At 49.7% G+C, this 69,905-nt stretch overlaps 3 protein-coding genes, 1 non-coding gene and 1 pseudogene across 13 annotated transcripts in view; 4 read left to right on the top strand and 1 right to left on the bottom strand.

Annotated features, from left to right (window-relative positions):
- Positions 1-11,567, top strand: part of LOC147353951 (cell adhesion molecule CEACAM21-like) — a 14,685-nt gene extending 3,118 nt beyond the window's left edge. Inside the window, exons 3-4 of one of the 4 annotated variants that reach the window (XM_086352869.1) lie at positions 1,589-1,867; positions 11,036-11,567. In XM_086352869.1, the coding sequence (XP_086208995.1) occupies positions 1,589-1,867; positions 11,036-11,253 (497 nt within the window). In that variant the 3' untranslated portion in view covers positions 11,254-11,567. Of the gene's footprint in view, positions 1-1,588; positions 1,868-9,062; positions 9,709-10,297; positions 10,458-10,922 lie in introns of those variants that run through there. The other 3 variants (XM_086352870.1, XM_086352871.1, XM_086352872.1) reach the window with 3 other exon arrangements.
- On the bottom strand, positions 2,677-2,801 carry LOC147353952 (U6atac minor spliceosomal RNA). The gene has a single exon (XR_015146745.1). It is a non-coding gene; the product is annotated as a U6atac minor spliceosomal RNA (small nuclear RNA).
- Positions 11,568-19,232: 7,665 nt separating the features above from the next.
- LOC147353950 (cell adhesion molecule CEACAM6-like) lies at positions 19,233-21,070 on the top strand (annotated as a pseudogene).
- A 14,741-nt stretch (positions 21,071-35,811) lies between these two features.
- LOC147353949 (cell adhesion molecule CEACAM7-like) lies at positions 35,812-47,184 on the top strand. Of its 5 annotated transcripts, none has more exons than XM_086352832.1 (9): positions 35,812-35,990; positions 36,890-37,249; positions 38,440-38,718; positions 39,550-39,828; positions 44,167-44,278; positions 45,478-45,506; positions 45,826-45,857; positions 46,475-46,516; positions 46,761-47,184. In XM_086352832.1, exons 1-9 carry the CDS (start codon positions 35,927-35,929, stop codon positions 46,824-46,826), a joined length of 1,263 nt encoding a protein of 420 aa, XP_086208958.1. In that variant the 5' UTR covers positions 35,812-35,926; the 3' UTR covers positions 46,827-47,184. The 5 variants fall into 5 exon arrangements, 4 of the variants coding, with proteins under 4 accessions (XP_086208958.1, XP_086208956.1, XP_086208960.1 ...); XM_086352830.1 differs by having other exon boundaries at positions 45,772-45,857; XM_086352834.1 differs by lacking the exon at positions 39,550-39,828.
- A 10,266-nt stretch (positions 47,185-57,450) lies between these two features.
- Positions 57,451-68,803, top strand: LOC147353948 (cell adhesion molecule CEACAM6-like). 3 transcript variants are annotated; one of them, XM_086352859.1, is made up of 8 exons: positions 57,451-57,624; positions 58,503-58,862; positions 60,053-60,331; positions 65,786-65,897; positions 67,098-67,126; positions 67,445-67,476; positions 68,094-68,135; positions 68,380-68,803. In XM_086352859.1, the coding sequence occupies exons 1-8, from the start codon at positions 57,561-57,563 to the stop codon at positions 68,443-68,445; spliced, it is 984 nt and encodes a 327-aa protein (XP_086208985.1). In that variant the 5' UTR covers positions 57,451-57,560; the 3' UTR covers positions 68,446-68,803. The 3 variants fall into 3 exon arrangements, with proteins under 3 accessions (XP_086208985.1, XP_086208984.1, XP_086208987.1); XM_086352858.1 differs by having other exon boundaries at positions 67,391-67,476; XM_086352861.1 differs by lacking the exons at positions 65,786-65,897; positions 68,094-68,135; positions 68,380-68,803 and having other exon boundaries at positions 67,445-67,464.
- The last annotated feature ends 1,102 nt before the right edge of the window (positions 68,804-69,905 follow it).

The raw sequence follows: 69,905 nt of genomic DNA, 5'->3' as shown, positions 1-69,905 counted from the left end.
GCTGGAATCTGGATGCAGAGTCCTAGGAGGCTCTGGCCATGCCTGCGCCTGTCTCTCCAGGGAGGGGAGCCGTGTTTTATCCTCTGATCACCTGCCCCTAAAGCGCACTGGGAGCCGAGTCTCATGGTGACTGTGGGCTGCTCCGCCGTGGGAGGGTTTCCAGGGGTGGGGGGCAGGGATCCTGCTTCTGGGCAGTGGTGGGGCTCTCGCACCTCTGGCTGTTTGAAGTCGCTTGTAAATGGACATTTCTCGCTGTCTCTGCCCCTTCCATGTCTCTCACCTTCTTTATCCTTCATTCCGCCAAGGACTGGCCCTGATTTGCACAGCTTCCCTGCCCTTAGGCGCAAACGTGTGCGCTCAGTCACGTCTAACTCTTTGCAACCCTATGGACTGTAGCCCACCAGGCTCTTCTGTCCATGGGATTCTCTAGGCACAAATACTGGAGCAGGTTGCCATTTCCTTCTCCAGGGAATCTTCCTGACCTAGGAATCGAACTCACATCTCTTGTCTCCTGAATTGGCAGGCAGGTTCTTTATCAGCTGAGCCATCGGGGAAGCCCCCACCCCCTGCCCTTAAGCCTTCCACAGATATTTCCCTAATTGACTGACTTCCCTGTTCCCAGCCTGGCTTGTGGCCAGGCGCACCCTCCCAGTTGATAGTAAAGGACTGAGAAATCTGGGAGCAGCAGCTTAATGAGCTTCAGCTGTCATCACCGTATGATGGGAGTAACACATTAATGTCTCAGACGCAGAGTGATGGAAAATGAGGGGCGGTTATGGTTGGGAATCTTTCCAGCAACATTGTACCAAGCTCAGAGGGTCACTGTCACTATATACATCCAGACCAGGAGATTGGACATGGCCATCTTCATTCCCTAATAAATTATTTTGTTGTTGTTGCTTAGTTCTTCAGTCAGGTCTGACTCTTTGTGACTGCATCGACCATAACCCGCCAGGCTCCTCTGTCCATGGGATTTCCCAGGCAAGAACACTGGAGTGGGTTGCCATGGCCTTCTCCAGGGGGTCTTCCCGACCCAGGCATCTAACCCACGTCTCCTGCATTGGCAAGCAGATCTTTTACCTATAAGCCTCCGGGAAGGCCAGTAATAAATTTTTAAAAGAGAAGTAATTGCCTTTCCTGCTTTGTGTAAAGTTCCCTCGGCCCCACAGATACACAGGGGTGGCAAAACTGTCTTCCGTAACATGCACAGAAGGGTATATAACGAATGAGACCTGAAACTTTTTAGAACCAGAGGAAGTTCTAGGAAAGGGTCCATCAAAGTTCACAGGAAAAGTTTCGCTTCAGGCTGAGGATGCTGTACACGGGGATTGAGTAGGCACTACAGAGATGTCTAGTGGACAGGTCAGGGCCAGCCAGGTATTGGGTGAGGGAGGAAAGGGAGCCTTCTCCTCACACATCCGCTCTTGAAGAGAGACCCACAGCCTTGTTCACAGGCTCAGGGTCCTCCTCGGGGTCACCTTTACAGAGCTCCCTGGGCCCCGGCAGTGGCTAAGACACCTGAGGAAGGAGCTTGGCCCCCGGCCGCTGACCTGGCCTCAGTCAGTCACCTCCTCCGTTCTCTCCACAGGCCTGCTGCAGCAGCCCTCCATCCAAGTCAGCGACCCCATGGTCAGAGAAAAAGAGAACAAGGTGGTCATGACCTGTATCACAAACGAAATGGACATCACCGTCAAGTGGATCTTCAACAAGCAGCAACTCAAATCCACAAAGAACGTCTTCCTGTCCGAGGACAGCAAGAACCTCACCATAGACCCCATCAAGAAGGAAAATGCCGGGGATTACCAGTGTGAGATCTCCAACATAGGCACTTCCAACAGAAGTGAGACCTTTGAGCTGAAAGTGAAAGGTAAGTGACCGCTTGTCCCATGCTCCGTCTTCCCAAGAGCGTGGCTCCACCTACGGGGTGCACGATGGATCGAGGTCACAGCAGGCAGAGTATCAGTGAGGAGACTATTACAATAAAAAGATGGCAAAATCTTCATAGCTCCATCTCTGAAAAAAAAGGTGGAGGGCTTCCCTGGTGGCTCAGAGGATGAAGAATCTGCCTGCAGTGTAGGAGATCCGAGTTTGATCCCTAAGTTGGGAAGATTCCCCTGGAGAAGGGAATGACTACCCACTCCAATATTCTTGCCTAGAGAATTCCATGGACAGAGGAGCCTGGCAAGCTACAGTCCATGGGGCTGCAAAGAGTTGGACACAACTGGGTGACTCACACACACACACACACACACACACACACAGAAAAAAAAATACAGTAAGTTTCTAATTCCTGGGGCTGGCATTTACTCTGTGACCTTGTACAAGATTTTTTTTTTTTTCTGGTACACTATCTTTATATGGTAAATTAAAAAAAATGTAAGATTTATCATGGAAATAATTTTGAAGTTTATAGCTCAGTGGTATTAAGTCCATTCATATAGTTTTGCAATCGTTACCCACATATATCCAGTACACCTTGGTTAGTATTGTCATCTAAGCGATATTAAGTCTTCCAGTCCATGAACACTTTTCATTTATTCATGTCTTCTTTAATTTCTTATACTATGTTTTTCTTTGAAAAAAAATTTTTTTTAGTTTTTCTTGTACAAGTCTGTCAGCTCCAAAATTCCTAAATTTTATTCTTATTGATGCTGTTATAACTGGAATTTATTTTTATAAAAATGATGGTTAGATACTATGATTCAGGTAGCAATTCCTCAACTGTATGCATATTGTCAGGTCCAAAGGCTTCCGCCGTTTTTGTCAAGGGGAGTGTTAGCCTTATCTCCTTCGTACAACATATAAAGGGAAGTTTTTAATTTTTCTTTTCATGTTGTTCGCTGTTCATATATAGAAATACAATTGCATTTATGTGTTGGTTTCATATCCTGCAGCTCTATCAAATTTGTTTATCACACCTAACAGTTTTTCGTGAAATTTTTAGGGTTTTCTGTTAATAAGGCCACATCCTCTGCAAACAGTTAATTTTGCTTCTTAATTGACAATTTCAGTGTCTTTTATTTTTTTCTTTCTTTGGCACCAAATTGGTCTATTACCTTTTTTAAAGTAATTTTTTGTAATTCACAAAGTTTTATTAGAATTAAACGAGATACCTGATATAGGTTCTTAATGCAATGGGCACTTTTTTATTAATTAATTTTTAAAATAATTTTTTTATTTATTTTTGGCCAGGCTGGGTCTTTGTAGCTGTGTGGCCTTTTTTTGCACAGGCTTAATTACTCCGTTGCATATGGGATCTTCTCAGACTGGGGTGGAACCCATGTCTCCTGCATTGGCAGATGGACTCTTCACCACTGAGCCACCAGGGAAGCCCTGTCTATTACTTTTAATATTGTTTTGAATAGAAGTGGCAAAAGCAGGCATCCTTATCTTGTTCTTGATCTTAGAGGGAAAATTTTCAGTCTTTCACACTTAGAATGGTGTTAGATGCGGGTTTTAATATATGGCCTCTATAACACTGGAGCTTCCCAGGTAGCTCTAGTAGTAAAGAACCTGTCTGCCAAGGCAGGAAATGTAAAAGATGCAGGTTCAATCCCTGGGTCAGGAAGATTCTCCTGGAGGAGGGCATGGCAATCCACTCCAGTATTCTTGCCTGGAGAAGTCCCTGGACAGAGGAGCCTGGCAGGCTACAGTCCATGGGGTCACAGTCTTTGTGATTCCACTTTGGTAGCATCTGTGTTTCTAGGAATTTGTCCATTTTACTGAAGTTATACAATTTGTTGGCATACAATTATTCATAATACTCCTATAACTCATTATTTCTTGAGAATTAGTAGCAATGTCCCCACTTTCCTTGCTGATTTTAGTAATCTGAATCTTCCCTGTTTTTCTTGATCAGTCTTGTTAAAGTTTTGTCAGAATTGTTCATCTTTTCCCCCCAATTATTTATTTACTTTGCTGGGTTGGGTCTTCACTGCTGTGCTGGCTCTTCTCTAGCTGTGGCGAGTGGGGTTTACCCTCTAGTTGCGGTGCACGGGCGTTTCATTGCAGTGGCTTCTCTTGTTCTGGAGAATGGGCTCTAGGGCCTATGGACTTCAGTAGTTGCAGCCCGTGGGCTCAGTAATTGCAACTCCCTGGCTCTCGAGCACAGGCTCAGTAGTTGTGGAGCACAGGCTCAGCTGCTCTGCGGTGTGTGGGATCTTCCTAGATCAAGGGTCAAACCCATGTCTCCTGAACTGGCAGACAAATTCTTTACCACTGAGCCACCAGGGAAGCCTTTCTTATTCTTTTTTGAAGAACCAATTTCTCGTTTTATTGTCTTTTCTCTTATTACTTTTCCATTCTCTATTTTATTTATCTCCACTCTAGCTGTTATTATGTCTTTCCTTCTGCTAGCTTCTGGTATGGTTTGTTCTGCTTTTGTGAGTTCCTTCAGTTGTAACGTTTGGTTGTTGATTTGAGATCTTTCTTCTTTTTTAAGGTAACCATTTACAATTATAAATTCTTGCATGAGATTCTTAACTTCACTGAGCCTCAGAGTCCTCAACTGAAATCATACTAAAAGGTCTCTGCTTCATGTCATTGTTTCAAAGATTTAACATACTATTCAATTAAACCCTTAGTAAAATGCCACATGCTGAAGAAATGTTCGATAACTATTAGATGCTATTATTACTATTACTACCATTGGGCTCTATAAAATCAGGTATTCCTACAGTCAAGGACTACACTAGATCCACCTCTTATTAGTTATATGACTTTGGGTACCTTCTTTTTTATCATCACTGGAAGTCTCGGGTTTTTCATCTATTAAGTGGAAATAATGTTGACCTGCACTCAATATGCTAGCAACCCGGGAAAACTCAGCAGTGGCCACAGGACTGGAAAAGGTCAGTTTTCATTCCTATCCCAAAGAAAGGCAATGCCAAAGAATGTTCACACTACCGTATAATTGCATTCATCTCACACGCTAGTGAAGTAATGCTCAAAATTCTCCAAGCCAGGCTTCAATAGTACGTGAGCTGTGAAATTCTAGATGTTCAAGCAGGATTTAGAAAAAACAGAGGAACCAGAGATCAAATTGCCAAAATCCATTGAATCATAGAAAAAGCAAGAGAATTCCAGAAAAACATCTATTTCTGCTTTATTGATTACACCAAAGCCTTTGACTGTGTGGATCACAACAAACTGTGGAAAATTCTCAAGAGGTGGGAATACCAGACCACCTTACCTACCTCCTGAGAAATCTGTATGCAGGTCAGGAAGCAACAGTTAGAACCGGAATAACAGACTGGTTCCAAATTGGGAAAGGAGTATGTCAAGGCTGTATATTGTCACCCTGTTTATTTAATTTATATGCAGAGTACATCATGAGAAACGCTGGACTAGAAGAAACACAAGCTGGAATCAAGATTGCCGGGAGAAATATCACCACCACCCTTATGGCAGAAAGTGAAGAGGAACTAAAAAGCCTCTTGATGAAAGTGAAAGAGGAGAGTGAAAAAGTTGGCTTAAAGCTCAACATTCAGAAAACGAAGATCATGGAATCCGGTCCCATCACTTGATGGGAAATAGATGGGGAAACAGTGACAGACTTTATTTTCTTGGGCTCCAAAATCACTGCAGATGGTGACTGCAGCCATGAAGTTAAAAGACGCTTACTCCTTGGAAGGAAAGTTATGACCAACCTAGATAGCATATTGAAAAGCAGAGACATTACTTTGCCAACAAAGGTTTGTCTAGTCAAGGCTATGGTTTTTCCTGTGGTCATGTATGGATGTGAGAGTTGGACTGTGAAGAAGGCTGAGCACCGAAGAATTGATGCTTTTGAACTGTGGTGTTGGAGAAGACTCTTGAGAGTCCCTTGGACTGCAAGGAGATCCAACAGTCCATTCTAAAGGAGATCAGCCCTGGGATTTCTTTGGAAGGAATGATGCTAAAGCTGAAACTCCAGTACTTTGGCCACCTCATGCGAAGAGTTGACTCATTGGCAAAGACTCTGATGTTTGGAGGGATTGGGGGCAAGAGGAGAAGGGGACAACAGAGGATGAGATGGCTGAATGGCATCACTGACTTGATGGACATGAGTCTGAGTGAACTCCGGGAGTTGGTGATGGACAGGAAGGCCTGGCATGCTGTGGTTCATGGGGTCGCAAAGAGTCGGACATGACTGAGCGACTGAACTGAACTGAATACAGAGTACATCATGCAAAATGCTGGGCTGGATGAAGCATAAGCTGGAATCAAGATTGCCAGGAGAAATTTCAATAACCTCAGATACGCAGATGATACCACCCTTATGGCAGAAAGTGAAGAGGAACTAAAGAGCCTCTTGATAAAAGTGAAAGAGGAGAATGAAAAAGCTGGCTTAAAACACAACATTCAAAAAACAGAGATTGTGGCATCCAGTCCCATCACTTGATGGCAAATAGATGGGGAAACAGTGGAAGCAGTGACAGACTTTATTTTTGGGGGCTCCAAAATCACTGCAGATGGTGACTGCAGCCATGAAATTAAAAGACGCTTACTCCTTGGAAGGAAAGTTATGACCAACCTAGATAGCATGTTAAAAAACAGAGACAAACAAAGGTCCATCTAGTCAAAGCTATGGTTTTTCCAGCAGTTATGTATGGATATGAGAGTTGGACTATAAAGAAAGCTGAGTGCCAAAGAATTGATGGTTTTGAACTGTGGTGTTGGAGAAGACTCTTGAGAGTCCCTTGGACTGCAAGGAGATCCAACCAGTCAATCCTAAAGGAAATCAGTCCTGAATATTCATTAGAAGGACTGACACTGAAGCTGAACTCCAATACTTTGGCCACCTGATGTGAAGAACTGACTCATTGGAAAAGACCCTGATGCTGGGAAAGATTGAAGGCAGGAGAAGGGGATGACAGAGGATGAGATGGTTGGATGGCATCACTGACTCAATGGACATGAGTTTGAGCAAGCTCTGGGAGTTGGTGATGAACAGGGAAGCCTGGTGTGCTGCAGACCATGGGGTCACAAAGAGTCAGACAAGACTGAGCGACTGAACTGAACTGAATGTTCAGGGTTATTATATGAATCAAATGTGGTGTATGTAAAGTATATAGCAGAGAGTTTGTCATATAATAAGTATCTCATAACAATAGCTAACATCAGTATTCATCTTCAGATTTGAGTTGACTAGTAAGGAAAACAGAAATAAAAAACAAAGTGATGCAAAAAATATTACATATTGGAAGGGAGGGAAAGAATAAAACAAAAAACTCATAGGAACATGTTACTGACCAAATATGGGAGAGGAAGAAAAAAAGGATTTGACTGGAAGGTTTCTTGTCTGGTATGATACTTTTCATCCTTGAGATGCAGCCAAGATGGCATTAGACATACAAGACATTTACTGGGAGAATGCCTGTTTAGGAAAGTGGGGCAGGAGTGGGAGGAGCCTGGGAAAGTCCTTAGACCGCAAGGCATATCTGACCCAAGTGAAAAAGAAAGAGAAGGAAGGAAGTTTTAGGCTGCAGTGCAGTTTTAGAGAGTGTCTGCAAAGCTGATGGGGAGTCCTTGAGCTAAAGTCACCCATGGAGGAAGATCATTTCTCATCAGTTCAATTCAGTCGCTGGAACTGGAATTAAATCACCTCTGCTAGCTTTGCTTGTAGTCATGCTTCCTAAAGCCCACTTGACTTTGTGTTCCAGGATGTCTGGCTCTAGGTGAGTGATCACACCATCGTGGTTATCTGGGTCATGAAGATCTTTTTTGTATGGTTCTTCTGTGTAGTCTTGCCACCTCTTCTTAATATCTTCTGCTTCTGTTAGGTTCATAACATTTCTGTCCTTTATTGTGCCCATCTTTGCATGAAATGTTCCCTTGATATCTCTAACTTTCTTGAAGAAATCTCTTGTCTTTCCCATTTTATTGTTTTCCTCTATTTCTTGGCAATGATCACTGAGGAAGGCTCTCTTATCTCTCCTTGTTATTCTTTGGAACTCTGCATTCAGATGGGTATATCTTTCCTTTTCTCCTCTGCCTTTGGCTTCTCTACTTTTTGCAGCTATTTGTAAGGCCTCAGCAACCATTTTTCCTTTTCGCATTTCTTTTTCTTCAGGATGGTCTTGATCACTGCCTCCTGTACAGCGTCGTGAACGTCCATCCATAGTTCATCAGGCACTCTGTCTATCAGATCTAATCCCTTGAATCTGTTTGTCTCTTCCACTGTATAATCATAGGGGATTTGATTTAGGTCATACCTGAATGGTCTAGTGGTTTTCCCTACTTTCTTCAATTTAAGTCTGAGTTTTGCAATAAGGAGTCCATGGTCTGAGCCACAGTCAACTCCTGGTCTTGTTTTTGCTGACTGTATAGAGCTTCTCCAGGCCAGAATACTGCAGTGGGTAGCCTATCCCTTCTCCAACAGGTATTCCCAACCCAGGAATCAAACCAGGGTCTCCTGCATTGCAGGGAGATTCTTTACCAGCTGAGCTACCAGGGAGGGCCCTATCATTTCTCATAGAATTATTGAATTCACATCCTTACTGGGAGCCAGTGTGAAGGGTGTTCTCTGTGCAAAGGGTCAGTGAATTCAGAGGGCTTTCTGTCAATAAATGCCCACCACAAGACACCTGAGAGGCACATATTCATAGCTGTCACACCTGGTACCCAGAGAAAGATGCAGTCATGAAAAGGTGGGAAGTGATGTGTGGGCTATAAGGTAGAGTTCGGGCCGAGGCAGAAAAAGGAAAGATGACCTCAACAGAAGTAGGTTACCTTTATTCAGGCAAGGAGGGGCAACAGTTGGCCTAATGACCAGGCTGAGCACGGAGAGGAATCAGGGAGGCTCCATATTTATAGGGAGGTTTGTGGAAGCGATAAGGGAAACGTTAATCAGGTGGGATGTTTTGGGTATTTTTTAGTTGAGATGGCATTTGTAGTTGGGCAGGGGGTGATAAGTCTTCTGGGCAGATGTAGGGGGTGGAAGGTTTCTGGACAGGGGATGATAAGTCCCAGATAGATGCAACTGGCCTGGAGCATCAGAGGGGCACCTAAAGTTCTGTTTTGTTTTCTCCAAAGTTAGATGATTCAGCAAGGGCCTTTGAGACTGTTGTTTTCTTTTCTAGGCCCAAAAGACTCCTTCATGGGCTAGTCACTCAGTCGTGTCCGACTCTTTGCTATCCCATGGACTGTAGCACCTCAGGCTCCTCTGTCCATAGAATTCTCCAGGCAGGAGAAAAATAAATGACCCAATCAAAAAATGGGCCAAAGATCTAAATAGACATTTCTCCAAAGAAGACATACAGATGGCTAACAAACACTTGAAAAGATGCTCAACATCACTCTTTATCAGAGAAATGCAAATCAAAACCACTATGAGGTACCATTTCACACCAGTCAGAATGGCTGCGATCCAAAAGTCTACAAATAATAAATGCTGGAGAGGGTGTGGAGAAAAGGGAACCCTCTTACACTGTTGGTGGGAATGCAAACTAGTACAGCCACTATGGAGAACAGTGTGGAGATTCCTTAAAAAACTGGAAATAGAACTGCCTTATGATCCAGCAATCCCACTGCTGGGCATACACACTGAGGAAACCAGAAGGGAAAGAGACACATGTACCCCAATGTTCATCGCAGCACTGTTTATAATAGCCAGGACATGGAAGCAACCTAGATGTCCATCAGCAGATGAATGGATAAGAAAGCTGTGGTACATATACACAATGGAGTATTACTCAGCCATTAAAAAGAATACATTTGAATCAGTTCTAATGAGGTGGATGAAACTGGAGCCTATTATACAGAGTGAAGTAAGCCAGAAGGAAAAACATAAATACAGTATACTAATGCATATATATGGAATTTAGAAAGATGGTAACGATAACCCTGTATACGAGACAGCAAAAGAGACTCTGATGTATAGAACAGTCTTATGGACTCTGTGGGAGAGGGTGGGAAGATTTGGGAGAATGGCATTGAAACATGTGAAATGTCATGTATGAAACGAGATGCCAGTCCAGGTTCAGTGCACGATGCTGGATGCTTGGGGCTGGTGCGCTGGGAAGGCCCAGGGGGATGGTATGGGGAGGGGGGAGGGAGGAGGGTTCAGGATGGGGAGCATGTGTATATCTGAAATTAAAAAAAAGAAAAAAAAAAAGAATTTTTGTATAGGTCCCATTAATTAATGTGTTTGAAAATAAGTTTCAATGTTCAAATAAAGAAAAAGAAAAGAAAAAAAAAAGAAAAGAAAATACATCCACCAAATGTTTATCAAATAAAAAAAAAAAAAAGAAATTTCACACTGATTTAGGATAACTCTGGATATCAGAAAGTTAAAGCATTATCCTGGTATGTTTAGGAAGAGAACTCTGTCAGAGGACCATAAATGATGTCTTCTCCTAAAAGGTGGACTTTGACCATCCCAGTGGATGAAGCCAAGCATCTCTCCTAAGAAGCTTCCTTCAGATCGGCAAATGCAAGTCAAAAAAAAAAAGAATTCTCCAGGCAAAAATACTAGAGTAGGTTGCCATTTCCTCCTCCAGGGGATCTTCCCAACCCAGGGATCAAACCCACATCTCCTACACTGCAGACAGATTCTTTACCATCTGAGCCACCAGGGAAGCCCCAGGAAAAGGTGGGAAGTTATAACATACAAAATCATGAAGAGGTGGGAAATAGTAACATACAAAAATAACCATCAGTCCTTCTTATATTTCCAAAGCCTTGGGAAATATATGTGTGCAGAAAAGGCCAGATTGGAACTGAGGCAACTCTGGTCACCAACCTAGAAATATATGGAGAGAGAAAGAAAATCACAGGGATCTAGTCACCTAATCACCACACAACAGCTCTCCCATAGAAAATCGATCTTGAAGGCAGAAGTAGAGACTACTTAATGTTGACAACTCTTTCGTAGAGCACCTCCCACTGTAAAATAATGTCACTTTCATTCATTCTATTCTTTTCTTTTCTTTCCACAACAGACTCTCAGTTTAAACTCACAACCAGTACCATTGCCGCCATCATAATTGGAATCTTGGTTGGTTTGGCTGTGACAGTAGCCCTGATGTATTTTCTGTTTTCAAATAAACTGTAGGGTATGCCGCCTTTCCTCTTGTTCTGCTTTCTCCGAGGCTGACTGCCCTGCTTGGGAGAGGGAAGGAAACTTCATCTCCGTCTCTGGCCTGGATCTGCTCCTCAATCTTCCTAAAGCCCTGCTTCTCAGCACTGATTTTTATGGGTCTCCTCTTCCCTGGTCTTCATGCTTCCTGTACCCCGCTCTCCCTTGGATGTGGCTGTTCCCACCCCATCTGATTTAGAAGGGTGCCGACTGAAAAAGGTGATCAACTTGAGAGCTGCGAGTTAGGTTTCACTGGGGGCAAAATGAGGACTGCAGCCCGGGAGGCAGCACCTCAGATAGCTCTGATAGCCTGCTCCGAAGAGGCAGTCGGGGAAGGTCAAAATCAAAGATTTCGTTGAAGGAGGAGTTCAAGGCAATTAAGTACCCACGTTATAAGAGCTTTTCTGCTGAGGAGGTGATGTCGTCATGATGGGATTTAGTGCTTTTCTAGAGATGAGATGCAAGGATGGGAATCATGAAATCAGTTCCTGAGAATATCCAGCTACCCCACCAGATTCCCTGGAGCACAGAGTGCCTCATGCCCCCCTGAATTCCCTCGGGGGGTGTTGAAAGTCAACAGCTGCAGAAGCACAGGGTTCAGTCTCCGCAGAAAGTGAAAGTGTTAGTCGTTCAGTCGTGTCCAACTCTTTGTGGCCAAACAGACTGTAGCCTGCCAGGCTACTCTGTCTATGGGATTCTCCAGGCAAGGCAACAAAAGAAGCCACTGCAATGAGAAGCCCGCGCACTGCAATGAAAAGGATCCCCGGCCACCCACAACCAGAGAAAGACTGTTTGCAGCAACGAAGATCTAGCGCAGCCCAAAATAAATTTTTTAAAGCCTGTTTCTAAAAAAATCTATGAACTTTCAGGAGTTGAACAATCCATGTTAGCAACACCCAAATCAATCAATATGTCATTCGTACCCTAAAGAAGACCTCCAGTTACTTCCCTTCAAAGAGTAACCAGCATCCTCACTTCCAATGCATGAGATAGGTCTGCCTGTTCATGCTTTTCCACATAGGAAAAACACAGTATGTCCTTAACATGTGTCTGATTCTTTCATTCAAAATTATGAGAGTCATCCATCTCATTGTACACTGTTGTGCTTAATTTATTCTCATTGCTGTATCACTGTATCTGTTGTAACCACACGTTCCGGGAAACAAACTCACTCAGAAGGACAATGCAGATAGTGGAGTGCAGTTTATTACACCAGCGGGCCCAAGGCAGAGTCTCCTCTTAGCCAAAGACCCTGACCAGTTTTTGTGAAAACCTTATATACCCTAAGCATACATGCCCAAACCCACCTCCCCAAAACTCCCTGAAACTAGCTGAACAAAGGAAAAAGAAAGATACAATCAATCAAAGTTAACCCATGATTCATATGCCTTATCAATAGGCTTGTGGTCATACCCCAATAAGCGTTTTAGAATGTATGATTCTATTCAGTTACACAGATAATTAGGGGTTTTTTAAGGTGATAGAGAGCCCTGGGGCTCTTCCTTCTGGGGGTCTGGTTTTCCAGTTGGTATGTCGTTTCCATAGATACTGGGCATATAGCTCAAAGTCCACAGTCCAGCCCAAGATGGAGCTCTGCTTTCAAGATACAGCCTATTCTGTTTCCTCCTTCATATCCATTGTAGAATTTCACAATCTATCTCTTCTAATGATCACCCACCAGAATGTTAGCAAGCAGCAAAAAATGGGTAATAAAAGCCTTTCTCTGAAGCTAAAAGTTTCAAAGGGATGAAAGCCTGGGATGCTGAGTCACCCCGGACATGGTGAGGGCCTGGCCCATGACGCTGACTTACACAACCATTGCTGATGCCTTTCAGACTGACAAAGTTGCAGTCTTCTCTGAACTTTAATGCCCAGGACATTAGCATAAGCAACTTCAGGTCCCCCATCTCCAACAGCCACAGAAACAGATTATGGAGAAGTGAAGAAGAAGAGGGAGGAGGAGGAGAGAAGAAGAGAAACAAAAAGGAGAAGTAATGCAAAAACGAAGAGGCAGTGCTCGCGACACTGCTGCCATCTCAAGGTTCTCATTCCGTCACCAGGAGATTCTTTCACCATCAGGGAAGATGGAAGACAATCTTTCCCCAACTCTCCTGTAATCCTCTAACAAGGCTCCTCCAGGCTGCCTGGTCACAGCCCTTTCCTTCGGTGTCAATAGATGAAAAGGCACATCCACGAGTAAGTCTGTGGAAAACCCTACCTTCCTGGTCATTGAACTTCGGCAAAGAGGACCTTGGGAGACAGTTGTCAGAATCTCTGCCCCTCCCCATTTGCTGACCTAGGCCTCCCCATTTGCTTATTCAGAGCACACTGGCTGAGTAGTATTCCATTGTATGTATGTCCCTCAGCTTCTTTATCCATTCGTCTTGTGATGGACACCTAGGTTGCTTCCACGTCTCAGCTGTTGTAAACAGTGCTTCCCACCCCAGTCCTGGCCTATTGGAGTCTAACTTGAATTTGCCACACATTTGCAAGTTATGTTCCTTCTCACTGAAATGCATGTGTCAGAAAAGAAGAGAGAAGAAAAGGAAAAGCTTTTCCTAGCTCTTCAAAGTCCAGTAGGAACTCACCATCCACAGGAAATACATATATAATTGAGTTAGGACTGCAAATTCGACAGCTTTGTCCCCACCAAGGTTGTCTACCTGCAAGACCAGGGCTTAAACACCTTGATGCTTACCTAGAAGACCACCTGAAGGAAAGTTACATGGCTCAAAGTAGCCTGGAGTTAAAACTCCCCTGCGGGTCCTCCCTACCATTCTATGCAAAACAAAGAACTCTCTCACTGAAGGAAAAAGAAAATGGACATTAAGGTTGATTACGCCCAGCTTCCAGCAGGTCCAGCCTCTGGCCGATCTCCAGAATTCCTTGCCCCAGCCGTTTAAGAGATAACTACTCCGAACAACCTTGGAGAAGAACAGGCCCCCTTAAGACAGATTTCTACATATATGCCTATATATACTTACTCTTTTCTTGGGTTGGTGCAGCAGCTCACTAATCTGACTGCTGCCCCTTCTCGCCTCGTTAAAAGTGATCTGTTCCTGTAAAGTGCCAGTCTCATTCTTTTTCTGAACCTTGCCTTCTCTTAACTCCCTTACCCTACACCACCAGTTCCTTTGGAAAGCTCGTCTTCAGAGAGCCTACTGCGTGAGTGTATGCGTGCTCAGTTGTGTCCCATTCTTTTGGACTCCATGGACTGTAGCCGGCCAGACTCCTCTGTCCATGGGATTTCCCCCAGGCAAGATTACTGGAGTGGGTTGCCATTTCCTCCTCCAGGGAATTTTCCCGACCCATAGATTGAACCCGTGTCTCCTCATTGGCAGGAGAATTCTTTACCACTGAGCTACCAGAGAGCCTACTGCTGCTGCTAAGTCGCTTCAGTCGTGTCCAACTCTGTGCGACCCCATAGACGGCAGCCCACCAGACTCCCCGGTCCCTGGGATTCTCCAGGCAAGAACACTGGAGTGGGTTGCCATTTCCTTCTCCAATGCATGAAAGTGAAAAGTGAAAGTGAAGTCACTCAGTAGTGTCAGACTCTTCAAGACCCCATGGACTGCAGCCTACCAGCCTCCTCGGTCCATGGGATTTTCCAGGCAAGAGTACTGGAGTGGGGTGCCATTGCCTTCTCCAAGAGAGAGAACCTACTAGAAGCAACTAAACAACTACTTGTCTAGGTCCATAAGTAACTCTTAATTTTTAAAATGCAGGTATGTTTAAAGAACTTCATGGAGTTCATTTCAAGAAATGCCCACAGAGGAAGGGATTATCACTTTGGGGTGGGGGGGGGCAGTCAGCTCTTGTTGTTGTTGTTGTTCAGTCACCCAGTCATGTCCGACTCTTGTGACCCCACAGACTGCAGCACGCCAGGCCTCTCTGTCCCTCTCCGTCTCCCGAAGTTTGACCAAGTTCATGTCCATTGCATCGGTGATGTCATCCTGCAATCTCATCCTCTGACATCCTCTTCTCCTTCTGCCCTCAATCTTTCTCAGCATCAGGGACTTTTCCAATGAGTCAGCTGTTTGCTGGGAGGGATTGGGGGCAGCAGGAGAAGGGGACGACAGAGGATGAGATGGCTGGATGGCATCACCGACTCAATGGACATGAGTTTGAGTGAACTCTGGGAGTTGGTGATGGACAGGGAGGCTGGTGTGCTGCGATTCATGGGGTCGCAAAGAGTCGGATATGACTGAGCAACTGAACTGAACTGAACTGAACTGAACTTGCATCAGATGACCATAATAGTAGAATTTCAGCTTCAGCATCTGTCATTCCAACAAGTATTCAGGATTGATTTCCCTTAAGATTGACTGGTTTGATCTCCTTGCTGTCCAAGGAACTCTCAGGAGTCTTCTCCAGCACCACAGTTTGAAGGCATGGATTCTTTGGTACTACTCCGTCTTCTTTATGGTCCAGCTCTCACAACCATATGTGACCACTGGGAAGACCATAGTCTTGACTACATGGATCTTTGTTGGCAAAGTCATGTCTCTGCTTTTCAACACACTGTCTAGGTTTGTCATCATCACATTCCTGCCAAGAAGCATATGTCTTCTGATTTCGTGGCTGCAGTTACCATCTGCAGTGATTTTAGAGCCCAAGAAGAGGAACTCTGTCACTACTTCCACCTTTTCCCCTTCTATCTGCCATGAAGTAATGGGGCCAGATGCCATGGTCTTAATTTTTTTAATATTTAGTTTTAAGCCAGCTCTTTCACTCTCCTTCACTCTCATCAAGAGGCTTTTTAGTTCCTCTTTGCTTTCTGCCATTAGAGTGGTATCTGTATATCTGAGGTTGCTGATGTCAACAACAACCAGATACAATCTGGTTTCATCTAGTCAGCTCTTATCAGATACAATCTGCTGGGACTGGGGAAAAGACTCAGAAATTTACCCTCTAGAGATTATTTAAATAATGGTCAAAGAATGTACAATTTAGGTTATTTTTTTTCCCTTTTCCTTCTGAGACATTCTGCCATTTTAATTTTTGTAACTGCTTGTTTATGTGAAAGGGGTTCTGTTTAACTTGCTGCATAAGCCAGTCTGACTGCTTTAGAGGAAAGAAGCCACCAAAATCCTGCACATCCCCCTGGCCAGGAGCTCCCCAAACCTTCTGTGTGAGGGGCTCCACACAGAAAATAAGAAGCAGCAGTTTTCTACATTCATGCCCAGAAATGGATCCCACTCCCTTTCTAGGCACCTCAGGCCAGTCATCCTGCTCAGTTGCTCAATCATGTCTGACTCTGTGCGACCCCATTGACTGTAGCCCTCCAGGCTCCTTTGTCCATGGGATTGTCCTGGCAAGAATACCGGAGTGTTTTGCCATTCACTTCGCCAGGGAATCTTCCCCACCCAGGGATCGAACCTGTCTCCTGCCTTGGCAGGCCGGTTCTTTACTACTAGCACCACCTGGAAAGTCCCAGGCCAGTCATCAACCCCCTCCTCTTCCGTCCCTCTGCCCCGCTCACCTTCTCAGGATGCCTTGGTCTCTGCTGAGGTGTGTCTGATCCTTGAGAAACAGGAGCGCCCTGAAGGGAACACGCCCCCTTGCTTTGTTGGCATTGCTTACAGCCTAGAAAACTGCACTGGTGCGCATGCTCCTTAGGACACAGGGGGCGGATTATGACTCAGTCCTGGGCTTCTTGAAGAGCCTCTGGAATTCTCCCATGGGGTCCATGGGAGGCAGAGAGACATGTCTGCTGCTGCTGCTAAGTCAATTCAGTTGTGTCCGACTCTGTGCAACCCCATAGACGTCAGCCCACCAGGCTCCGCCGTCCCTGGGATTCTCCAGGCAAGAACACTGGAGTGGGTTGCCATTTCCTTCTCCAATGCATGAAAGTGAAAAGTGAAAGTGAAGTTGCTCAGTCGTGTCCGACTCGTCATGACCCCATGGACTGCAGCCTACCAGGCTCCTCCATCCGTGGGATTTTCCAGGCAAAAGTACTGGAGTGGATTGCCATTGCCTTCTCCGAGGCGCGTCTACTTCCCACCAGTCTTCTGCACAGACGGGGCCTCCTTGGGCTGCTGAGAGAAAGGCTTTATTCCATCTTCATGATGGACCTCCTGCTGTGTGGAACTGGCCCCCCAGAGAGGGGTGGCTGGGAGCGCTCTGTACTCAAGGTAACTCTTTCAGGGTTTTCTCACCCTGATACAGACTGTGTACACCTCCCCTCATGCAAGCACTTCTGTGTAATTTAATTTTGCCTGGCTAAGGCCACTTCTGAATGATTTGTAAAAATTGCTCTATATTTATAATAAATATTGTATATCAGGTATCAACATGCTGCCTCGCAGTTGGTACTGCTTTCTGCATTGCCTTCTTTACAGGCAGAAGAAATAGAATTGCTCAACAGGGAGTCAGAGTGAGCCTGTTTCTAAGTCCAGAGGTATTTGATCCTGGGATCCGAGAGCTCGATAAATTCATGTGCACACCTGCTGAGAAAGTGCGTCCACCTAGAGCCACAGGTCACTGCTGCAGCCTGCCTGGAAGGACTTGCCTGTCCTCCTCTGAGGGGAGAAGGAGAGAAGATGATTTCATGAGTAAAAGGTCTGCTGGGCTCTTCTCTAGGGACACACTGCACTGCCCACGCAGATGGCTCCAGTGCGTCCCATGCCTGATCGAGCGTTCACTCCCGCAGTCTCCATGGGCTCAGGTGTATAGGAATCTCTCCAGCACGTCCCACCTCCTTGTTCCCTGTCCCTTTTTTCTGCCCCTCAGAGAGTCAGAGCTGCTCTAACCTGGATGAAGTGAAGACGCTCAGTTGTGTCCAACTCTTTGCAATCCCATGGACTGTAGTCTACCAGGCTTATCTGTCTATGGGGTTTTCCAGGCAAGAGTACTGGAGTGGGTTGCCATTTCCTTCTCCAGGGGATCTTCCTGACCCAGGGATCGGGCCCAGGTCTCCTGCATAGCAGGCAGACGCTTTACCCTCTGAGCCACAATTCCACCAAGAATTAGCCTGTCATCTCATTTCCTCCACTTCAAGCAATTGGAATATGTGCTGTGTTTCCCCTCCTTATCCCCTGACTTCTCCTGGCCCTCTGCTGTGGTGCCTCCTTCCCAAGACCGCTGGAAGCAGCACTAAAATCAGTACCCAGGGGGATTCCCTGGTGGCTCGATGGTGAAGAATCTGCCTTCACCCTGAGGTGGCAGGGGGTACTGGTTCAATCCCTAGTCCAGGAAGATCCCACATGCCATGGAGCAACTAAGCCCACGGGCCACAATTACTGAACCCATGCTCTGCAGCAAGAGAAGCCAACCCAATGACAAGCCAAGCACCACATCTAGAGAGTAGCCCCCACTCACTGCAACTAGAGAAAGCCTGAGCACAGCTACGAAGACCCTGTGTAACCAAAAATAAATAATTAGAAAGAAATACTATGCTGGCTTCTAAGTCTGTAAGTGAAGAAAGAGTCAAGCAGACTTCATTGTTGTCTTATTCCAAGAAATTGCCACTGACACCAACCTTCAGTACCCACCACCCTGATCAGGCAGCAGCTGTCAACTCACAGGAAGGACCCTCCAGCAGCAAAAAGAAGACAACTCACTGAAGGTTCAGATGGTGGTTAGCATTTTTGACAATAATGTACTTTTAAGTAAGGTCTAGTACACTGGTTTTTTGGACATAATGCTATTGCATACTTAATAGGCTACAATAGAATAAACATTATTTTGTATTGAGGTAATGTTGATTTCCAAAGTTGCAGGTATACAGCAAAGTGATTCAGTTATATACATATTTTTTCTTTTTAAAATTCTTTTCTATTATACATTATTACAGGATATTGAATATAGTTTCCTATGCTATAAAGTAGGTCCTTGTTGTTAATTTTATATATAATAGTGTATATCTGTTAATTCCAAATTCCTAATTTACCCCCTCTTCCCCTTTGGTAACCGTAAGCTGTTTCCTATGTCTGTGAGTGTAAGTGTGAATGAATACATTCTCCAAAAATGCCCTGAGATACCCCAAGTTCATGCACTTGCTTTTCCAATGGTCTAGAACCAAGCCACAATATCTCTGAAGTATGTGTGTGTGTAGAGAGAAAAAAGAGGTAGAGGGACCAGAGAGACAGGAAGGAATGAGAAGAGAGGGAGAGGGAGGGGCCTGGGCAGAGACCCCGCCCCCGGGTCTCATGACCCCGGGAAGTGCTCCTGCCCCCGGTGGAGGCCCAGCCAGAGGGGGAAGGACAGCAGAGCTCACACGATGGACATCAGTGCTTGTGAGCACCTCCTCACAGAGAGAGGGACACAGCAGACAGCAGGCACCATGGGGACCCCCTCAGGCCCTCCCCGCAGACGGTGCATCCCCTGGAACAGGCTCCTGCTGGCAGGTGAGAGGGTCAAGTTTCAGGGAGGGGGCAGAGATGAGAGAACAAGAGACTGGGTGGTCTCTGGGGAAGACGGGGCTCTGAGAGGGGACAGAGGGCTTCTGTTTGGACCTGAGGGCAGAAGAGAGCGGAGCAGGGGCGGGTGGGGGGAGGGGAGAAGCAACAAGGGAAACATCTCCATAAACTAGAGCTGGTGAGGGGCACGAATACCTCAACTGCTGTAGGTTTATCAGTTATTCTTCACTGAGCAGTAATTGTTGAAAACTGATGATGATAACAATAATTTATATCTTCATTTCACTACAGAAAATAACAGAACCAGGACAGTAAACACTGTCCTTACCCTGCACCCTTAGAAGCTGACAAATAATCACCAGGCTGTGGAATTCCTGGGAACTCTCCTTCCTTCATCCCCAGGTACTAACATCTGGAGCCTGGTCCTGGCCCTGGGTTTCAAGCAGGATCAGACAAGCCCCTACCCTCACGGAGCCCACTCCCTGTGGGGAGGAAGACACACAAGTAGAGAGAGATCAAGAATGTGCTGGCAGGTGCTACAGGCGTCACGCAGGAAAGGGAGCAGGGAAGGGTCAGCAAGTGAGCACGGAGGGTCTTTACAGCAGCTGGTCGGGGGGGAGGGGCATCTCCCAAGAGGCCCTGAGCGTAAGCAGGTGTGTGAGGGCAGCGAGGGAGTGAACCAGGGGACAGCTGGGGAAACAGAGGAAAAAACGAGCCCAGAGGGGCTGAAGTGATGGGGGTCATGCTGCTGACCTTGAAACACATACACACACACACACCCACACACACACCCACACTCCCAAGGCGGAGGGACGAAGAGATCTGTTCAGGGCACCATTTTTCCATCCCAACGCACAAGTCAGAATATTAACTGGTTTCTCTCTCTTCCCTCCTAGTCCCACTCTTACACTTCTGGCCCCCTCCCACCACTGGACAACTCCCTGTTAAATTGTTGCCCCACCTTGCCACAGAAGGGACGGATGTTCTCCTACTTGCCCACAATCTGCGAGAGAAGCCTCTAGGCTATGCCTGCCTGGTACAGAGGAGAAAGGGTAGACAGCACCCAGCTAATTGCATCATACAGAGTAGACACTAATGCAACTACCAAAGGCTCTGCCCACAGTGGTCGGGAGACACTTTACCCCAACGGAACCCTGCTGATCCAGAACGTCATCCAGAAAGACATAGGATCCTACACCCTGCTCGTTGCAAAGAACGATTTAGAGACAGAAAGACAAATCGGACATCTCTGTGTATACTGTGAGTGCTTCCTCTCTGACCTCGGAGTGTTGGGGAGGCGGGTGAGTTCTGTTCACACACTGTGGCATTAAAACGTGGAGCTGAGACTCAACACCTCCTACATGTTGTGGATCAACAATCAGAGCCTCCCCAGCAGCACCAGGCTGGAATTGTCTGAGGACCACAGGATTCTCACTGTACTCACTGTGACAAGGAATGACACAGGACCCTATGTGTGCGAAGCCAGGAACCCAGTGAGTGTCAGCCGCAGTGAGCCACTCACCCTGGATGTCCTCTGTGAGTAACCTCTGTTCCTATGTGGTCCAGGCTGCCTACCCAAATCCATGCTGCCAGAGGCCAGGCCATACCCATCCCTGTCAGGCCTAGGCACACAGACTCCCACCCCCGGACACCGAGACTGGCCGTGAGTTCCTGTTTCAGGCAAGTTCAGGCAGGCCCCCCTTAAATCAAGATGGAGAGGGAAGGGGCTGCACTCTCTTGAGGGGCTAAGGATCACCAGAATATGATGGGAGAAACAGATGAATATGTCAGACTCAAAATGAGTGAGTATGAAGAGTAATGATGAGAAAATTTTCAGACATGTGTGTGAACAGCTCAGAAGAACCTTGGGGCCCTAATACAGACCAAGAATTTCCCTTCCCTCTGATTGCACCATGTGGCTTTATGCTCTTTGCTTCAGATGGCCCGGCCGCCCCCACCACTTCCTTCTCAGACTCCTGTTACCATCCAGAGGAAAACCTCACCTCTCCTGCCACACAGGATTCTTGGCTTGTCAATGCGAAGCCTCAGAAATACGCCCAGGTTCTCTTTATCCCCAACCATTCCGTGTACTCTCAGATCCAACATTACCTGACAGGCCTGGATAGCACCACAGTCAGAAAATCGGGGTCTCTAATAAGTGGTCCCTGGAGCATTCTCACTGAGCCTCAGGTGGAGATCTCTCTGGTTTTCTTTCTTCCTTTTTTCCTATCTTCTTTCTCTCTTTCAAGAGAAGGTTGGAGGGGTGGGAGGGAGAGAGAAAGAGGCAGAGACAGAGAAGTGAAAGTGAAAGTCGCTCAGTCAACTCTGTGACCCCATGGACTGTATAGTCCATGGAATTCTCCAGGCCAGGATACTGGAGTGGGTAGCCTTTCCCTTCTCCAGGGGATCTTCCCAACCCAGGGATCGAACCCAGGTCTCCTGCATTGCAGGCGGATTCTTTACCAACTGAGATATGAGGGAAGCCCAGAGACAGAGAAGAGAGTGAGAAATAGAGAAGGGGGAGAGAGAAAGAGGGAGAGAGACACAGAGAGAGGCTTCTCTCATCTTCTAAAACATCCGGGAAATAATTATTAACCAAGCTGTGTCCCATAGACAGTTCCCCTAGTTTATAGAAGGACTAGTTTTTACAGCCTTTTGTTAAAACAATAACCACTTCTCTCTAGAGATTTCCTTCACCATGATATTCACTCCATAAGCCAGGATTAAAAGACTTCTTCAGATTAAGAAACCATTCAACTATAATCTCCCATGGTCCTAAGATCATGAAAACTAACCGGATCACCTTCATTCCCAACTAAATTATTTCACAAATGGGAACACGTTCCTTAATAATATAAAGCTGTTCTACCCAAAACATGGAGAGGGCTGGCAAGCCTGCCTCCCCAAAATAAACAGATGTGTGAAGGTCCATATAGTCAAAGTTATGGTTTATCCAGTAGTCAGGTAAGTATGTGAGAATTGACCATAAAGAAGGCTGAATGCCAAAGAATTGATGCTTTTGCACTGTGGTGCTGGAGAAGACTTTTGAGGGTCCCTTGGACAGCCAAGAGATCAAACGAATCAATCCTAAAGGAAATCAACCCTGAACATTCATTGGAAGGACTGATGCTGAAGCTGAAGTTCCCGTACTTCGGCCACCTGGTGCAAAGAGCCGACTCATGGAAAAGACCCTGATGCTGGGAAAGATTGAGGGCAGGAGGAGAAGAGGGCAACAGAGGATGAGATGGTTGGATGGCTTCACCGACTCAATGGACAAGAGTTTGAACAAACTCTGGGAGATAGTGAAGGACAGGGAAGCCTGGTGTGCCACAGCCTGTGGGTCACAAACAGTCAGACATAACTGAGCAACTGAACAACAATGTTCTGAATGAGAGGGGCTAACATTTATTCCTTTGGATAGGGCCACGTGGAAGCATCATAGAAGATTTCCACCTGATGATGAGGTTGCTGGATACATGGGCTGAGAAGAGGTTCCCGGGGCTGATCCCACAAGCTGTCCAATACTAAAATGTTGTCCCAGCAACCAGGCAAGGGTCCCCCTGGTGTGATCTGAGGGTCAGAGGAGATGTGAAGTCATCTCTTTCCCATTGTCACCTGAACAAAGACCCAGGGCCTTCCTTAGAGTCGCCTTTACAGAGATCACTGGGCCCCAAGACTGAGGAGGGAGTATGGCCCAGGCCCTGACTCACTCTCAGTCATTTATTTCCTCTGTCTCTCCACAGCCCCAGTGGCACGGCCCTCCCTCCAAACCAGCAACACCACAGTCACAGAACATGAGGGTCCTGTGGTCCTGACCTGCCTCACAGATGAGACTGGGGTCTCTATATGCTAGCTTTCCAAAGGCCAGAGAAGATGACAGAGGGGATGACCCTCACCCCCGACAACAGCACCCTCACCCTAGACTGGGTCAGCAGAGGGGACACTGGGAATTATCAGTGTGAGGTCTCCAGTGGGGGCAACTCCAGAATAAGTGACCCCCGTAGGCTGAGTGAGTAACCATCATTACGTCCTGTGTTAGTTGTTAAGTCCTGTCTGATTCTTTGCAACACCACAGACTGTAGCCCACTAGGCTTCTGTCCACTGGATTTCCCAGGCAAGATTCCTGGAGTGGGTTGCCATTCCCTTCTCCAGGGGATCTTTCCAGCTCAGGGACTGAACCCATGTCTCCTGCATTATCGTCTAAGCCTCCAGTGAAGCCCATTTTAATCTGAATAAGCTTCTTTTATTAACTCCACCAACAATTAGCCTATCATCTCATTTCCTTCACTTCAAGCAATTGGAACGTGTGCTGTCTCTGCCCTCCTCATCCCCTGATTTCTCCTGGCCCTCTGCTGTGAAGCCTCGTTGCCAAGACCGCTGGAAGCAGCACTAAAATCAGTACCTGGGACTTCCTGGGCAGTCCAGTGGTTAAGACTCCACCTTCCACTGCAGGGGTTGCCGTGTCCTCCTCCAGGGGATCTTCCCCACCCAGGGATTGGATCTGTGTCTCTTACGTCTCCTGCAGTGGCAGGCAAGTTCTTTACCACTAGTTCCACCTGGGAAGCCCCAGTGAGGTATTAAAGTCTAAATCTCCCTTTTTCTTATTGTACCGTGGTGTTTACATGCACTTTTATAAAGTTTTGTGATAGGCTTTCCAATGAAGGTGGAAATCACACAGCAGATGTGTGTTCAGGAAGTAGGGCTTCCCTGGGGGCTCAGCTGGTGAAGAATCCGCCTGCAGTGCGGGAGACCTGGGTTCAGTCCCTCAATTGGGAAGATCCCCCAGAGAAAGGAAAGGCTACCCACTCCACCATTCAGGCCAGGAGAATTCCATGGATTGTATAGTCCATGTGGTCTCAAAGAGTCCAACAGGACTGAGCAACTTTCACTTTTTCACTTTCAAGTGTTCGGTATGTTAGTTCGCACTGTTGTGATTGCAGGCTTGCTGTCACATTCAACTCCAGGTCCCTCCACTTGGCTTTCTTAGTTGCACCATCGTCTCTACAGTGGAATTGACACCATTTCTTCACAGGATGGGTGGTGGTCGTGTGTGGTGAGAGATGGGGGCCTTGAGGACTGTACTTTGTGCAACATAAACTCCTATGCTTGTGTGCTGTCTATTGGTCGGTTAGGTCTCATTGGTTTACAGTGCTCTCAAGGTCTCTAGTTCTCGCTGAAATTCTCTCTGACTGCTGTGTCCATTATTGAAAGTGGGGTGTTGTAGTGTCACTGTTATGACCAAGCTATTTCTCCCCTCGACGCTGTCCATTTTGATTCATAATTCTGGTGCTGTGTTGTTGGGTGCATGATGCTTATAACTGTTCAATTTCCTTGGTGAATGGAAACTTTTCTTGATATTCAAGGTCCTACTTTGTCTCTTGTGGGCTTTTTAGATTTAGAGGTTATTATAGCAGACACTCATATAACCACAATTCTCTTTTTATTACTATTTGCATAGAATATCTTTTTCCAGCCTTACTTCAACCTTCTATGTCTTTGTATCTAATGTGAGTCCCTTGAAGAGAGTATAGAGATGGGTCATAATTTTAATCCATTCTGTCAACCTCTGCCTTTAATTTGAAGGTTGAGGCTATGAGTCAGATACGTCTTGATAGGAAAGAGCTTCTTCCATCTCGCTACTTGGTATATGTCCTACGTGCTTTATTCAGTAATTCCTCTATTTCTTCCTCTTTGGTAGTTAAGTGATTTCCCTTCTTAAGTGTCATTTTGATTCTGTTCTTTCCCTGTCCAGTGTATTTCAGTTCTTTCCTTAGTGGCTAACTTGAAGATGACAATTAATATCTTAAACATGTATCTATTGAGTTGAAATGCCAATTAGATTCTATAATGTGTAATACAATGTGTAGTATACATCTCCATTCCCCCCATTCTATACACTTATTGTCATAGGTTTCAGACATCATTATACAATGTACATCCATTATATAGATTTATAAATATTGTTACATGAAATACCTTTGAAATGAAAAACAAGTGATTACAAAAAAGACAATAATACTGGCTTAAGTAAGATATTGTGTCACTTTGACCACTGTTCTTTATATATTCCAATGACTTTGAGTTACTGTCCAATGTTTGTTCCGTCATCTAAAAGGATTCCTTTTACATTTCATATATGGCTTGTGTCCAAGGAATTTACTCCCTTGACTATTGTTTATCTGGGAAAGTCCTAATTTGAGCTTCATTGAAGGAGATTTTTTCTGTACATTGCTTTCCCAGTTGACAGTCTTCCTTTTAGGACTTAAATCAGTGGTCCCAATACCTTCTGGCCCCTTTTCTCTGATGTGGAATTTGATTTTCACCTTATTGAAGATCCACTGTACATGATAAGTCACTTCTCTCTTGCTGCTTTAATCATCTCTCTTTCCCTCGGTCTTTCAGTGATTTGACTATATTGTGTCAGAACACCTGTATCTTGAAAGATCCTTTTTTGGAGTTCCTTAACCACCCTTGGACTGTGAATAAAGCTGAGTGCCGAAGAATTGATGCTTTTGAACTGTGGTGTTGGAGAAGACTCTTGAGAGTCCCTTGGACTGCAAGGAGATCCAACTAGTCCATCCTAAAGGAGACCAGTCCTGGGTGTTCATTGGAAGGTCTGATGCTGAGGCCGAAACTCCAATACTTTGGGCACCTCATGCAAAGAGTTGACTCATTGGAAAAGACCCTGATGCTGGGAGGGATTGGGGGCAGGAGGAGAAGGGGATGACAGAGGATGAGATGGCTGGATGGCATCACCGACTCAATGCACATGAGTTTGGGTGAACTCCGGGAGTTGGTGATGGACAGGGAGGCCTGGCATGCTGTGATTCATGGAGTTGCAAAGAGTTGGACATGACTGAGCGAATGAACTGAACTGAACTGAACTGAACCACCCTTGATATGTAATCTCTCATCTAGTTCAGGAAGTTTTAAGCCATTAATTTTTTATATTTTTTTTCATTGCTTTTTTCTCTCTTCTCCTTCAGGAACTGCCATACTGCATATGTTTGTCCACTTGATGGAGTTCTGCATAATACTTTCCCTGGTTTACTATTTCTCATTTATTTCCTTTCTACTGCCCAGTCTGAATGATTTTTCTTTCTATCTTCATGTTCACTGATTCTTTCTTCTACCTGCTCAAATGTGCGGATGAATCACTCTTGTAAGTTATTGCTTTCAGTTCTTATACTTCAGCTCCAGATTCTCTTCAACCAGGGATAAATAATTTAACATTAAGAAAGAACATGTTCTTCTTGAGAAGCAGGTTCTTCTCTGCTACTATTGCTGCTAAGTCGCTTCAGTCGTGTCCGACTCTGTGAGACCCCATAGACGGCAGCCCACCAGGCTTCCCCGTCCCTGGGATTCTCCAGGCAAGAATACTGGAGTGGGTTGCCATTTCCTTCTCCAATGCATGAAAGTGAAAAGTGAAAGTGAAGTCGCTCAGTTGTGTCCAACTCTTAGTGACCCCATGGACTGCAGCCTACCAGGCTCCTCGGTCCATGGGATTTTCCAGGCAAAAGTACTGGAGTGGGCTGCCATTGCCTTCTCCAAGGTTCTTCTCAGACCTGTCCAATATGGATACAGCCATCCTTCCACACTAACAACTCCAGTGCTTTAGACATGAACACTGATTATAAAGCTACCTGGGTCAATCTCAGACAAGCACATTAGTAGAAAAACACAAGAGAGAGAGGAGGCTAGTTCTGGTCAGGCCCTGCCATGTCTGTTCCTGCCTGCCACCCCCAGGGTCTCTGGCCCTTTCTCTGGGGCTTCAGCACAAGGGACCCGATTGGCTAGTCTGCTTTTCCTATGAGTTATAATCCTAGGAGGCTCCCTCGCCCTCACTGGGGCCTGAAATTGCCAGAGGTTCTCTCCCTTGGTGGGGATCTTTCTCCCATGGTTCTCCAGAAGGTGGACATCCAACCTCTCCTAGGAGAATGGGCTAAGCTTCCTCACATGCTCAGTGGTAACTCCTGTCTCCTCCCAGGAGGTGGTCCCTCTGGCAGCTCTGTCTCCCAGGTAAGTACATCCCTTCCTTGTCTCTTCTCCCCAGGGTCCCAGCTTCACAGGCTCAGGGAAGGAGGACTGTCCAACCCTGATGCACTGTGCAGACCCCCTTCACTCGAGGGTAGTTGAAGGTCACTCAGTCATATCTGACTCATGTGACCCCATGGACTGTAGCCCTCCAGGCTCTTCTGTCTATGGAATTTTCCAGGCAAGAATACTGGAGTGGGTTGTCATTGCCTTCTCCAGGGGATCTTCCTGACCCAGGAATGAACCTGTTCTCCCACACTGCAGGCAGATTCTTTACCTCTGAGCCAACAGGGAAGCTCAGTAGGAGTTGTTAAGACATGGCAATTCCCACCATGCCAGGACCTGGATGCGTTTCAGGGACATGACCACCCACCACCTTATCCTGAGGCTGCCCTGGTCCCCTCACTTGGCCTTAAGAGAACCTTGGAGTCCAGAAGGAACCAGGTGGGCCCTGGATTATCAGTCAGAGGAGCCAGGCTAACAGGGGTGGGATACACATCTCAGATAGGATTTGGGGTGGGGGCTTCAGGCTTGGAGATGGATGCTTGGAAGAAATGACTCTCCTTCCCTCTCTGCTGATGCCCACTCTCTCCCATGCCCCAGGCCTCCCTACCTGATGCCAAGCCACAAGTTCCCATCTACCAGGTGAGTGTGGGGATCCAAGTTCTGGTCTCATAAGCCCAAGGGGCCGAGGAAATGCCCCCTTTACACCTGGCTGTGTTTGGAGGTTCAAGAAATAAGAGGAAAGATGGAAAATGGGAAGAAGAGGAGATGGGTCTGGACCAAAAACCTCTGATACAAACAGGCCCCCCACAGAGCAACCCTGGGGGACCTGGGGCCGGGAAGTCCCTGATACAACATTTGAGAAGGTTACATGAGCTCCAAGGCATCGGTTTTCTTTTGCAGGAATTACTACGCCCCAACACAGATGTTTACTGTGGGCTCAACCACAAAGCAGATGTGGGTCCTTAGTTCCGCCAGACACATATGGTTACGGATTGTGGGAAAGAGCTTATCTGAGACCCAAGACCCAAGTGAGATCAAGAGGAAGAGCCTGAGGCAGAGAACCAGCTCTGAGCCCTGAGGGTATTTGGGAATCTGGGTCCAGCGTCCGGGTCCCTCCTGGATTCCTGGAGACCCTGATAGGCTGCCCTGAACCCTAGATGGACCAGAGCTCAGACTACCATTCCCACAGTTGGAGGGAGGAAGGCCATCGGGGCAAGTGACTGGGCCTGTGACCCATCGTGGACCTCCCAAGATCTGAATAAAGAGCACTTCCCCCTTGTGGCTCAGCTGGAAAATAAAGAGCACTTCCCCCTTGTGGCTCAGCTGGTAAATAAAGAGCACTTCCCCCTGGCACTGGATTGCAGGTGGATTCTTTACTAGCTGAGCCACAAGGGGAAAGTGCTCTTTATTCAGATCTTGGGTGGTCCCAAGGTTCGATCCCATGGTTGGGAAGATCCCTTGGAGAACAGAAAGGCTACCCACTCCAGTAGTCTAGCCTGGAGAATTCCATGGACTATACAGTCCATGGGGTCCCAAAGAGTTGGACACGACTGAGCGACTTTCACTTTCCCCTTGCTTTGCAAAATATACTACACTTGGGTCTTGTCCAGCCAGTAATTCACCTGAATCTCTGCTCCATTCTCTCCTGGGCCCCACAGGGAAAGTATTAACTCTAAGTTACCTGACCTCCCCATCTATTCCCTGGGAGAAAGCACAGGGAAGAATGTGAGGCTGGTGGGGGAGGGGACCATACTAACAGGAAAGGAGGGTCACAAGACCCCTGCCCAGCCACGTGGGCAATCGGCTGTTCTCACACTGCCCTGGAGTCATGGACATCTCTCAGTGTTTGATTGCTTATAACTGAGTCTCTGGAGCACAGAATATGGGATCCTTTGAGAGCCTCTAGCACACGAGTCAGGAAAGAAGAACAAGTCGTGGGTGAGACAAATATTATGGGTGAGGCCCCTTTGCAGCCTCTTGGCGTCCTAAACCCTCTGGTCCTCCTCACCAGGCCCTGCCGGCCCCAACTTCTGGCTACCTCAAATGAATTTTTGTTATTCAGTAGCTAAGTCATGTCCGACTCCTTGGGACTGCATGGACTGCAGCACACCAGGCTTCCCTGTCCCTCAATATCTCCTGGAGTTTGCTCCAAATCATGTCCACTGAGTCAGTGATCGGACAGGAACATTTGTCTGTCCCCAGATCCAAGATTCAGAATGCCTACTCTCTCCATGGGTTTCTGTTGTGTCTCTAAGGACCTAAGCACTGAGAAAATTGTTCCCTCTGGGGAGACACAGAGGAGCAATCAGAGTCACCAAAGTAAGAGGGACCCAGAAGCCATGCTCTGAGCAAGGTCCTCCCAGAAATTTCCTGTGCCCTCTGTCCACTTCCCGCTGGTTTCCATTTTGCTCTCCAATGCAAATTGTGTCTCTCACCACACACACACACACACACACACACATGAGCCTCAGGGCAGAGTTGCAGGCTCTACCTAAAACTCAACCTGGCTGCCATGTCAAAAGGCCCACCTGTCCCCTCCTCGAAGTGTCCCAAGGGCCCTTCCCACCTGGATCTCACCTGCAGCCCCCACCACACGCCTGGGTTAGCAGTTCTCAGTCTCTCCCCGAGGTCCCTGGGATAGGTGCTGTTCTCATATAGGTCCGCTCGGATCAGGTGCCCACACTCACACAAATACAGCAGGTGTGTGCACTAGGGCACAGAGCCCACAGTTGGCAAGCATGCTCTGCCAGTGGCCAAGTATCAATTGTGCTGAGATGAGATGAGAGGTAAGAGAAACCATCTGCAAAGCTTCCAATCATGATTTAAGTCTAAATTACTCTTTATCCCCCAGGCACACCATCTTGGATTAGACAAGGTGGCACCTCTTGTAGTTCCTAATTGTGCTGTAACAAATCAACATAAATTCAGTGGCACAAATCTACCCAAATCAAGGTGTCAATATGACCCTGTTCTTTCTGGATTCTACAGACAGTTCATTTCCTCACCTTTCCAAGCTGTGAGAGGTGGCCTAGTTTCCTGGGTTCGTGGCCCCTTCCTCCATCGTCAAAGCCAGCAGTGGAGCATCTTGAAGCTCCCCATGCTCTGCTTCCATCATCCCAATTCCTCTGGCCCTGCCTCTCCTGCCTTCCTCTTTGATTTGTAAGGAACATTGTGAATGTATTGGGCTCAGCCAAATACATCCCCCACCATAATCTCCCATATACCCCAAAATAATCTCCCAGTCACATGATGGGAATTTCATCTGTAGGTTTCCTTAATCACGGGGCACATTCTTGGGTTTTTAGCAGGAGGCTGTGCACATCCCTCAGGAGTCTTTGCTCTGCCTACCAGTCCTCTCAGGGCCGTGGTCATCATGTTCCCACACTGCAATCTGCTCTGGGCATCTTGGACTTTGTCATCCTGATGCGGGGTCAAGTCCTGCCATGTCGTCCACAGTACCATCACTGGCCCTGAGCCATGGAGATAGAGGCCAGTCCACACTCCCTGCAGCTCTCTCCACCTGTTCTTTTCTGTGAAGTGAAAGTTGTTCAGTCATGTCCAACTCTTTGCGACCCCATGGACTGTAATGCACCAGGCACGTCTGTCCGTGGGATTCTCCAGGCAAGAATACTGCAGTGGGTAACCATTCCCTTCTTCAGAGGTTCATTAAACCCGCATCTTCTGCATTGCAAGCAGATTCTTTACTGTCTGAGCCACCAGGGAAGCCTCGTCTTTTCTAGCAATGCTCGATTTTTCTGAATGAAAAGAAAGCAGATGTGACGCAAAGACCATGACTCCCAAGTCAATAGGTGGCCTGTGTTCATCAACACCACGGACAGTGTCTCTTCCTGTGCTCAGCCCCAGGCTTCAGCAAGAAGGGGCACCTAGATATCCTGCCCATTTCTATTCTGTGAGAACAATGAACACAGTAGAATGTGTTCAGGGATAACCCAGTTTGCTCTAGTTTATCCATCAGGAGCACTTTCTTCTCTCTGTGTATTAGTTATAGCTACACCCATGACAACTTCCAGGTGAATGATTCCTACACATGGAGGGTGTCCTCAAGGAGGCTGGGAACTAACTATCCTCGCAGAGTATCTCCCTGCCTCTGAGAGTCAGATAACTGTCTTGTCTTCAACTTAGAGGGAATGTTTCATGATTAAGTCCTGACCCCCAATGCCTGAGCTAGGAGACAGCGGTTACCAAGCCTGGAAGGCTCCTGAGCACAGCCTATTGTCCCCCAAACCCCAGATATGCCCCCTCCCCCAGGGAGCAAGACTGAGCAGAACGCCTGGGCTACCCTCCCGAGCTCCTCCTGTCTGAGCCCCAAGCCTGGTGTTAGAGCCTTTGCCATCTCTCCATGCTTCCAGCAGAGCAACGGTCCTGCTGAAGGACAAGTGGGACCTGAAGACCAGTCTCCAGGGTAGAAGCCATCACCTGAGAACCCCATCCATCTGCCTGTGAACCCCAGGGAAGAAAAGGAACTAGGGCTCCCACAGTCACTCCCAACTTCCTCTTCCCCACTAAGGTCCCATTGACAGGGGTAACTATCCAGCATCCCTAATGGTCATTCAAAACACTCAAGTAGCCAGTATAATGGTCACCTGGGTACCAGGGGCCTCCCCTGTCTTTCATGGGGACAGATTTCCTCTCACATCCCACAACTGAGCAGTCACCTAGGTCCTCTGTGCCCTGCTGTGCTTGCCCTCTCTGCCCTGGCTCAGCCCCATTTTCTCTCCCGGACACAGACAGGGTTCCAATCAAGAGGAGACGAGGATCTGTCCCTCCATACATCTTTTGCACTGTGACCGTGTGAACCCACGTAGCACCATCCAGCACCTCCATTCACCAGGGCCTTGGCTCTGGGTCTCTGGACACCAGGACCCCCTTCATTCAGCCTCAGAAAGATGACACCCACTATGGCTATGACACCTGTCCCAGAGGCATGTTTCTCAAGAGTCACCAGGAGAGACACCTGCAGCTCCACACAGCTGAGCCGTAGGTGTGTAGGGGCACCTTCATCCCTCCCCTGTCTCCTTGGGGTCAGTGGGCATAACTGACCGCCTCACGATGCTAACCACTTCGCCCAGATCCATTCTAATCCTCTAGGCAGAGCGGTACCAGTTAAAGCAGACACTAAGTGGGCCGCAACACCCACGTACCAACCCAGACCTCAGGCCTTCTCATATCTACACCGGGGACAGACACACAGGTAACACCTCTGCTCATCCATCGAGCCTCCAAATTCAGTTACAAGTTCAAAGCTTCAGCCAGGATAACCTCCTTCCTGTTCTTGCTCCTGTAGGCAACTGCCAACCATTGTGTTGCCAGGGGCACCCTGCCTCCCCTTCCCTATCTGCCCAAATCTACCTTAAAGTCCATCTGACTGTTCAAATTTATTAGCCATCTGCTCCCCAGGGATGCCTTCCACGACCCCAGTCCAGCTGAGACCCCATTACAGACTCTGGATGCACAAGACCTTCCCCTTCATGGTCCTTCCCTCCATTATAATTAGCTCATTAATTCCAGGACTTTCTCTGAGTGTCTGCCTCCCCAAGTGTTTTCACCCAAGACCCAAGTCTATCCTATTCTCTGGAGTCCAGAATGCAACCCAGGGCTGACATGTCACACATGCTCAATAAATATTCTTTAAATAGATAAGAGAATCTACATAACAGATGCCAGATTCCCCACCCCCACCCAGTGTGACACCGAGGGGTCAGAGAATATTCCTTATTGACACAGGAGCCCTGGCATTAGAGTGGGAGGAGACCTGTAAGTGCCCACAGCTGCTCCAGGATGGGACTTTATTCCTCCTGGAGTCAGCAGGGAGAACAGGGGCCTCTTAACTGTGAGAAGTCAGACCTCTGCTCATTCCCAGATAGTCACACCCGCTCCCGTCTCTACTCGGGAGAATCTTGTAGTCTACCTGGAGGGTCAGAGCCAGCAGTCCGAGTCCTTCCCCTTCTCACGGAGACCTGACCTGGCTCAGACTCCCGATCCTCCATTCCAAGGGATTCACCCTGGGGAGGGGGGAGCCCCAGTGTAAACTCACGGGAATCAGGGCACAGCTCCTTATCCCAAGGTCCCTGATCCATGGGGACACCTGGGTCTGGTTCCTGGAGACATCTCAGCCTCCCCAGGCATTTGGGGAAAGTTGGGGAACTTCCGGAGCAGGGTGGAAGAGGGGAGCCCAGCTTCTGCAGTTGCTCCATCTCAGAGGGGCTGGGGTCCCATGGGGGTCTTCCATCCCCTGACAGGGAAGCCTGTGTGACAGAGTCTCCAGGTGGAGCTGCCCCAGGTCCTGGCACCGTGGGGAGGCCACTGATGGGGACACAGACGACTTGAGGGCAGCCACAGTGCTGTGAGAGGGGAAAGAACAGGGCCTTCTGGGTCCAGGCCGCCATCCTCTCCCCATAGCCCCAGAGACCCCCCTACCGGCCCTTCCTTTGAAGCCTCAAGGACTGAGAGCTCCTCCTAAGCACACATCCACCTGGATGGATGGTTCTCCTGCTACTGGATAACCCCCATCCTCTCCCTGGGCTCAACCTGCATTGGGATGGAGTCGGGAAGTCTGGGGACCCACAGTGACCTGGACCCTGGATGATTGCCCCTCAGTCTGGAGGTCACTGCCCACCTCTGCCCAGGGCGCAGAGCCAGCTCACACCCTTTGGCCTTTGCACCCTTGTGCAGCCCATTACATTGTCCCCAGGTCTGCTCATGACCTCCAGGGGGCAACATTGGGCCACCCAGACAACACACAGGAAATTAACAGGTGAACTTTGCTTTGCCTAAGGAGGTGGGGAAGGAGCCTGATTTCCATCCCTCCCTCTAAACAGCGGTCTCCAACCTTTTTGGCACCAGGGACCGGTTTCATGGAAGACAAATGCGAAGTGGTGGAGATGATTTGGGGATAGTTCAAGCACATTACAATTACTGGGCACTTATATCTGTTATTATTCCCTCAGCTCCACCTCAGATCATCAGGCGTTAGACCCCAGGGGACCCCTCCTCAACAGACTCTCAGGGTCACTCCTATATGCCACACTATGCTACCCAGCTTTCTGGGGGCCTATAGGCACCCATGCCAGCTCCCCTCCCTGCCTGGAACCACCCCTGGGAAAGATCACAGTGACCACAGAAAAATCAGCCAGGGTGACAGAGAAGGCCCTATAATGGCAAGGAGGACCTGCATAGTTCTGAACCAAGGCTCAGCCAACAGACACGGAGAGGGAGAGTCTCCCGGAACTTGACCTGAGGACCAGGGAGCCCACAGTCTGCCCACCCTCAGCACCAGGTTCCTCTCTTCCCAGGACACACAGGAAGCCTTTCCCTTCTCACCTGAGAACTGCAGCTCCTCCTGACACCTGGTTCTGGGTCTCTGTCCCTGAAAACAGACGCCAGACTGGCTAAGGTGGAGGTCAGGTACCCTACCATCATCACTCACGTGACCCCTTTCCTCCAGAGTCAGTGTGTCCTTCCTGCAGGGAGTAAACACAATATTCTCAGATATTTGAGAACAACAGGAAGACCCTGGGCATCCAGCTGGGTTTCGGTCTCACAGGAACAATTACCAGCAAAATTTGGAAACCCCTGGGTCTGTGTGTGGTGCTGAGAGACCCCAGACCAAAACAGCAGAGGCCAACATTGGGGTGGGTGGGGCAGCCTAACCGGTGTTCTGGGGTCTCAGTCAGGCTGGGCCAGCGTGTGACCTGGGAGGCTGCTGAAACAGCATTTCTAAGGTGACACCTGGGGGTTCGCAGTCTTCATGAAGCTCCACAGGTGATTCCTACGCACCGTGGGGATGACGTCCCTGTGACAAGCATTCCTCATGCACCCCTCACCCCCAACCCCAGGCTCCTCCTCTGAAGGGGATGACAGAGGGCTGTCGGGGAGGCTGAGTGTGCATCTGATCCAGAGCAGTGGGGACCCTGGGCCCGGACACCCCAAGGTTGTGCTTTTCCAGGCAAGGTTGTGTGTGTGTATAGGTGTGTATATGGAGGTGTCTGTGTGTAGGTGTGTGCGTAGGTATGTGTGTAGGGGTGTGTGTGTTTAGGTATGTGTGTGTAGGTATGTAGGGGTGTGTAGGGGTGTGTGTGTGTGTGTGTATAGGTATGTGTGTGTGTGCGTGTGTGTGTGTATAGGTGTGTGTGCGTGTGTGTGTGTAGATGGAGAATCACTGCTCTAGAAGGCAGAGGACTCGGCAGAGTTCAGGGAATAGAAATACAGACAGAAGGGGAAGGAGGAGAGGGGATGGGGAAGGAGGAGAGGGGAGGCAGAGGGCGGGGCCTGGGCAGAGACCCCGCCCCAGGCCACGTGACCCAGCGAAGTGCTCCTGCCCCCGGAGCAGGCCCAGAACACAGGGGGAAGGACAGCAGAGCTCGCACAGCAGATTGCAGTGCTTCTCAGCATTTTTGGACCAGAAGTTCTCCTCACAGAGAGAGGGACACAGCAGACAACAGGCACCATGGAGCCCCCGTCAGGCCCTGCAAGCAGGAGGCATGTCCCCTGGAACAGGCTCCTCCTGGCAGGTGAGAGGGGACGATTTTCAGGAAGTGGGCAGAGACTGGAGAACAAGAGACTGGCTGGTCTCTGGGGGAGACAGGGCTCTGAGAAGGGACAGAGAGCTTCTGTTCAGACCTGACGGCAGAAAACAGCAGAGCTGGGAAGGGTGGGGGCTCAGCCAGAGGAGACTCTCCATGAACTAGAGCTGGTGAGAGGCAGGAAGACCTCAACTGCTGTAGGTTTTATGAGTTATTCTTCACTGAGCAGTAATTGTTGAAAACTGATGACAATAACAATTATTTATATCTGGATGTCACTACAGAAAAGCACATAACCAGGACAGTGAACACTGTCCATACCCGCACCCTTAGAAGCTGGCAAACGCCAGGCTGTGGAATTCCTGGGACGTCTCCGTCCTTCACCTCCAGGAATTAATATCTAGAACCTGGTCCAGGCCCTGGGTTATAACCAGGATCAGACAAGCCCCTGCCCTCACGGAGCCCACGCTCTGTGGGGAAGAAGACAGATAAGCAGAGAGATCGAGAGTGTGCTGGCAGGTGCTACAGGCGTCACGCAGGAAAGGGATCAGGGAAGGGTCAGCAAGTGAGCACGGAGGGTCTTTACAGCAGCTGGTCATGGGGAGGGGCATCTTCCAACAGGCCCTGAGTGTGAGCAGGTGTGTGAGGGCAGCGAGGGAGTGAGCCAGGCAGACAGCAGGGGAAACAGAGGAAAAAACGAGCCCAGAGGGGCAGAAGTGACGGGGGTCATGCTGCTGCCCTTGAACCACACACACACATACATGCACACACACACACTCACACACTAAGGCTGAGGGATGAAGAGACCTGCTCAGGACCCAGGGCACCATTTTCCCATCCCCCACACAGGTCACAATATTAACTGGTTTCTCTCTCTTCCCTCCTAGTCTCACTCTTAACTTTCTGGACCCCGCCCACCACTGCCCAGCCCACGATTGAAACGATGCCCCCTCTTGCTGCAGAAGGGTCAGATGTTCTTCTACTTGCCCACAACGTGGCAAAGAATCCTCTAGGCTATTCCTGGTACAGAGGAGAAAGGATAGACAACAGCCAGCTAATTGTATCATATAGAGTAGCCACTAATTTAACTACCAAAGGGCCTACACACAGCGGACGGGAGGCACTTTACCCCAATGGAACGCTGCTGATCCAGAGCGTCACCCAGAAAGACACAGGATCCTACATGCTGCTCGTTACAAAGGATGATTTACAGACAGAAAGACAAACTGGACAAATCCACGTACACCGTGAGTGCCTCCTCTCTGACCTCGGGGTGTTGGGGGGTGAATTCTGTTCTGACAGACCCGGATGGCGCCTCCATCCTCTCTGCATTGTGTCCCGTGTCGGGGTTTGAACATTCAGTGCAGGACACATGTTGTGGAGAAAACTCCAAAGGGTCAGAAATGCTTTCCAGGAAGCCAGGCCCTGCGGACACTGTGTAGAGAGAAGGACAGTCTGATGAGGGACTCGGCAGAGGGAGAGCACTCTCAGTCCAGCCCCCTGGGCCCCTCCCCGTGACCATGACCCTGAGGAAGACCCTGCAGGACTCAGGGAAGACCCTGGCCTGAGGGCCCCCAGGGATCCTCACAGAGAAGCTCAGCCCCAGGAAGCCCCTCCCAGACCCTGTCCCAGGGCTCCTGCCTCCAGTGACCCTGGGAAGCCTGTGCCAAATCCGGAGGCTCCAAGCTGGTCACCAGCCAGGGCTCAGCCCCAAGAGCCACATCCGTGCAGGGGCATAGTCTGGTCCTACTCATGAGACTCGGCATGGACAGCACACAGGTACAAGGTCCCCAGGAATCAAGCAAATGCCCTAGGGGACTTGGAGACGCCAGAAAAATCTCAGCACCCCCAGAGAGGAACAGAGGAAGGAAGACACTCCTGGCAGCTCCTCGAGCCCATGGTGCAGCCCAGGGAGCTCTCTCCCGAGGCTGGTTGGTAAAAACCCGAAGAAATGCGAGGCGGTCTCTGAATCTACCCTGTTCTGTCCACCACTAAACGCTGCTGCACAATCAACCCCCAAGGAAGCCTGTGCTTCTCCCAGACATAGAGCAGGTGGCCTCACACTCTCTGAGCTCAGGTCCCCATGCATTTGTCCTGCCACACACAAGCCTGCCTTATTCTTTAAAGTCTGGCTGAGAGGCGAAGGATGCCAATTTTGTTGAAAGATGCTTTCAGAGGAGCCAAAAGTATAAGAAAGTGAGAGTGTTAATCGTTCAGTCACGTCCTACTCTTTCCTATTCCATGGACTGTAGCCCACCAGGCTCCTCTGTCCATGCAATTCTCCAGGCAAGAATATTGACTGGGTGGCAATTCCCTTCTCCAGGGGATCTTTCTGACCCAGGGACTGAACCCAGGTCTCCTGCACTGGCAGGCAGATTCTTTACTGTCTGAGCCACCAGGGAGGCTCAGGGCAATGTCCTCTCTGTTATCTGCACAGCGGTGCTACCCACACCCGTCATCACCAGCAACAACTCCAACCCCTGGGAGCACAAGGACACTGTGGTGTTAACATGTGGACCTGAGACTCAGAACACCTCCTACATGTGGTGGATCAGCAATCAGAGCCTCCCCAAGAGCACCAGGCTGGAACTGTCCGAGGACAAGAGGACTCTCACAGTGGTCACCGTCACAAGGAAAGAGAAAGGACCCTATGTGTGTGAAACCCGGAACCCAGTGAGCATCAGCCGCAGTGACCCATTCACCCTGGATGTCCTCTGTGAGTAACCTCTGTTCCTATGTGGCCTGAGCTGCCCACCCAAATGCACACTGCCAGAGGCCAATCCACACCCATCCCTCTCAGGTCCGAGTACATGGGCCATCACCCCTGGACACCCAGACTGGCCATGACTTCCTGTCCCAGGCAAGCCCAGGCAGGTCCACCTTGAATGAGGACAGGGAGGGGATGGGCTGCTCTGTGTGGGTGGCTGAGGATCACCAGAATATGATGGGAGAAACAAATTAACGTCAGACTCACAATGAGTGAGCATGAAGGACCCAGGGGCCCCAATACAGACCAGGAACTTGCCTTCCCTCTGATTGCACCACGTGTGGCTTTCTGCTCTTTGCTCTAAACGGTCCGATCACCCCACCACTACCCCTCAGACTCCTCTGACCATCCAGAGGGGAACCTCAACCTCTCCTGCCACACAGCCTCTAACCCAGCCACACAGCGCTCCCCGCTTGTCAGTGTGAGGCCCCAGGAATACACCCAGGCTCTCTCTATTCCCAATCACAACATGTACTCTCAGATCCTACATTCTCTGACTGTTTTGGATAGCCCCACAGTCAGAAGATCAAGGTTCCCAGGGCTGATAGCACAGAGCTGTCTAGTACTAGACTGTTGTCCCAGCAACCAGGCAAGGGTCCCTCTTGTGTGATCTGGGGGTCAGAGGAGATGTGCGATCATCTCTTTCCCGTTGCCACCTGAACAAAGACCCAGGGCCTTCCTCACAGTCATCTTTACAGAGGTCTTGGGCCCCAAGACTGAGGAGGGAGCAAGGCCCAGGCCCCTGACCCACTCAGCAGTCACCCCTCTGTCTCTCCACAGACCCAGTGGCACTGCCTTCCCTCCAAGCCAGCAACACCACAGTCCCAGAACATGAGGGCCCCGTGGTCCTGACCTGCCTCACAGATGAGACTGGGGTCTCCATACGCTGGCTCTTCAAAGGCCAGAGTCTCCTCCTCGCAGACAGGATGACACTGTCCTCAGACAGCAGCACCCTCACCATAGACCCCGTCAGCAGAGAGGACGCCGGGGGTTATCAGTGTGAGGTCTCCAACAGGGGCAACTCCAGCAAGAGTGGCCCCCTCAGGCTGAGGGTGACCTGTGAGTGACCACCATTGCCTCCTGTCTTAGTCGTTCAGTGGTGTCTGACTCTTTGTGACACCACGGACTTGAGCTCACTAGGCTACTCTGTCCATGGGATTTCCCAGGCAAGAATCCTGGAGTGGGTTGCCATTCGCTACTCCAGGGGATCGTCCTGACCCAAGGATCGATCCCGTGTCTGCTGCCCTGCGGGCACTCTTCCCGGCTAAGCCTCCAGTGAAGCCCATTTTCACTGGATAAGCTTCTTTTATTAACTCCACCAACAATTAGCCTATCATCTCATTTTCTTCACTTCAAGCAATTGGAACATGTGCTATCTCTCCCCTCCTCATCCCCTGATTTCTCCTGGCCCTCTGCTGTGAAGCCTCGTTGCCAAGACCGCTGGAAGCAGCACTAAAATCAGTACCTGGGACTTCCTGGGCAGTCCAGTGGTTAAGACTCCACCTTCCACTGCAGGGGTTGCTGTGACCTCCTCCTGGGGATCTTCCCCACCCAGGGACTGAATCCGTGTCTCTTACGTCTCCTGATTGGCAGGTGGGATCTTTACCACTGGTGCCTCCTAGGAAGCCCTGGTGAGTCATAAAGCCTAAATCTCCTTTTTCTTATGTGTACAGTGGTGTTTGTTATGCACTTTATAGAGCTTTGTGAATACGCGCTCCGATGAAGGTGGAAATTACAGCAGACATGTTCAGGCAGTAAGTGTCAGGATGTTAGTTCACACTGTTGTGATTGCAGGCTTGCTGCCACACTCAACTCCAGGTCCCTCCACTTGGCTTTCTTAGTTGCACCATCGTCTCTACAGTGGAAGTGACACCGTTTCTTCACAGGATGGGCGGTGGTCATGTGTGGTGAGAGCTGGGGGCCTTGAGGACTGTACTTTGTGCAACATAAACTCCTATGACTGTGTGTTGTCTGTTGGTCGGTTAGGTCTCTGGTTTACAGTGTTCTCACGGTCTCTAGTTGTCAGTGAAATCTCTCTGACTGCTGTGTCCATTATTGAAAGTGGGGTGTTGTAGTGTCAGTGTTATGACCGAGCTATTTCTCCCCTCGATGCTGTCCATTTTTGATTCACAAATCTGGTGTTGTTGGGTGCATAATGCTTATAATTGTTCTATTTCCTTGATGGATGGAAACTTTTCTTGATATGCAAGGTCCTAATGTCTCTTGCAGGCTTTTTTGATTTAGAGATGATTATAGCAGACACTAATACAGCCACCACCATTCTCTTTTTATTGCTATTTGCATAGAATATCTTTTTCCAGCCTTACTTCAACCTTCTATGTTTTTGTATCTAAAGTGAGTCTCTTGAAGAGAGTATAGAGAGGGGTCATAATTTTTATCCATTCTGTCAACCTCTGCCTTTAATTTGAAGGTTGAGGCTATCTATCATTCAAATACTTCCCGATAAGAAAGAGCTTCTGCCATCTAGCTATTTGTTATATGTCTTACGTGCTTTATTCATTAATTCCTCTATTACTTCCTCTTTGGTATTTAGATGATTTCCTTTCATATGTGTCATTTTGATTCTGTTCTTCCCCTTTCCAATGTCTTCCAGTTCTTTTCTTAGTTTCTAACTTGAAGATGACAGTTATATCTTAAACATATAACTATGGAGTTGAAATACCAACCAGATTCTATGATGTATATTACAAATGAGGTGCTCTGTGCATCTCCATCGCCTCCATATTACACACTTGTTGTCATATATTTCAGCCGTCCTTGTACAATATATGCCCGTTATATAGATTTATAAACATTGTCTCATGTAATATCTTTGAAATAAAAAACAAAAATGAGCAATTATATAAAAGACAATAATACCGGCTCAGATAAGATAGCTACCTGTTGTGTAATTTGACCTCTCTTCTCTAGGTTGCCTGTGGCTCTGAGTTACCGTGTAATGTTTGTTCAGTCATCTTAAAGGTTTCCTTTCACACTTCATATATGCTGTGTCTCCAGGGAATGAGTTCCCTCGACTGTTGTTTATCTGGAAAAGTCCTAATTTGAGCTTCATTGAAGGAGAGCTTCTCTGTACATTGCTTCGCCGGTTGACAGTCTTGCTTTTAGGACTTCAGTTGGTCATCCCAACGCCTTCTGATGTGGAATTCGCTTTTCACACTGTTGAAGATCTGCTGCACACGCTGAGTCACTCCTCTCTCGCTGCGTTTTACACTTCCTCTTTCCCTCGGTCTTTCAACAACTTGACTCTATTGTGTCACAATGTCTATATCTTGAGTTACCCCTTTTTGGAGTTCCTCAACCATCTCTAGTATGTGATCTCATCCACTTTTGGAGGTTTTAAACCATTCATTTTTATATATATTTTTCATTGTTTTTCCCTATCTATTGTACTTCAGGAACTGCCATCCTGCATATGTTTGTCCACCTGATGGAGTTCTGCATAATACTTTGCCTGGAGTCACTATTTGCCTTCTTTTTTTTTTCCCTTTCTACTCCCCCGTCTAAATAACTTCTTTTTTTCTATCTTCGTGTTCACGGATGCTTTCTTCTACCTGCTCAGACGTGCTGAGGAATCGCCTTTCTAAGTTATTGTTTTCACTTCCTATTCTTCAGCTCCAGATTTTCTTCAACCCTGTTTAAATAATTTAACAATGAGGAAGAACACATCTTTCTTGAGAAGCAGGTGCTCCTCAGACCTGACCAATGTGGAGACAGCCATCCCCTCACACTGTGCACTCCACTGCTTTAGACATGGACACTGATTATGTAGCTAGTGGGTCAATCTCAGACAAGCACACTAGGAGCAGAAAACCACAAAGAGAGGAGGGTAGTTGTGGACCCTGAGAAGGAAGGCTCATCCCACGAACTCTCAGATGGCATCAATCAAGGAACTGGACTTCTCCTCAAGTTTGAAGTACTCCCTTCCCTCTCTAGGGGCTTCTCATGTGGGGCTAGTGGTAAAGAACCTGCCTGCCAGTGCTAATGCAGGAGACAAAGGGATGCAGGTTTGATCCCTGGAGGACAGGAAGATCCCTTGGAGGAGGAAATGGCAACCCACTCCAGTATTTTTGCCTTGAGAATTCCATGGACAGAGGAGGCAATCCCAATGATCTGGAACCACAGACAAAGGTCATGCTCTTTGGTAGTCAATCCCTCCCTCTTCGAAATCCCGCGAGCCTTCCAATCTGGGTGCAAACAGACCAAGTGATATGGGGACAAGCATCCAATGGTCGGTGAATCAATGAGCAGAATTTACGGCTCACTGAGAAGGTGATGCTGTCCCAGACAAGCAACAGTGTCAGGACAGCGGATGCGGGGTCCCATCAGTGTGGGGTCTCCTCCCAGTCAGAGTCTGCAGATGTGATGCCAGCTCCCCACTGAGCACTATAGTGACCTTCCACACCTCTCTTCCTGTGTAATTTCACTGGAAGTGGGTGTGTAATGAATGCAAATAATGAGGACATGGGTAGTCTCCTTTCGGAGCCTGTAGAACAATGTGTTTAATTAATTATGCAAAACTTAGCTAATTTTGTCATAGTTCGGTTATTGTGAGAATTGTTTGACTGTAGGCAAGGCACTGGATCTTGTGCCTCCGTTTCCCCCTCTGTAAATCGGAGAAGAAGAGCTGGATCTTAGGGCTGCTGTGAGGTTGGTCACTAGGAAGGGAATGAGATTAAAATTCTCCCTGTAGGTAAAATTCTTACCACACAGAGTCGGCAGGCAAGAAGTATTCACGGGGGATATTTTGGTTTTCAGCGTTGTGGGTTTTGGCTGTAGAGTCAAACAACTCGGTTACATTTCTCTTTCACCTGGTCCTAGCTCTGTGGCCTCCATTCCTTTATTGAAGAACTGTGTGTCTCAAATCTATGTATGCACAGCGGGGATGAAAACCCCTCCCTCGTGGGGATGGAAAGATGAGAAAAAATGGGTGTAAATGATTTCCCACTGTGCCAGTCGCACAGGAGTACCTGGAAACAGTTCATTAATATTATTACTACTAATCAATGTTGGGTGGACTGGAGAGGAACTACCCTCTAAGACCGACAGTTGTGATGGAAACAAAAAATCAGAGGGAGGGGGCATAATGTGAGAAGAAGAGTCCTTCAAAGGAAAATGAACAGGACATGGAGATGGCTACAGTGAGAGAATGGAGAGCTAGAGCAAGTCCAAGGTTTCAAATCTGACGAAGAGGGAAATGATGCAGCCTCGTGCAGTGGGAGAGTCAGGAGGACACTGTGATGACAAAACACGCAACCACACAGGCCTCAGAGCATTTCCTTCCTCCTAACCAGGCCCTCTCCCTGTAAGACTCCTCCTGGTATTGCCTCCAGTGAACTCGGACCCCGTTTCCCCTCTCTCTTTCTCTTCTGCTTTCAGGGCGAGAAAACGCCCAAGCCCTCGGTGTGGGGGCCATTACTGGCATCGTGATTGGGGTCCTGCTTGTGCTGACGCTGCTGGCTGTCCTGGGGTGTTTCATTTTCCTTCACAGGTACAGTGGCATTTCCAGATGCTGCCCCCACCCCCAGGTTGACCCTAGTCCTAGAGGAAGGACACCCCATCCTCCAATTTCCGGCCTGGATCTCCAGGACCCCCCCACTTCCCCACGGGTATTCTCTCTCTTTCTCCAGTTCCTGCCTCACTAGATATTGACCTCTGGCAACTTCCTTAACACCGTCCTGGTTTATTTTGTTATTTAGTCGCGAAGTTGTATCCATCTCCTTTGCCACTCCATGAACTCCTCTGTCCATGGAATTTCTAGGCAAGAATACTAGAGTGGGTTGCCATTTCCTTCCCCAGGGTATCTTCCTGGCCCAGGGATTGAACCTGTGTCCCATGCATTGGCAGGTAGATTCTTTACCTCTGAGCCACCAGGGAAGGCCCGTCTATCAGTTAACACAATTAAGACACCTCCTTGTCCTCGTTCCCTATATGTAGGCTGGCAGGTAGTAAGTACTCAGAAAAAGGTATCTCTTCCTGTATATTTAAATCCACCTACTCTGATGAGGGGCAGTCACAGGGCCAGGACCTGAGGGTCGTCTTCGCCAAGTCCACACTTGGCCAGAGAGTGGAAGTTTGGACAGGCCAGGTGGGGTCAAATGCCCCCACGTGGCAGATGCATTAACAACACCCCTGATGCATGAGACAGAACATCGTGCCAGGTCCGCAGGTGGTGGGATGTCTTTACACTTAAGGTCCAGGTAGATGGAGACAGAGGACAAGGCCACTGTCACATTTCAGCAGCTCCTGGGTGAGGGCAGGTGGCCACAGCAGCGATACTGCCCTCAGTGAGATCCCAGAGTCTCTGGCTGACCGCTTTCCTCCCCGTGCACTGGCCCTGCTCTCTCCATAAGCGTGATGAATCCACTCAGACAAAGCTTTGGATGGATGGACGCCTTTCCCAGAGCCTTGGTCCCTTCAGTGGCCACTTTCTCCTGAACCCTATTAGCCTATGGTCCTGCCCCTCTGGACTCAGGGCAGATACGGCTTCTTAAGGACTTTCCTCAGCATCCTTACTGGGCCCTCCCCTCCTAAGCAGCCTTGGTGGAGAAAGGAGGTGTCCAGCCCCTGCTTGGACATTCAGATCCTCCTGTCCCGCGTTCTGACACCAAAGCCTTGACCTCCGTCTACACTCCTCACAAATATGCCTGTTTTGTTTTTCTTTCCTAACCCCGGCTGCCTGCACAACAGAGGGAACTGGCCCCCAGCGTCCACCTCAGGTGAGTGTCTGTTCAGCCCAGGACAGCGGGGAGCCCCGGTCAGGCCCTGCCATGTCTGTTCCTGCCTGCCACCCCCAGGGTCTCTGGCCCTTTCTCTGGGGCTTCAGCACAGGGGATCCAATTGGCTAGTCTGCTTTTCCTATGGGTTATCATCCTGGGAGGCTCCCTCGCCCTCACTGGGGCCTGAAATTGCCAGAGGTTCTCTCCCTTGGTGGGGATCTTTCTCCCATGGTTCTCCGGAAGGTGGACATCCAACCTCTCCTAGGAGAATGGGCTAAGCTTCCTCACATGCTCAGTGGTAACTCCTGTCTCCTCCCAGGAGGTGGTCCCTCTGGCAGCTCTGTCTCCCAGGTAAGTACATTCCTTCCTTGTCTCTTCTCCCAGCGTCCCCGCTTCACAAGCTCTGGGCAGGGGGACTGTCCAACCCAGAAGCACTGTGAGACACCCTTCACTCGAGGGTAGTTGAAAGTCACTCAGTCATGTCCAGTCTTTGTGACGCCATGGACTGTAGCCTGCCAGGCTCCTCTGTCCATGGATTTCTCCAGGCAAGAATACTGGAATGAGTTACCATTGCCTTCTCCAGGGGATCTCCCTGACCCAGGGATCGAGCCTCGGTCTCCCACATTGCAGGCAGATTCTTTGCCTTCTGAGCCACCAGGGAAGCTCATCAGAGTAGTTAGAACATGGCAAGTCCCACCAAGCTGGGAGCTGGATGCACTTCAGGGACATGACCACCCACAACCTTATGCAGAGGCTGCTCTGGTCCCCTGACTAGAACTCAGGAGAACCTTGGAGTTCAGCCAGGAAGAGAGTGGGCACTGGATCATCCGTCAGGGGAGCTAGGCTAACAAGGGTGGGAAACAGAGCCCAGATAGGATTTGGGGTCGGGGTTCCAGGCTTGGAGATGGCTGGTCGGGAGAAATGACTCTCTTTCCCTCTCCTCTGATGCCCACTTCCTCCATGCCCAGGCCTCCCTACCTGATGCCAGGCCACCAGCTCCCATCTACCAGGTGAGTGTGGGGATCCAAGTTCTGGTTCCATAGCCCAGAAGGCAAAGGAAGTGCCCCCTGCACACCTGGCTGTGTTTGGAGGTCCAAGAAATAGCAGGAAAGATGGAGAGGGGATGAAGGGGAGGTGGGTCTGGACCAAAAACCTCTGACACGAACAGACCCTGGGTAACCCAGGGCTGGGAAGTCCCTGGGAAGTCATCTAAGAAGGTTACATGAGCTGGAAGGCATCGGTTTTCTTTTGCAGGAATTACTACACCCCGACACAGACGTTTACTGTAATATCAGCCACAAAGCAGATGCGGGTCCTTAGTTCCTCCAGACACGTCTCCTTACGGACTGTGTGAAAGAGCTTACCTGAGACCCAAGACCCGAGTGAGGTCAAGAGGAAGAGCCTGAGGCAGAGAACCAGCTCTGAGATCTGAGGCTATTCAGGAACCTGGGCCCAGGCTCAGGGTCCTCCTGGATTCCTGGCAACACTGACAGGCTGCCCTGAAGCCTGGATGGACCAGAACTCAGGCTGCAATTCCCACAGTGGGGGGAGGTTCAGCAGGGCAAGTGACTGGTCCTGTGACCCACGGTGGACCACCAGAGAGATCTGAATCAAGAGCACTTTCCTTCCCCTGGTTGCAAAATATACTGCCCTTGGGTCTTGTCCAGCAAGAAATTCACCTGAATCTCTGCTCTGGTCTCTCCATGGTTGCTCAGGGAAAGTATTAGCTCTAGTTACCTGACCTCCCCATCTATTCCCTGGGGGAAAGGAAGGGGAAGATTCTGAGAATGGAGGGAGGGGGCATGCTAACAGGAAAGGAGGGTCACCAGACCCTTGGCAGCCACATGGGCACTCGGCAGTCCTCACACTGCCCTGGGGTCCCAGACACCTCCCAGTGCTTGCTCACTTGGCATGGAGTCTCTGGAGCACAGAATATGGGACCGTCTGAGACCCACTAGAACACGAGTCAGGAAGGATGAGTCGTGGGTGAGACAACTTTTATGGGTGAGGCCCCTTTGCAGCCTCTTGGTGTCCTGAGCCCTTGGCCATCCTCACCAAGCCTTGCTGGCCCCAACTTGTGCTGCCTCAATTGAGTTTTTTTTGTTCAGTTGCTAAGTTGTGTCTGAGTCTTTGGGACCCCATGGACTGCAGCACGCCAGGCTTCCCTGTTCTTCACTATCCCCCAGAGATTGCTTCAACTAATCTCCACTGAGTCAGCGATGGGACAGGAACTTTTGTCTGTCCCCAGATCAAGGATCCAGAATGCCTTCTCTCTCCATGGGTTTCTGTTGTTTCCCTAAGGGCCTAAGCCCTGAGGACCTCGTTCCCTTTGGGGGACCCAGAGGAGCAATCAGAGTCACCAAAGTAAGAGGGACCCAGAAGCCATGCTCTGAGCAAGGTCCTCCCAGGAACTTCCCGTGACCTCTATCCACTTTCTGCTGGTTTCCACTTTGCTTTCCGACGCGGATCGTGAGCCTGCTCCCAACACACACACACGTCAGCCTCAGGGCAAAGGTGCAGGCTCTACCTAAAACTCAACCTGACTATGACGGCAAAGGGCTCACCTGTCTCCTCCTCAGTGTCCCAAGGGCCTTCCCACCCGGATCTCCCCTGCAGCCCCCACCACACACCTGGGCTAGCAAGTCTCAGTCTCTCCCTGAGGTCCCTGGGATAGGTCTGTTCTCATATAGTTCCACTCGGATCAGGTGCCCACACTCACACAAACACAGCAGGTGTGTGCCCTAGGGCACAGAGCCCACAGTTGGCAAGCATGCTCTTGGCAAGCATGGCCATGTATCATCTGTGCTGAGATGAGATGAGAGGTAAGAGAAACCACCTGCAAAGCTTCCAATCATGATTTAGGTCTAAATTACTTCTTATCCCCCCAGGCACACAGTCTTGGATGAGACAAGGTGACGCTTCTTGGTGTTCCTTACTGTTCTGTAACAAATGACCACAAATTTAGGGGCACAAACCACAGTGTCAATATGACGCTGTTCTTTCTGGATTCTACAGACAGTTCATTTCTTTGCCTTTCCAAGCTGTGAGAGGCTGCCTGCTTTCCTTGGTTCGTGGCCACTTCCTCCATCTTCAAAGCCAGCAGTGGAACATCTTAAAGGTCCCCAAGGTCTCCTTCCATCATCCCATCCCCTCTGGCTCTGCCTCTCCTGCCTTGGAACACTGTGAATGTATTGGACTCAGCCCAATACATCACCCACCATAATGTCCAAGTTACCCCACCATATCTCCCAAATACCCCACCATAGTCTCCCAGTCATGTGATCTGAATTTCATCTGTAGATTTCCTTAATAATGGGGCACATTTCTCAGATTGTGGGCTAGAAGTTGTGGACATCTCTTAGGGTTCTGTGCTCTGCCTCCCACTCCTCTCAAGGCCGTGGGCATCATCTTCCCTCGCTGCAATCTGCTCTGGGCAGCTTGGACTTTGTCAGGCCGATGTGGGGTCAAGTCCCGCCACGATGTCCACAGCAATCTCACTGGCCCTGAGCCCTGGAGATCGAGGCCAGTCCACACTCCCTGCAGCTCTCCCCACCCCTTCTTTCCAGTGAAGTGAAAGTTGTTCAGTCCGTCCAACTCTTTGCAACCCCATGGACTGTAACCCTCCAGGCACATCTGCCATGGGATTCTCCAGGCAAGAACACTGGAGTGGATAGCCATTGCCATCTCTGTAGATTCATCAAACCCAGGTCTCTGGGATTGCAGGAAGATTCTGTACTGTCTGAGCCACCATGGAAGCCTCTTCTTTTCTAGCAATGCCCAATTTTTCAGAATGGAAAGAAAGCAGATGTGACTCAAAGACCACAACTCCCAAGTCTCCAGGTGGCCTGTGTTCATCAGCACCATGGACAGTGTCTCTGCTGTGCTCAGCCCCCATCAATGGGAAGGGACGGCTGCATATCCTGCCCATTTCTATTCTATGACAAAGATGAACATAGTAGAATGTGTTCAGGGATAACCCGCTTTTCTCTAGTTTATGAATCGGGAGCACCTTCTCCTGTCTGTGTATTAGTTGTAGCTACAGCCATGATAACTCCCAGGTGAATGATCCTGCGCCCGGAGGGTGTCCTCAAGGAGGCTGAGAACTAACTTTGTCCTCTCAGAGTATCTCCCCGCCGCTGAGTGTCAGATAACCGGCTTGTCTACAACTTGGAGGGAACGTTTCATGATTAAGTCCTGACCCTCGGTACCTGACCTTGGAGACAGCCATCGCCTAGCCTGGAGGCCTCCTGAGCACAGCCTCCTGTTCCCTCATTCTCCAAATGATCCCCCCTCCCCCAGGGAGCAAGGCTGAGCAGAACGCCTGGGCTACCCTCCCAGCTTCTCCAGTCTGAGCCTCAAGCCTGGCGTGAGAGCTTTTGCCATCTCTCCACGCTTCCAACAGAGCAAGCGTCCTGCTGAAGAACAAGTGGGGCCTGAAGACCAGTCTCCAGGGTACAATCTGTCACCTGAGGGCTCCTCCGTCTGCCTGTGTACCCAAAGGAAGAGAAGGAACTAGGGCTCCACAGTCACCCCAAACTTCCTCTTCTCCATAAATGTACCATTGACAGGGGTAACTCTGACACCCAAACCCAGCACTATATTTCTCAATGACTCAGGTCTAACCCATCCAGCATCCCTAACAGTCATGCAAAATGCTCGAGACACCCAGTATAATGGTCACTGGATTACCAGGGCCTCCCCTATCTTCCATGGGGACAGACTCTGCAGGAATCACCTGGGCTCATGTGCACCACCTGTGGAACCATGGTGTTTAAATGGAGCAGCAGAGGGAGCTACTGAGGGTATCTCAGGGGTCCTGGCATCTGACCAACCACAGAGGCGCAGCCACAGGACTTCGTGAAAAGATGAACAGAAGGATGGGTAGGGGATAAAGGAGGGATGGTGTGTGGGAAGAGAGGTGGACATATGGACACACGTGCTATCTCCTCACAGAATTTTTCCGTAAAGGGTGAGGATGTTGGAAATGAACGTTTTCCTCTAGTCCCCATGCAGATGCAGTTTAGGGGATACAGTGGCACTCAGTGTGCACACATGTTAACCAGGACTCCAGTTCTAAGAGGAACCCTGAGCTGGGAGCTCGGACATGGAAGGATTCACCTGTCCTGCTTCTGCTGAGTCCACCGGCCAGCTCCAGGCCTGATGCAGGGAACTGCATGTCTGTGTGTCGAATGAATGAGCCCCTGGCTCACACTCCACGGGGGCCGAGATTTGTGGTGAGGATGTTCACTGCAGAGCAGATGCTCAGTGTGAAAGGCGGGATGCTCGCTACTGGCTGTTCCAGACTGAAAACAAATTTGCAGTGAAGTCACCCCAGTGGCAGAGCAGGTCCTCAGCCTGTGGAAAATCAATGTTTCAATGGTGTTCTGGATGTTTGAGAAAGAAGGAGTTGAAAAGAAGACCTCACAACTTCGGGAATAACATTTAATTCTGAACTACTCAGCAAATATTTTGTTTATTTTTTAATTTCCCCGCTGCACTGGGTCTTCATTGTTTTCCACCAGTTTTCTCTAGTGCGGTGAGCAGGGGCTACTCTTCGTTGCGATACGCCGGCTTCTCATTGAGGTGGCTTCTCTACTCCCGAGCAGGGGCTCTCGGCAAGCAGACTTCAGTCGTTGCAGCTCGTGGGCTCAGAGCACAGACTCAGCAGTTCTGATGCATGGCCTTAGTTGCTCAAAAGCATGTGAAATCCTCCTGACCAAGGATGAAACCCGGGTCCCGTGCTTTGGCAGGTGGATTCCTATCCACTGAGCCACCAGGAAAGTTCTCTAAACAATGCCTAACTTGTAGATAGACACTGGTTCATCATGGCCGCCCCACACACGAGGTTTCCATATTTGAGTATGGGTAAATAAACAAGCGATGTATGTCATAGTTTTTTAATTTACAGACACAAAACCATAGGCTCTGTGCTCACTAGCCCTGCAGACACACAACCATAGGCTCTGTGTTCACTAGCCCTACAGACTCACAACCACCTGCTCTGTGCTCACTAGCCCTGCTGGTGTGACTTGGGCAGCAGGACTGTCACTGACCTGGCGGTTGTTCTAGTTGCTAAGTCATATGCAACTCTTTTGTGACCCCATGGATGTAGCCCGCCAGGCTCCTCTATCCATGGGATTTCCCAGCAAGAACACCAGAGTGGTTTGCCATGTCTTCTCCAGGAGATCTTCCTGAGGCAGAAATCAAACCCGAGTCTCCTAAACAGGGAGGAGGATTCTTTACCACTGCACCACCAGGGAAGTCCATGTTGCTGATGACCACTTGTTCAAACCCATGCAAGTTACAGCTGCTGCTGCTAAGTCGCTTCAGTCGTGTCTGACTCTGTGCAACCCCAAAGATGGCAGCCCACCAGGCTCTCCCATCCCTGGGATTCTCCAGGCAAGAACACTGGAGTGGGTTGCCATTTCCTTCTCCAATGCATGAAAGTGAAAAGTGAAAGTGAAGTCACTCAGTCGTGTCTGACTCTTAGTGACCCCATGGACTGCAGGCTACCGGCTCCTCCACTCATGGGATTTTCCGGTAAGAGGACTGGAGTGGGATGCCATTGCCTTCTCCGGCAACTTACAGTACCAAGTGTCAACCCTAATGGAAGCTATGGAAGCTGGGTAATTTTCATGTGTCCATGTGGGTTCATCAATTAATAAAATGTACACCTCGGGTGTGGCATGTTGAATACTGAGGAGACCCTACACTCATGGGCGGCAAGTATCTAGGAAAACTCCGTACCTTCCCTCACTTTTGCTGTAAAACTGAAGCTACTATAAAAAAATAACCTTTACTACAACTGAACCACCCTGGCACCAACCCTTCTCAGGCTTAAGGAAGATGGAGATTCACCTTTGAAACTTCAAATATCAAAAGGTAAAAAGAAGTAAAAACAACCTAATAAATTAGAATACGAAAGAGCCCATTAGATCCTAATAATTTAGTTACAACAATCATCTACAGGGTGACAGGGACACTGAGTCCAGAGCTAGCATGCTTGATCCCTGTGTCCCTTTTGCTGAAAGAATCTCTGATCAGGGTCCTGTGGAGACGCCCCACCTTCCTTCTCACCATGAAGACCAGGTCCCCTGCTGGGGCAGAGACACAGAAGGCGGGAAGATGAGGTTCAGAATCACTGCACCACCCCTGGTCTTCCAATTCCACCTGGCCCTGCCCCCTGTGGAAGACACTAAAGGGGGTATGGGGGGAAAGGAAATGCAGCCTTTTCATGTCCACATGGACCCTCTGGATCAGGCAGGACACACGGACGTTTCCTCACCCTCCTCCTACTTACAGATGCTCCAGTCCTGCCCAAGGACTGAGAATGTTGCATCTGGATCCTTCCTCTTCTACAGAGAGAAATTGGCCTGGTATCAACACAAATCTCAACTGGATGAAATCTTGGAGTGGGGTATATAAGAGAAGATCTTGGACGAGAGATGTTGGAAATTCAGAGTGGGACATGATTCAGCATAAAGGATAGGTAGTGTTGAAAGGGTTAGTCGCTTGGTCGTATACCATCCTTTGCGACCTCATGTCTGTAGCCTGCCAGCACCTCTGTCCCTGGGATTTGTAAGATGATATGTAAACACTTGACAAATACTTGAGTTGTCTTAGGAGAAAACCTCGAGTACTTTCCCATCGAGAAAAGTGAAGAGGAACTTTTCTCGAAGTTCCTCTTCGAAAATGAAGAGGAACTAAAAAGCCTCTTGATGACAGTGAAAGAGGAGAGTGGGAAAATTGGCTTAAAGCTCAACATTTGGAAAACAAAGATCATGGCATCTGTCCCATCACTTCATGGCAAATAGATGGGGAAACAGTGGAAACAGTGTCAGACTTTATTTTGGGGGGCTCCAAAATCACTGCAGATGGTGACTGCAGCCATGAAATTAAAAGACGCCTACTCCTTGGAAGGAAAGTTATGACCAACCTAGATAGCATATTCAAAAGCAGAGACATTACTTTGCCAACTAAGGTCCATCTAGTCAAGGCTATGGTTTTTCCAGTGGTCATGTATGGATGTGAGAGTTGGACTGTGAAGAAGGCTGAGCGCCGAAGAATTGATGCTTTTGAACTGTGGTGTTGGAGAAGACTCTTGAGAGTCCCTTGGACTGCAAGGAGATCCAACCAGTCCATTCTGAAGGAGATCAGCCCTGGGATTTCTTTGGAAGGAATGATGCTAAAGCTGAAACTCCAGTAGTCTGGCCACCTCATGCGAAGAGTTGACTCATTGGAAAAGACTCTGATGCTGGGAGGGATTGGGGGCAGGAGGAGAAGGGGAAGACAGAGGATGAGATGGCTGGATGGCATCACCGACTCGATGGACGTGAGTTTGAGTGAACTCCAGGAGTTGCTGCTGGACAGAGAGGCCTGGCGTGCTGCGATACATGGGGTCGCAAAGAGTCAGCGACTCAACTGAGCTGAACTGAACTTTCCCTTCGACACTCCCCTCTGTGGCCGCCAGAGGGCGGCAGAGCTCCTCCATAGTCTGGAGCCTCCACAGGGCTGCCCACCTCCTTCCCACTTAGCAGGTCCCACCGCCCAGCAGCCTCTGACCCTCACCAACCTACTCCGTCCACAGTCCTCTCCACTCTCCCAGTTCCCCACACTGGACTCTGGCAGCTCCTCCTCCCAGCCAGGCCCACCTGAAGGCCAGACTCCCCTCAGGTAGCTCTGCCCTCTGAGCCCCATCCTTCTCTGCTGAGGGTCTGCTCACCCTTCACATCTCAGTCAAAAGATCACTTTTGCAGGGGTGCCTTCCATGACACCCAGTCCAGCTGAGATTCCATGACAGACTCCGGACCCTTTCCTTTCCACCAGACGCTTCCCTTTCAGTCTATCCCTCCATCATAATTAGCTCCTTTTTTCCAGGATTTTCTCTGAGTGTCTGTCTCCCCGTCACAAGGTCAGGTGTGTGAGCTCGAAGTCCAAGTCTATCCTATTCTCTGGACACCAGGACACAACCCAGGGCTGACAGGTCACACATGCTCAATAAATACTCTTTAAATAGATAAGGGAATCTGCATGACAGAAGCCAGAACTCACACCCCCCACCCAGTGTGACACCGAGGGGTCAGAGAATATTCCTTGTGGACACAGGGGTTCTGGCATCAGAGTGGGAGGAGACCTGCCAGTGCCCATAGCTGCTCCAGGACGGAACTTTATTCCTCCTGGAGTCAGGAGTGAGGACAGGGGCCTCTTAAGTGTGAGGAGTCAGACCTCTGCTCATTCCCAGATAATCACACCCTCTTCCATCTCTACTCAGGAGAATCTTCTAGTCTCCCTGGAGGGCCTGGGCTGGCACCTTGAGTCCTTCCCCTTCTCTTGGAGACCTGACCTGGCTCAGACTCCCGATCCTCCATCCCAAGGGAGTCACCACAGGGGAGGGGGAGCCCCAGCGTGAACTCACAGGAATTGGGGAGCAGCTCCTCATCCCAAGGTCCCTGATCTGTGGGAACACGTGGGTCTGGTCCCTGGAGACATCTCAGCCCCTCCCCCTAAGGCATCCTGGGAAAGGAGGGGAACTTCCGGAACAGAGGAACATAGCTTCTGCAGTTGATTTATCCCAGGGGGACTGGAGTCCCACGGGGGTCTTCCCTCCACTGACAGAGGAGCCCAGGGGCTCCCCTGACAGAGTCTCCCCAGGTCCTGGCACTGTGGGGAGGCTGAGAGCAGACCACTGATGGGGACACAGAGAACTAGGGTGCAGGCCCAGTGCTGTGAGGTGGAGGAGGACAGGGCCTTCTGGGGTCCAGCCCACAGGCCGCCATCCTCTCCCCAAAGCCCCGAGACCCCCCGCTGGCCCTTCCTTTGAAGCCTCAGGGACTGAGAGCTCCTCCTGAGCACACGTCCACCTGGATGGATGGTTCTCCTGCCACTGAACAATGCCCATCGTCTCCCTGGGCTCACCCTGCACTGGGATGAGGTCAGGAAGCCTGGGGACCCACAGAGACCTGAACCCCGGCTGATAGCCTCTAGTCTGGAGGTCAGCGCCCACCTCTGCCCAGAGCACATAACCAACTCACTCCCTTTGGCATTTGCACCCCAGCAGCCCACTCCAGTACTCTTGCCTGGAAAATTCCATGGACGGAGGAGCCTGGAAGGCTGCAGTCTATGGGGTTGCTAGAGTCGGACACGACTGAGCGACTTCACTTTCACTTTTCACTTTCATGCATTGGAGAAGGAAATGGCAACCCACTCCAGTGTTCCTGCCTGGAGAATCCCAGGGACGGGGGAGCCTGGTGGGCTGCCGACTATGGGGTCACACAGAGTCGGATACGACTGAAGGGACTTAGCAGCAACAGCAGCAGCAGCAGCCGCCTGTTACATTGTCCCCGGGTCTGCTCATAACCTCCAGGGGGCAACATTGGGCCAAACAGGAAATTAGCAGGTGAATTTTGTTTTGCCTAAGGAAGTGGAGAAGGAGCCTGATTTCCATCCCTCCTTCTAAATAGCGGTCTCCAACCTTAAGGGCACCAGGGACCGGTTTCATGGAAGACAATTGCGGAGGGTGGAGATGATTTGGTGATAATTCAAGCGTGTTACAATTACTGTGTACTTATATCTATTATTATTACATCAACTCCACCTCGGATTATCAGGCCTTAGACCCCAGGGGTCTAAGACAGACCCTCAGACCCTCAGACCCTCTACAGACCCTCAGAGCCCCTCATATGTGCCCACACTACGCGGCCCAACCTTCTAGGGGCCTATGGGCACCCATGCCAGCTCTCATCCCTGCCTGCAACCACCCATGGGAAAGATCACAGCGACCACAGAAAGATCAGCCAGGGTGACAGAGGAGGCCCTGTAATGGCAAGGAGGACCTGAATAGTTTCTGAACCAAGGTTCAGGCAATAGACACAGAGACGGAGAGTCTCCCGGAACTTGACCCGAGGACCAGGGAGCCCAGAGTCAGCCCACCCATCAGCACCAGGTTCCTCTCCTCCCAGGACACACAGGAAGCCTTTCCCTTCTCACCTGAGAACTGCAGCTCCTCCTGAACTCAGTTCTGGGTCTCTGTCCCTGAAAACAGATGCCAGGCTGGTGACACTGGAAAGTGGAGGTCAGGTCCCCTCTCCAGTCATCGCTCATCTGACTCCTTTCTCTCCTCCAGAGTCAGTGTGACCTTGAGGGGGGAGTAAATGCAGTCCTCTCAGATATTTGAGAACAGGAAGACCCTGGGCATCCAGCTGGGTTTCTGTGTCCGGGAACAATTACCACCAACATTTGGAAACCGCTGGATCTGTGTGTTGTGCTGAGAGACCTCAGACCAAAACACAGCAGAGGCCAACACTGGGGTGGGTGGGGCAGCCTAACCGGTGTTCTGGGGTCTCAGCCAGGCTGGGCGAGCGTGTGACCTGGTGGCTGCTGAAACAGCATTTCTAAGGTGTCACCTGGGGGTTCGCAGTCTTCATGAAGCTCCACAGGTGATTCCCACGCACCGTGGGGAAGACGTCCCTGTGACAACGTTCCTCATGCACCCCCCACCCCCAGGCTCCTCCTCTGAAGGGAAAACCCAGAAAGGGATAACAGAGGGCTCTGAGGGAGGCTGAGTGTGCATCTGATCCAGAGCAGTGGGAACCTCGGGCCCGAACACCCCAAGGTTGTGCTTTTCCAGACAAGGGTGTGTGTGTGTGTGCGTGTGTGTGTATAGATGTGTGTGTATGTAGGTGTCTGCGTGTAGCTGTGTGTGTATGTATGTGTGTGGTGGGTATATGTGTGTAGATGTGTGTGTGTGTAGGTGGAGAATCACTGCTCTAGAAGGCAGGGGACTCAGCAGAATTCAGGGAATAGAAATACAGACAAGGGGGACGGGGGAGGGGGACCACCAGGGAGGGAAGGAGGAGAGGGGAGGCAGAGGGCGGGGCCTGGGCAGAGACCCCGCCCCGGGCCACGTGACCCAGCGACGTGCTCCTGCCCCCGGAGGAGGCCCAGCACACAGAGGGAAGGACAGCGGAGCTCACACAGCAGGCTGCAGTGCTTCTGAGCGTTTCTGGACCAGAAGTTCTCCTCCCAGAGAGAGGGACACAGTAGACAGCAGGCACCATGGAGCCCCGGTCGGGCCCTGCAAGCAGGAGGCATGTCCCCTGGAACAGGCTCCTCCTGGCAGGTGAGAGGGGACAATTTTCAGGGAGTGGGCAGAGACTGGAGAACAAGAGACTGGCTGGTGTCTGGGGGAGACAGGGCTCTGAGAGGGGACAGAGGGCTTGTGTTCACACCTGAGCACAGAGGACAGGGGAGGGTGGGGGGCTCAGCCACAGGAGACTCTCCATGAAGTAGAGCTGGTGAGGGGTGGGAAGACCTCAACTGTTGTAGGTTTCATGAGTTATTCTTCACTGAGCAGTAATTGTTGAAAACTGATGACAATAATAACAGTTTATTGTGTCAGTACAGAAAAACAACCAGAACAGTAAACTTTGTCCTTACCCGCACCCTTAGAAACTGACAAATAAACAGCAGGCTGTGGAATTCCTGGGACTTCTCCTTCCTTCATCCCCAGGTACTAATGACTGGAGCCTGGTCCTGGCCCTGGGTTTCAAGCAGGATCAGACAAGCCCCTGCCCTCACGGAGCCCAAGCCCTGTGGGGAGGAAGACAGACAAGCAGAGAGATCGAGAGTGTGCTGGCAGGTGCTACAGGCGTCACGCAGGAAAGGGAGCGGGGAAGGGTCAGCAAGTGAGCACGGAGGGTCTTTACAGCAGTTGGTCGGGGCAAGGGGCATCTCCCAAGAGGCCCTGAGTGTGAGCAGGAGTGTGAGGGCAGTGAGGGAGTGAGCCAGGGGACAGCTGGGGAAACAGGAAAAAACGAGCCCAGAGGGGCTGAAGTGATGGGGGTCATGCTGCTGACCTTGAACCACACACACACATACATGCACACATACCCACACTAAGGCTGAGGGATGAAGAGACCTGCTCAGGACCCAGGGCACCATTTTCCCATCCCCCACATAGGTCACAATATTAACTGATTTCTCTCTCTTCCCTCCTAGTCTCCCTCTTAACTTTCTGGACCCCGCCCACCACTGCCCAGCTCACTATTGAAACGATGCCCCCCCTTGCTGCAGAAGGGTCGGATATTCTTCTACTTGCCCACAACCTGACAGAGAATCCTCTAGCCTATGCCTGGTACAGAGGAGAAAGGGTAGACAACAGCCAGCTAATCGCATCATATAGGGTAGACACTAACGCAACTACCAAAGGGCCTGCACACAGCGGACGGGAGACACTTTACCCCAACGGAACCCTGCTGATCCAGAACGTCACCCAGAAAGACACAGGCTCCTACCTCCTGCTCATTACAAAGGATGATTTACAGACAGAAAGACAAACTGGACACCTCCATGTACTCCGTGAGTGCCTCCTCTCTGACCTCGGGGTGTTGGGGGATGAATTCTGTTCTGACTAACCCGGATGGCACCTCCATCCCCTCTGCATTGTGTCCCGTGTTGGGGTTTGAACATTCAGTGCAGCGCGCACACTGTGGAGACCAACTCCAAAGGGTCAGAAATGCTTTCCAGGAAGCCAGGCCCTGCAGACACTGTGTAGAGAGAAGGACGGTCTGATGAGGGACTCGGCAGAGGGAGAGCACTCTTAGTCAGCCCCCTGGGCCCCTCCCCGTGACCATGACCCTGAGGAAGACCCTGCAGGACTCAGGGAAGACCCTGGCCTGAGGGCCCCCAGGGATCCTCACAGAGAAGCTCAGCCCCAGGAAGTCCCTCCCAGACCCTGTCCCAGGGCTCCTGCCTCCAGTGACCCTGGGAAGCCTGTGCCAAATCTGGAGGCTCCAAGCTGGTCACCAGCCAGGGCTCAGCCCCAAGAGCCACCTCCGTGCAGGGGCACAGTCTGGTCCTACTCATGAGACTCAGCATGGACAGCACACAGGTACGAGGTCCCCAGGAATCAAGCAAATGCCCTAGGGGACTTAGAGACGCCAGAAAAATCTCAGCACCCCCAGAGAGGAACACAGAAAGGAAGACACTGCTGGCAGCTCCTCCACCACAGGGTGCTGCCCAAGGAGCTCTCTCCTGATGCTGGTTGGTGAAAACTCGGAGATATGTGAGGCGGTCTCTGAATCTACCCTGTTCTGTCCACCACTAAACGCTGCTGCACAATCAACCCCCAAGGAAGCCTGTGCTTCTCCCAGACATAGAGCAGGTGGCCTCACACTCACTGAGCTCAGGTCCCCATGCATTTGTCCTGCCACACACAAGCCTGCCTTATTCTTTAAAGTCTGGCTGAGAGGCGAAGGATGCCAATTTTGTTGAAAGATGCTTTCAGAGGAGCCAAAAGTATAAGAAAGTGAGAGTGTTAATCGTTCAGTCACGTCCTACTCTTTCCTATTCCATGGACTGTAGCCCACCAGGCTCCTCTGTCCATGCAATTCTCCAGGCAAGAATATTGACTGGGTGGCAATTCCCTTCTCCAGGGGATCTTTCTGACCCAGGGACTGAACCCAGGTCTCCTGCACTGGCAGGCAGATTCTTTACTGTCTGAGCCACCAGGGAGGCTCAGGGCAATGTCCTCTCTGTTATCTGCACAGCGGTGCTACCCACACCCGTCATCACCAGCAACAACTCCAACCCCTGGGAGCACAAGGACACTGTGGTGTTAACATGTGGACCTGAGACTCAGAACACCTCCTACATGTGGTGGATCAGCAATCAGAGCCTCCCCAAGAGCACCAGGCTGGAACTGTCCGAGGACAAGAGGACTCTCACAGTGGTCACCGTCACAAGGAAAGAGAAAGGACCCTATGTGTGTGAAACCCGGAACCCAGTGAGCATCAGCCGCAGTGACCCATTCACCCTGGATGTCCTCTGTGAGTAACCTCTGTTCCTATGTGGCCTGAGCTGCCCACCCAAATGCACACTGCCAGAGGCCAATCCACACCCCTCCCTCTCAGGTCCGAGTACATGGGCCATCACCCCTGGACACCCAGACTGGCCATGACTTCCTGTCCCAGGCAAGCCCAGGCAGGTCCACCTTGAATGAGGACAGGGAGGGGATGGGCTGCTCTGTGTGGATGGCTGAGGATCACCAGAATATGATGGGAGAAACAAATTAACATCAGACTCACAATGAGTGAGCATGAAGGACCCAGGGGCCCCAATACAGACCAGGAACTTGCCTTCCCTCTGATTGCACCACGTGTGGCTTTCTGCTCTTTGCTCTAAACGGTCCGATCACCCCACCACTACCCCTCAGACTCCTCTGACCATCCAGAGGGGAACCTCAACCTCTCCTGCCACACAGCCTCTAACCCAGCCACACAGCGCTCCCCGCTTGTCAGTGTGAGGCCCCAGGAATACACCCAGGCTCTCTCTATTCCCAATCACAACATGTACTCTCAGATCCTACATTCTCTGACTGTCCTGGATAGCCCCACAGTCAGAAGATCAAGGTTCCCAGGGCTGATAGCACAGAGCTGTCTAGTACTAGAGTGTTGTCCCAGCAACCAGGCAAGGGTCCCTCTTGTGTGATCTGGGGGTCAGAGGAGATGTGCGATCATCTCTTTCCCGTTGCCACCTGAACAAAGACCCAGGGCCTTCCTCACAGTCATCTTTACAGAGGTCTTGGGCCCCAAGACTGAGGAGGGAGCAAGACCCAGGCCCCTGACCCACTCTCAGCAGTCACCCCTCTGTCTCTCCACAGACCCAGTGGCACGGCCTTCCCTCCAAGTCAGCAACACCACAGTCCCAGAACATGAGGGCCCCGTGGTCCTGACCTGCCTCACAGATGAGACTGGGGTCTCCATACGCTGGCTCTTCAAAGGCCAGAGTCTCCTCCTTGCAGACAGGATGACACTGTCCTCAGACAGCAGCACCCTCACCATAGACCCTGTCAGCAGACAGGACGCCGGGGCTTATCAGTGTGAGGTCTCCAACAGGGGCAACTTCAGCAGAAGTGGCCCCCTAGGGTGAGGGTGACCTGTGAGTGACCACTGTCGCCTCCTGTCTTAGTCGTTCAGTGGTGTCCGACTCTTTGTGACACCACGGACTTGAGCTCACTAGGCTACTCTGTCCATGGGATTTCCCAGGCAAGAATCCTGGAGTGGGTTGCCATTCGCTACTCCAGGGTACGTCCTGACCCAAGGATCGATCCCGTGTCTGCTGCACTGCAGGCAGTCTTCCCGGCTAAGCCTCCAGTGAAGCCCATTTTCACTGGATAAGCTTCTTTTATTAACTCCACCAACAATTAGCCTATCATCTCATTTCCTTCACTTCAAGCAATTAGAACCTGTGCTGTCTCTCCCCTCCTCATCCCCTGATTTCTCCTGGCCCTCTGCTGTGAAGCCTCGTTGCCAAGACCGCTGGAAGCAGCACTAAAATCAGTACCTGGGACTTCCTGGGCAGTCCAGTGGTTAAGACTCCACCTTCCACTGCAGGGGTTGCTGTGACCTCCTCCAGGAGATCTTCCCCACCCAGGGACTGAATCCGTGTCTGTTATGCCTCCTGATTGGCAGGTGGGATCTTTACCACTGGTGCCTCCTAGGAAGCCCTGGTGAGTCATAAAGCCTAAATCTCCTTTTTCTTATGTGTACAGTGGTGTTTGTTATGCACTTTATAGAGCTTTGTGAATACGCGCTCCGATGAAGGTGGAAATTACAGCAGACATGTTCAGGCAGTAAGTGTCAGGATGTTAGTTCGCACTGTTGTGATTGCAGGCTTGCTGCCACACTCAACTCCAGGTCCCTCCACTTGGCTTTCTTAGTTGCACCTTCGTCTCTACAGTGGAAGTGACACCGTTTCTTCACAGGATGGGCGGTGGTCATGTGTGGTGAGAGCTGGGGGCCTTGAGGACTGTACTTTGTGCAACATAAACTCCTATGACTGTGTGTTGTCTGTTGGTCGGTTAGGTCTCTGGTTTACAGTGTTCTCACGGTCTCTAGTTGTCAGTGAAATCTCTCTGACTGCTGTGTCCATTATTGAAAGTGGGGTGTTGTAGTGTCAGTGTTATGACCGAGCTATTTCTCCCCTCGATGCTGTCCATTTTTGATTCACAAATCTGGTGTTGTTGGGTGCATAATGCTTATAATTGTTCTATTTCCTTGATGGATGGAAACTTTTCTTGATATGCAAGGTCCTAATGTCTCTTGCAGGCTTTTTTGATTTAGAGATGATTATAGCAGACACTCATACAGCCACCACAGTTCTCTTTTTATTGCTATTTGCATAGAATATCTTTTTCCAGCCTTACTTCAACCTTCTATGTTTTTGTATCTAAAGTGAGTCTCATGAAGAGAGTATAGAGAGGGGTTATAATTTTTATCCATTCTGTCAACCTCTGCCTTTAATTTGAAGGTTGAGGCTATCTATCATTCAAATACTTCCCAATAAGAAAGAGCTTCTGCCATCTAGCTATTTGTTATATGTCTTACATGCTTTATTCATTAATTCCTCTATTACTTCCTCTTTGGTATTTAGATGATTTCCTTTCATGTGTCATTTTGATTCTGTTCTTCCCCTTTCCAATGTATTTCAGTTCTTTTCTTAGCGCCTAACTTGAAGATGACAGTTATATCTTAAACACGTAACTATCGAGTTGAAATACCAACCAGATCTATGATGTATATTACAAACAAGGTGCTCCTGTGCATCTCCATCGCCTCCATATTACACACTTGTTGTCATATATTTCAGCCGTCCTTGTACAATATATGCCCGTTATATAGATTTATAAACATTGTCTCATGTAATATCTTTGAAATAAAAAACAAAAATGAGCAATTATATAAAAGACAATAATACCGGCTCAGATAAGATAGCTACCTATTGTGTAATTTGACCACTCTTGTCTAGGTTGCCTGTGGCTCTGAGTTACCGTGTAATGTTTGTTCAGTCATCTTAAAGGCTTCCTTTCACACTTCATATATGCTGTGTCTCCAAGGAATGAGTTCCCTCGACTGTTGTTTATCTGGAAAAGTCCTAATTTGAGCTTCATTGAAGGAGAGCTTCTCTGTACATTGCTTCGCCGGTTGACAGTCTTGCTTTTAGGACTTCAGTCGGTCATCCCAACGCCTTCTGATGTGGAATTTGCTTTTCACACTGTTGAAGATCTGCTGCACACGCTGAGTCACTCCTCTCTCGCTGCGTTTTTCACTTCCTCTTTCCCTCGGTCTCTCAACATTTTGACTCTATTGTGTCACAAAGTCTATATCTTGAGTTACCCCTTTTTGGAGTTCCTCAACCATCTCTAATATGTGATCTCATCTACTTTTGGAGGTTTTAAACCATTCATTTTTATATATATTTTTCATTGTTTTTCCCTCTCTCTTCTCCTTCAGGAACTGCCATCCTGCATATGTTTGTCCACCTGATGGAGTTCTGCATAATACTTTGCCTGGAGTCACTATTTGCCTTTTTTTTTTTCCCTTTCTACTCCCCAGTCTGAGTAACTTCTTTTTTTCTATCTTCGTGTTCACAGATGCTTTCTTCTACCTGCTCAGACGTGCTGAGGAATCGCCCTTCTAAGTTATTGTTTTCACTTCCTATTCTTCAGCTCCAGATTTTCTTCAACCCTGTTTAAATAATTTAACAATGAGGAAGAACACATCTTTCGTGAGAAGCAGGTGCTCCTCAGATCTGACCAATGTGGAGACAGCCATCCCCTCACACTGTGCACTCCAGTGCTTTAGACATGGACACTGATTATGTGGCTACTGGGTCAATCTCAGACAAGCACACTAGGAGCAGAAAACCACAAAGAGAGGAGGCTAGTTGTGGACCCTGAGAAGGAAGGCTCATCCCACGAACTCTCAGATGGCATCAATCAAGGAACTGGACTTCTCCTCAAGTTTGAAGTACTCCCTTCCCTCTCTAGGGGCTTCTCATGTGGGGCTAGTGGTAAAGAACCTGCCTGCCAATGCTAATGCAGGAGACTAAGGGATGCAGGTTTGATCCCTGGGCGTCAGGAAGATCCCCTGGAGGAGGAAATGGCAACCCACTCCAGTATTCTTGCCTGGAGAATTCCATGGACAGAGGAGCCAATCCCAATGATCTGGAACCACAGACAAAGGTCATGCTCTTTGGTAATCAATCCCTCCCTCTTAGAAATCCCATGAGCCTTCCAATCTGGATGTAATAAGACCAAGTGATATGGGGACAAGCATCCAATGGTCGGTGAAACAATGAGCAGAGTTTACGGCTCACTGAGAAGGTGATGCTGTCCCAGACAAGCAACAGTGTCAGGACAGAGGATGCAGGGTCTGATCAGTGTGGGGTCTCCTCCCAGTCAGAGTCTGCCAATGTGATCCAGTGCCCCACTGAGCACTATAGTGACCTTCCACACCTCTCCATCTTCCCTTGTAATTTCACTGGAAATGGGTGTGTAATGAATGCAAATCATGAGGATGTGGGTAGTCTCCTTTTGGAGCCTGTAGAGCAATGTGTTTAATTAATTATGCAAAACTTAGCTAATTTTGTCATAGTTTGCTTACTGTTTGTGAGAACTGTTTGACTGTAGGCAAGGTACTGGATCTTGTGCCTCCGTTTCCCCGTCTGTAAAACTGGAGAAGAAGAGCTGGATCTTAGGGCTGCTGTGAGGATGGTCACTAGGAAGGGAATGAGATTAAAATTCTTCTGTAGGTAAAATTCTTACCCACACAGAGTGGGCAGGTAAGAAGTGTTCACAGAGGATATTTTGGATTTCAGCGTTGTGGGTTTTGGCTGTAGAGTCAAACAACTCAGTTACATTTCTGTTCCACCTGATCCTAGCTCTGGGGCCTCCATTCCTTTATGGAAGAACTGTGTGTCTCAAATCTGTGCATGCACAGCGGGGATGACAACCCCTCCCTCGTGGGGATGGAAAGATCAGAAAAAATGGGTGTAAAGGATTCCCCACTTTGCCAGTCGCACAGGAGTACCTGGAAACAGTTCATTAATATTATTACTACTAATCAATGTTGGGTGGACTGGAGAGGAACTACCCTCTAAGACCGACAGTTGTGATGGAAACAAAAAATCAGAGGGAGGGGGCATAATGTGAGAAGAAAAGAGTCCTTCAAAGGAAAATGAACAGGACATGGAGATGGCTACAGTGAGAGAATGGAGAGCTAGAGCAAGTCCAAGGTTTCAAATCTGACGAAGAGGGAAATGATGCAGCCTCGTGCAGTGGGAGAGTCAGGAGGACACTGTGATGACAAAACACGCAACCACACAGGCCTCAGAGCATTTCCTTCCACCTAACCAGGCCCTCTCCCTGTAAGACTCCTCTTGGTATTGCCTCCAGTGAACTCGGACCCCATTTCCCCTCTCTCTTTCTCTTCTGCTTTCAGGGCGAGAAAACACCCGAGCCCTCGGTGTGGGGGCCATTACTGGCATCGTGATTGGGGTCCTGCTTGTGCTGACGCTGCTGGCTGTCCTGGGGTGTTTCATTTTCCTTCACAGGTACAGTGGCATTCCCAGATGCTGCCCCCACCCCCAGGTTGACCCTAGTCCTAGAGGAAGGACACCCCATCCTCCAATTTCCGGCCTGGATCTCCAGGACCTCCCCACTTCCCCACGGGTATTCTCTCTCGTCCTTCAGTTCCTGCCTCACCAGGTATTGACCTGTGGCAGCTTCCTTAGCACCATCCTCATTTATTTTGTTATTTAGTCGCCAAGTTGTATCCATCTCCTTTGCCACTCCATGAACTCCTCTGTCCATGGAATTTCCCAGGCAAGAATACTGGAGTGGGTTGCTATTTCCTTCCCCAGAGAATCTTCCTGGCCCAGGGATCGAACCTGTGTCCCCTGCATTGGCAGGTGGATTCTTTACCTCTGAGCCACCAGGGAAGGCCCATCTATCAGTTAACACAATTAAGACACCTCCTTGTCCTCGTTCCATATATGTAGGCTGGCAGGTAGTAAGTACTCAGAAAAAGGTATCTCTTCCTGTATATTTAAATCCACCTACTCTGATGAGGGGCAGTCACAGGGCCAGGAGCTGAGGGTCGTCTTCGCCAAGTCCACACTTGGCCAGAGAGTGGAAGTTTGGACAGGCCAGGTGGGGTCAAATGCCCCCACGTGGCAGATGCATTAACAACACCCCTGATGCATGAGACAGAACATCGTGCCAGGTCCGCAGGTGGTGGGATGTCTTTACACTTAAGGTCCAGGTAGATGGAGACAGAGGACAAGGCCACTGTCACATTTCAGCAGCTCCTGGGTGAGGGCAGGTGGCCACAGCAGCGATACTGCCCTCAGTGAGATCCCAGAGTCTCTGGCTGACCGCTTTCCTCCCCGTGCACTGGCCCTGCTCTCTCCATAAGCGTGATGAATCCACTCAGACAAAGCTTTGGATGGATGGACGCCTTTCCCAGAGCCTTGGTCCCTTGAGTGGCCACTTTCTCCTGAACCCTATTAGCCTATGGTCCTGCCCCTCTGGACTCAGGGCAGAAATGGCTTCTTAAGGACTTTCCTCAGTGTCCTTACTGGGCCCTCCCCTCCGAAGCAGCCTTGGTGGAGAAAGGAGGTGTCCAGCCCCTGCTTGGACATTCAGATCCTCCTGTCCCGTGTTCTGACAACAAAGCCTTGACCTCCGTCTACACTCCTCACAAATATGCCTGTTTTGTTTTTCTTTCCTAACCCCGGCTGCCTGCACAACAGAGGGAACTGGCCCCCAGCGTCCACCTCAGGTGAGTGTCTGTTCAGCCCAGGACAGCGGGGAGCCCCGGTCAGGCCCTGCCATGTCTGTTCCTGCCTGCCACCCCCAGGGTCTCTGGCCCTTTCTCTGGGGCTTCAGCACAGGGGATCCAATTGGCTAGTCTGCTTTTCTATGGGTTATCATCCTGGGAGGCTCCCTCGCCCTCACTGGGGCCTGAAATTGCCAGAGGTTCTCTCCCTTGGTGGGGATCTTTCTCCCATGGTTCTCCGGAAGGTGGACATCCAACCTCTCCTAGGAGAATGGGCTAAGCTTCCTCACATGCTCAGTGGTAACTCCTGTCTCCTCCCAGGAGGTGGTCCCTCTGGCAGCTCTGTCTCCCAGGTAAGTACATTCCTTCCTTGTCTCTTCTCCCAGCGTCCCCGCTTCACAAGCTCTGGGCAGGGGGACTGTCCAACCCAGAAGCACTGTGAGACACCCTTCACTCGAGGGTAGTTGAAAGTCACTCAGTCATGTCCAGTCTTTGTGACTCCATGGACTGTAGCCTGGCAGGCTCCTCTGTCCATGGATTTCTCCAGGCAAGAATACTGGAATGAGTTACCATTGCCTTCTCCAGGGGATCTCCCTGACCCAGGGATCGAGCCTCGGTCTCCCACATTGCAGGCAGATTCTTTGCCTTCTGAGCCACCAGGGAAGCTCATCAGAGTAGTTAGAACATGGCAAGTCCCACCAAGCTGGGAGCTGGATGCACTTCAGGGACATGACCACCCACAACCTTATGCAGAGGCTGCTCTGGTCCCCTGACTAGAACTCAGGAGAACCTTGGAGTTCAGCCAGGAAGAGAGTGGGCACTGGATCATCCGTCAGGGGAGCTAGGCTAACAAGGGTGGGAAACAGAGCCCAGATAGGATTTGGGGTCGGGGTTCCAGGCTTGGAGATGGCTGGTCGGGAGAAATGACTCTCTTTCCCTCTCCTCTGATGCCCACTTCCTCCATGCCCAGGCCTCCCTACCTGATGCCAGGCCACCAGCTCCCATCTACCAGGTGAGTGTGGGGATCCAAGTTCTGGTTCCATAGCCCAGAAGGCAAAGGAAGTGCCCCCTGCACACCTGGCTGTGTTTGGAGGTCCAAGAAATAGCAGGAAAGATGGAGAGGGGATGAAGGGGAGGTGGGTCTGGACCAAAAACCTCTGACACGAACAGACCCTGGGTAACCCAGGGCTGGGAAGTCCCTGGGAAGTCATCTAAGAAGGTTACATGAGCTGGAAGGCATCGGTTTTCTTTTGCAGGAATTACTACACCCCGACACAGACGTTTACTGTAATATCAGCCACAAAGCAGATGCGGGTCCTTAGTTCCTCCAGACACGTCTCCTTACGGACTGTGTGAAAGAGCTTACCTGAGACCCAAGACCCGAGTGAGGTCAAGAGGAAGAGCCTGAGGCAGAGAACCAGCTCTGAGATCTGAGGCTATTCAGGAACCTGGGCCCAGGCTCAGGGTCCTCCTGGATTCCTGGCAACACTGACAGGCTGCCCTGAAGCCTGGATGGACCAGAACTCAGGCTGCAATTCCCACAGTGGGGGGAGGTTCAGCAGGGCAAGTGACTGGTCCTGTGACCCACGGTGGACCACCAGAGAGATCTGAATCAAGAGCACTTTCCTTCCCCTGGTTGCAAAATATACTGCCCTTGGGTCTTGTCCAGCAAGAAATTCACCTGAATCTCTGCTCTGGTCTCTCCATGGTTGCTCAGGGAAAGTATTAGCTCTAGTTACCTGACCTCCCCATCTATTCCCTGGGGGAAAGGAAGGGGAAGATTCTGAGAATGGAGGGAGGGGGCATGCTAACAGGAAAGGAGGGTCACCAGACCCTTGGCAGCCACATGGGCACTCGGCAGTCCTCACACTGCCCTGGGGTCCCAGACACCTCCCAGTGCTTGCTCACTTGGCATGGAGTCTCTGGAGCACAGAATATGGGACCGTCTGAGACCCACTAGAACACGAGTCAGGAAGGATGAGTCGTGGGTGAGACAACTTTTATGGGTGAGGCCCCTTTGCAGCCTCTTGGTGTCCTGAGCCCTTGGCCATCCTCACCAAGCCTTGCTGGCCCCAACTTGTGCTGCCTCAATTGAGTTTTTTTTGTTCAGTTGCTAAGTTGTGTCTGAGTCTTTGGGACCCCATGGACTGCAGCACGCCAGGCTTCCCTGTTCTTCACTATCCCCCAGAGATTGCTTCAACTAATCTCCACTGAGTCAGCGATGGGACAGGAACTTTTGTCTGTCCCCAGATCAAGGATCCAGAATGCCTTCTCTCTCCATGGGTTTCTGTTGTTTCCCTAAGGGCCTAAGCCCTGAGGACCTCGTTCCCTTTGGGGGACCCAGAGGAGCAATCAGAGTCACCAAAGTAAGAGGGACCCAGAAGCCATGCTCTGAGCAAGGTCCTCCCAGGAACTTCCCGTGACCTCTATCCACTTTCTGCTGGTTTCCACTTTGCTTTCCGACGCGGATCGTGAGCCTGCTCCCAACACACACACACGTCAGCCTCAGGGCAAAGGTGCAGGCTCTACCTAAAACTCAACCTGACTATGACGGCAAAGGGCTCACCTGTCTCCTCCTCAGTGTCCCAAGGGCCTTCCCACCCGGATCTCCCCTGCAGCCCCCACCACACACCTGGGCTAGCAAGTCTCAGTCTCTCCCTGAGGTCCCTGGGATAGGTCTGTTCTCATATAGTTCCACTCGGATCAGGTGCCCACACTCACACAAACACAGCAGGTGTGTGCCCTAGGGCACAGAGCCCACAGTTGGCAAGCATGCTCTTGG

Source organism: Bos grunniens, chromosome 18, assembly GCF_055505025.1.
Source record: "Bos grunniens cultivar Pamir isolate PY7600 chromosome 18, Bosgru_T2T1.0, whole genome shotgun sequence".
In the NCBI taxonomy this organism is placed as follows: Eukaryota; Metazoa; Chordata; class Mammalia; order Artiodactyla; family Bovidae; genus Bos; species Bos grunniens.
Note: the sequence above shows the minus strand (reverse complement) of the source record. Positions and strands in the feature narration are given on the sequence as shown.

Excerpts from the sequence above, each read along its gene's own strand:
- LOC147353949 (XM_086352830.1), top strand. The coding sequence starts at position 35,927 with ATGGAGCCCCCGTCAGGCCCTGCAAGCAGGAGGCATGTCCCCTGGAAC. Across the intron at positions 35,991-36,889 it reads GAACAGGCTCCTCCTGGCAG|TCTCACTCTTAACTTTCTGG; the intron begins GTGAGAGGGGAC and ends CTTCCCTCCTAG. Across the intron at positions 38,719-39,549 it reads ATTCACCCTGGATGTCCTCT|ACCCAGTGGCACTGCCTTCC; the intron begins GTGAGTAACCTC and ends GTCTCTCCACAG.
- LOC147353948 (XM_086352858.1), top strand. The coding sequence starts at position 57,561 with ATGGAGCCCCGGTCGGGCCCTGCAAGCAGGAGGCATGTCCCCTGGAAC. Across the intron at positions 65,898-67,097 it reads TGTTTCATTTTCCTTCACAG|AGGGAACTGGCCCCCAGCGT; the intron begins GTACAGTGGCAT and ends CCTGCACAACAG. Across the intron at positions 67,477-68,093 it reads CTGGCAGCTCTGTCTCCCAG|GCCTCCCTACCTGATGCCAG; the intron begins GTAAGTACATTC and ends CTCCATGCCCAG.